Genomic DNA, 72,089 nt, shown 5'->3' with positions numbered 1-72,089 from the left:
CCAATGTGTCTCAATCTACACTCACCTAATGAGATTATTGGCTGTTGAAACAATAGACTCCTGAGATAAAGATGAGATTAGTGGAATGCTGGACATTTTACAAGTGAATCTTACATACTTACAAGTAAGCAGAACTATATAAAACATAACAAGTAAATCACTAATAACACACAATAATAATATTGATGAAAATGGTGGTCCGTGCTGGAAAAGTATCATAGTCTTTAGTAAGTGGGCAGCTCCTCCCAGCCTTCTTGGACTGGCCCACTAAGAGGTCCTGCATGGGTGCCGCTATCTTGGTGAAACCCTTGATGAATCTCCTGTAGTAGCCTACCAGCCCGAGGTACTGCCGCACTTCCTTGATAGTGGAGGGTCTTGGCCAGTCCTTGATCACGGTGACTTTTTCAGGGTCTTTTGATACACCTTCGGCGCTTACCACATGGCCTAGGTACTGCACCTTGGGCTTCAACAAGTGGCACTTGGACGGCTTTACTTTCAGGCCAAAACCGAATAAGGCCTTGAACACCTTGGCCAGGTGCTCCAGGTGGTCTTCGTACGTCTTTAGGTAGACGTTTACGTCGTCCAGGTACAGCAGAACGGTTTTGTAGTTTTTGTGTCCTAGGCAACACTCCATTAACTGCTGGAATGTTCCCGGGGCGTTGCAGAGCCCGAATGGCATGCAGTTGAACTCGCAGAGGCCCATTGGTGTCGTAAACGCGGTCTTCTCTCTGTCCACCTCTGCCACGGGAACCTGCCAATACCCACTGGTGAGATCTAAAGTGGAGAAATAGTTAGCGGATCTCAGTGCACATAATGATTCCTCAATTCTGGGTACTGGGTAGGCGTCCTTATGTGTAATGCGGTTAATCTGCCTATAATCACCACACATCCTCATTGTACCATCTTTCTTTCTAACGAGGACTAATAGAGCTGCCCAGGGGCTACAACGATCTCTGATCACCCCAGCCTCCTTCATCTCCCGTAACATTCCTTTGGCACATTGATAGTGAGCTGGGGGTACAGGCTGGTACCTCTCTTTAATGCCCAAAGTCTAGTGGGTGTTTGCTAAAGACTCGCTCATATTCTTGGACCACCCGGTACACCCAATGCTTTTGGTGCGAAGGGGTGGAGTCAGTGCCTACTTGTAGCTTCTGACACCAATCCTCCATCTGTCCCTTGGAGCCATTGTCCTCTGCCTCTTCGGGCGGAGGCAAGGGTTCCACTGCTTTTATTGCGCTGTTACTGACAGTGAACAGCTTAGCAAGGGTGGCATATCGGGGTAAATGGCCCTCTTTCTCCCCACAATTCAGGATGCGTATCAGTACTCTCCCCTTGCGGACATCGACTACCCCCCTGGCCGTCAGGATGGTGGACCTACTATCAGAGTACACGGGTTCTACCAGGGCCTGATAATCTTGACCCATGAGACCTATTGCTGCCTGACACCATATTAACATTTCACTTCTAGGGGGTATTGCAATGGGGAATGGATCACTCATCCTGACACTGCCGACTTCTCCACCAGACAGCTCTACCTGTTGTCTCTGCATCAGGGCTTTGATCTCCTGCTGCAGAACTCGCTGCTGACTAGAACTGGCAGTCTCTGTGACCTGTTGCAACAAAACAATAATTTCTCTAAGACAATTCTCTATCACATTGGTGCCTATGGTTATCCTAGGATGGCTTTCTCAGCGATCAATATCTACAATAATCAACCCTTGTGATGGCAATTCTACTCAGACAACCTTTATGGTCACCTCTTTATACCCCACCTGAAGCAAGGGCTGACCATTGCTGGCAAAGAAGTTCAAGTGTTCATCTGGACTGCGGGTAATGCCTGAATCAGCCCAGTACCGTTTAAAAAGGATATATGGCATCGTTGTCACCTGGGAACCAGTGACCAGTAACGCGTGTACTGGGATGCCATCAAGCACGACAGGCAGGACCGGTCGTCTTCCCACGTACTTGTCTCACCAGCTTTGTGGGCCTGGTCGTCTTACTCCTGGGGATTGACCCTCTGCCCCAGGGGTTGCTCGTTTAAATCGCAGAATCTTGCGATGTGCCCCTGACTCGCTCCCTGGGCCATAGGGTACCCGGAACCGGGCTTCTGTACGATGCTGGGGGTAGTAGTGGCAACCCGATCCCGTGGCTCAGGGTGGTCAGAACAAATTGTGGCAGTCTATTTATCAGTGTTTTGAATGTCTGACTACGCCACCCGTGGATTGCGGTCAGGGATAACCGCCGCTGCAAGGCAGACCGCTGAGGCTGGTGTTGGTGTGCAGCACAGGAGTACGATAACTCCCCATGGGAGGAGCGTAGCCTCAGGGAAGCGTGTAGGGAGGATGGGAGTGATGGTACAGGCGCAGCAGTAATCACACAGAGTCCAATGATGCAGTCCAGGGTATTTTACTCACAGTTGTTATCCAGGTCACTTCTGTCAGCAAGGACTGCCCAAGCCGTGCTGCGCTCACCAGGTGAGGGGCTCGATCAACCTCCAGGTAATTTAGAAGCGCTTCACAGGACCCCCTTTATGTGTCCTTTCTCTGGCCTCTCATACCCCACTAGTGACCTCACTTCTGTCCGGCTGCCTCGTACCTTGTCGGGTTAACGTGCCGGCCGTTTTCCCTGGGCCCTATGTGGTGCCTTCCTAGCAGGTTTAGCAGGGGGCTGCACCAATGAATGGTCGCAACCTCCGGTTCTTGGCTGAGTGTAGTTTCTCCTCCACCAATTTAGGGATCCGGTTCCCCTTCTGCGACCTGACCCCTCCACTCAGGTGAATTCGGGCGTGCAGTGGCTACTGACCGTTCTGCACCCCTGTGGTCCCTCCTTCCTCCGTGTTCCTGGAGCCTCCCTGCTCCCCTTCTTTCTTCCCTCAGGTTCCGGCCTCTGTGCTAGGCCTGCCCAGGGAGCAGAGCCCATGCAGCAGCTCTGCTCCCTGCCTTCTCCTCTCACAGAACTCCCTCCTAAGATGGCCCCCACCTTTTTATACTCCTCTCTATGTGCATCCAGGAACTACTTCCTCTCTGCTCCTGCACTACTGGGTTCCCCCTGTTCTGGGTGTTCCCTCCCTCCCACTCCAGCCAGGGACATGGTCTGTCGTGCTCGCTGCTGGGAGCACCGTCGAGCTGTCCCCTGGAAATGTGGTGTAATGCATGCAGCTGTCAGGGTCCTGATCCACACTCCATTCTTACTTGGAAGTGAAATACCACAACTCTGAGATGCGATACCTCTGTAGCAACCGAGCCCTCGGGGTGCTACACCCCTCCTTTTGACAGCGGCGGCAGAAGGGTTGTCCGTTCTGGTTGTAGCAATCCCTGTCTCTCCCTCTGGTCGGTGGAATTCTTCTCTGCCGTCGCCACGGGACATCATCTGGACTGGAAGCCAGCTGGATCCTTTCCTTTGAAGACACTTGCATGGCCTGCACGGTTTTGGCTAGTGTAGCCACGTTTTTGGTCAGCTCCTGGACCTGAAGGTGTAGGTCAGCAGAGGGATAATTATCTAGGGTCTGTGCGTCAGCCTCCACAGGTGCCGGGGAAAAGGATGCTGCCTCCTGGTGATATGTGATAGCTGGGCGCCGGAGGGGTGCAGTGCCACTTGGGGTTGATTCTCGCAGCACCCGGATGGCCCGGTCTTTAAATTGCGCAAAGTCTAGATCAGGGTTTTGCAGAGCCATAATGCACAGCAGTATCCGGTGAGCGTTAGACAGGAGCCCCTCAATAAACTGTTCTATTCTCACACACTGTCGGGGTCTACCAGTTTAATGGCCCGCAGCGCCTCCCGCAGGTTTCGAACATAGTCCCATACACTGCCCTGCACCCTTTGTTTGCACCCGTAAAACTTCATTTTAATTTCCGCTGCTGTGCGGGTGGCAAAGGTATCCTTCAACCTGGCCAGAATTTGCTTAACAGTTCTTTTGTCCCTGCCCGGCCAGTACTTCACCTCCCTCTGGGCTCCACCGATTAGCTGGCCTATAAGGATGCTGACATTTTGCTTCTCAGAGAGGGGGTACACTGCGAACAAACTATGCAGTCTCTCCTCAAATTCGCTCAGGGTGTGAGACTCCCCTGAGTACTGAGGCAACCACTCCGCCCCTGGGATATATGGCATGGATAAAGGCATTACAGTTGCTGCGGCTGCGCCCTCAGCTGGACCCTCTTCTAGGTTGGTCATCTTCTTCCCCCCCTAGTGAACCTCAGCCAGGTCCTGGGTTTCTGCTGGCGTACCAGTCTGCTGCTCTGCAGGCAAGAAGGATCGCTTACCTGGCGGTTCCGGATCGGGCCTCCTGCTTCCCCCGGCTGACGTCAAATGACGCGATTATACAGTTCAACAAAGTCTATGGCACACAGTACTCGGTTATACCGGCTATGACAATCCTGTTTTTGAAAGCGGGGCCCCAAGGCTACCGGTACCGTTTAAGTAGGGGATTGTGGATGTTGGGGTGCAGGACTGAGGGTGCAGATAATGGTTTCCTCCACTTTTACTTGATGTTTGATGGTGCAGACTGGGGCACTGGTAACAGAAGGTAATGCAGATCCGGGCAGCCTAGAAGCAATTTGGGATCCACCTCGCCAGGTGTGGTTGTAGGCCTTCCTTCTGTGCTGTCCTCTTTGGCCCTGCTGCCTAAAGCTATGCTGCGGCCCTCTTTCCTGAGTGATCGTTAAATCCTAGCCCGTATGGCAGGCAGCTCGAGCTTTTTACAGGTGTCGCGCCTTCGTGGCGGCTCCGGGCTCTAGTATGCTGCTGAGCCGCCGGGTGTTTGGTGGGGCCAGGAGACCTGCAGTCCCCTGCCTTCCAGATTTAGCTGCCGGGACTTCAGTACCCGAGCAGCCACGGACTCCGGTGTCCGGTTTCTGGCGCTTTTCTCTGAGGTGAGCTTGGTCACAGCTCCCCTCCCCAGGTTCTCCCTCGTCTTCCACTCGCTGTCCTCTGTCCACAGCTGACTCTCCTCCGTCTCCAACTGACTCCCCTAACCCCCGCCTCCGGGCCCCAATTTAAAGGGGAACCTCCCCTGAAACCGGGTTAGAGCTCCCCCTTCTGGTCCGGAGCCAGGAAAAGTGTTGGATGCTGGCGTTACCTGATAAGGGGACCCCTCTTTGCTTCCCTGTGAGGGAGGCAATGCCAATGTGGCAACCGGACTCCTGGGGTGCCACATTTCCACAAATGCAAGTTAATGCTGTAACATGAAAAGACGAAACCATAACCTGTTGGCATTACCGTGGTCACGGCTCTTCTTGCGGCAAAGTGGTACTGCTGGAGCGCAAGGCTCCAGGGTACCAATCTCCCATTCCAGATAGTGTGTAACCAGCTGAGGGAGTTGTGGTCTGTTTCCACGGTGAATTGGTGCCCAAACAAGTAGGGCTGCAGAAGCAGCAGGGCCCACATAATTGACAAGCATACTGAGCCAGGTGTCCTGTTACAACTACACACGCTGAAGGAGGATTGTATTATATGATACAGTTAGAATCATAGAATCATAGAATCATAGAATGGTAGAGTTGGAAGGGACCTCCTGGGTCATCTGGTCCAACCCCTTGCTCAAAGCAGGATTCACTAGATCATCTCAGACAGATGTCTGTCCAGCCTCTGTTTGAAGACGTCCATTGAAGGGGAACTCACCACCTCTCGTGGCAGCCTGTTCCACTCATTAATCACCCTAACTGTCAAAAAGTTTTTTCTAATATCTAATCTGTGTCTCCTCCCATTTAGTTTCATCCCATTGCTTCTAGTCTTTCCTTGTGCAAATGAGAATAAAGATGATCCTTCTAGTTGATGGGTATGACTTAAATCCCTCATATTCTTCATAGAAGGTTACTCATTAAAATAGATTCTGTTACGCACACGCCCGGACTGACTGGCGTGAGCATGATTAGTGATCCCACTGGACCATGAACCGAGGAGTGCCTGGAGGGGCGTAACTAAGTATCAACTCGGTCCGACCAAGGTCACATGGCGGCTCAGTCGACTCCGTGAACCAGGGAGGAACTGAGCAGAAGGACCAGGTGCTACTCCAGGTCAGACCCCAGTCACAGCTGTTGACCCACACCGGGGAATGCAGGAACAGGCAGGTTAGGCTGGCATACAGACAGATGGGTACTGGCAGGCACAGCTGGTATGCAGACAGGTGGGTATTGGCATGTAGGAACGCAGGCAGGATAGGGACCAGTACAGACTGGGACACAGGAACAAAGCCGCAGGTGCGGTAGACAAGCAAAGCAGAGCAAAACCCGCAGATGCGGTAGACAAGCAGAGCAGAGCAAAGTCCGCAGATGCGGTAGACAAGCAGAGCAGAGCAAAACCCACAGATGCAGTAGACAAGCAGAGCAGAGCAAAACCCGCAGGTGCGGTAGACAAGCAGAGCAGAGCAAAACCCGCAGGTGCGGTAGACAAGCAATGCAGAGCAAAACCCGCAGGTGCGGTAGACAAGCAGAGCAGAGCAAAACCCGCAGGTGCAGTAGACAAGCAGAGCAGAGCAAAACCCACAGATGCGGTAGACAAACAAAGCAGAGCAAAACCCGCAGATGCGGTAGACAAGCAGAGCAGAGCAAAACCCGCATATGTGGTAGACAAGCAGAGCAGAGCAAAACCCACAGGTGCGGTAGACAAGCAGAGCAGAAAAAAACCCGCAGGTGCGGTAAACAAGCAGAGCAGAGCAAAACTCGCAGGTGCAGTAAACGAGCAGAGCAAAACCCGCAGGTGCAGTGAACAAGCTGAGCAGAGCGAAACCGTATGTGCGGTGAACAAGCTGAGCAGAGCGAAACCGCAGGTGCGGTGAACAAGCTGAGCAGAGCAAAGCCGCAGGTGTGGTGAACAAGCAGAGCAGAGCGAAACCGCCGGTGCGGTGGACAAGCAGAGCGCAGCGAAACCGCAGGTGCGGTGAACAAGCAGAACAGAGCAAAACCGCAGGTGTGGTGAACAAGCAGAGCAGAGTGAAACCGCAGGTGTGGTGAACAAGCAGAGCAGAGCGAAACCACAGGTGCGGTGAACAAGAAGAGCAGAGCGAAACCGCAGGTGCGGTGAACAAGCAGGGCAGAGCAAAACCGCAGGTGCGGTGAACAAGCAGAACCAGATACACACAAGGTACTTACAATGAAGTAGCGAGTGTACACAAAACTCACAAACAGAAGTTCAGAGACAACGAGTTGGAGTTAGGTGCAGGTTCAGGCAGTGCAGGAAAAGAGAAGGTTCGGACATAGAGAGAAACAGGTAACGGGCTAGGACACAGTTCAGACAGGAACTGAACCAGGAATAAGATACAGGAATGAGCCTGGGAACTCAGCCCCAAGAGTGGCGGAGACAGACTAGAAGTCACAGATACAGGTAACAGGCCTGGGTATACAGCCCCCAGGGGCGGATACAGACAAGATACAGGACAGGACCTGGCAACTCAGTTGCACAGAACACACTGAATGAAAGTGTTGCTCAGGCACCCCCTACTGGGTGGAGGGGGTTTAAGTATCCAGTGACTCACAGCAATAGGATGGGGAGGCATTAGGAGTGCGCACACAGTAACTATAAGAATCAGGCAGTAGCTGCGCTGCTGCCCTAAGCAATCAGACAAGAGACACAGCAGGTACTGGAGCAAAGTGTGCAGCCTGGATTGATAGGTAAGATGGCGGTCTTGCATGGTGGGAGGTGGTAAGCCATGCCAGCACGCCGCCAGGTATGTTACAGTACCCCCCCTTTACTCCCCCCCCCCTTCTTCAAGCCTGCAAGGATTTTCTGCAGAGAATTTGGAGGCCGATGCTTCTCTTCAAGAAGATTACTTCTTCTGTTCACTAGAGGGAACAAAACTGGTCTCACCATCTTGGTGACTAGGATGCTTCCTCCCATCGAGCCATCCTCAGCAACAGATGAAGTGAGTGAAGTACCAGGAACAAGACACAGGAAAGTCTCTCTCCATTTGTTAATATCGGATAGCACCCCTAAAGATTCACGGGACAACTGGAGATCCTCCACCGGGTTGGAGGGGTGTAGAGACTCGGGGGTAACCACCGCCTTGATGTACACTTTGTCAAGCTTACTGGATGAAGTGGGCAAAGTACCAGGTATAGGGTGCAGAAAAGTCTCTCTCCATTTGTTATCAGATAGCACCCCGGAGGATTCAGGAGGCAACTGGAGGTCCTCCGCCTGGTTGGAGGGGTGCAGAGACTTGGAGGTAGCCACCGCCTTGATGGACCTATTGCCAGATTTGTTAGAGATGGAGGATCCTTGCTTAGGGACCAGCTTCAGTCTGGTTTCTAAGATGACACGTCTGCGAGGCGGGGCGGTGCCTAAAGCCAGATCATTGGTACAATCGTCGAGACTGTGTGGGGACAATGCCTCCGCTTCCCTTCCTTTGGAGACTTCAGCGCACAGCGAGTCAGCGACTAGCAGATCTGGTGAAGAAGAAGAAGACACTGCTGACTGTCCTGAAGATATGGGGACTGGACACCCCTTGTACCTCAGCAGTCCCCCAGGAAACACCATGCAGGATCTCTAGACCCGAGCGGGCACTAGATCTCTCGGCTCTGGACGACCTGTGGGTAAACCAGACAACACCTGGAATGTGAACTTCTTCATGTGTAATGCTCCAATCTGGAGCTTAATTTGTACAGACATATTTTGACTGTTTCTAAGTAGGGGTCGTCCTTCCGCTGACAATGTCCAAACCGGATTCTGGAGTTGTCGGACGGGAATCAGACACTGACTCTTCAAGGCTTTACGCCCGAAACTTCCGGTTAATCCGAGGCCTTTACTTGCCACGGAGACAGTCACGGTCATCTGTGGAGAGGAAACACTAACGCCAAGGGCAGCCTCTCCTACAGGCCTAATGTCTTGGGATTCTCCAACCTTCGCTAGACAGAGACCATCAGGGTGTCCCAAACAACTGCAGAGGGACCGAAATCCGATTTTGTGACTGAGTTCCAGCCTCTGCTTTGCCTGACGAACATGGTCATTCTTCATGGATTCTATGCGGGTAGCTACCTCAACAGGCTGGGGAACAGGAGGTCTTTGGGTGGACAGAACCTGGCGTGACGGTTTACCTCTACGCCTTGCACGTCTGGACTGCCTCTTGAGGTTGGGAAGAGAAGTATTCTGTGGAGCATTGTCATCCTGTGTGAATTCTGTGTGGACGGCAGTCTCTTCAGGCTGGAGATCTGGTAGGCTACCTACATGCATCACCCATCGGGACTGCTCCAGGATATTGGGAAGGGAAGCTTTAGCAGAAGCCTCAGGGTTAGGGTCATCGAAGACCATTAGAAAGGCCACCAGGAAGGCCTGCAGGTCAGAGATGATAGGATCCCATGCTTCCCATAGGGGGGTGATCCAATTCAAGGCATCACCCGCTAAGTAGGACATCATGAATGCTACTTTAACCTTATCAGTGGGAAAATATTGAGCATAGAATTTGAAATCCAGCATACATTGCTCCACAAACGCACGGCTTTGTTTTGGATCCTGATAGTACCGTGGTGGATCCGCAGGAGCGAGTGCTGATAGCTCCATTTGGGCTGGTGCGTAAATCGCCTGGACCTCAGCTTGAGAAAAAATTTTCCTTGGTGCACGTATTCGCCAGACAAGAATTCAAATGTCTCAGAGAGCGAAGGGCCGTGGGGCTCAACGGGGACCATGGCCTGAGCAAACTGTTACGCACACGCCCGGACTGACTGGTGTGAGCATGATTAGCGATCCTACTGGACCATGAACCAAGGAGAACCTGGAGGGGCGTAACTAAGTATCAACTCGGTCCGACCAAGGTCACATGGCGGCTCAGTCGACTCCGTGAACCAGGGAGGAACCGAGCAGAGGGACCAGGTGCTACTCCAGGTCAGACCCCGGTCCCAGCTGTTGACCCACACCGGGGAATGCAGGAACAGGCAGGTTAGGCTGGCATACAGACAGATGGGTACTGGCAGGCACGGCTGGTATGCAGACAGGTGGGTATTGGCAGGTAGGAACACAGGCAGGATAGGGACCAGTACAGACTGGGACACAGGAACAAAGCCGCAGGTGCGGTAGACAAGCAAAGCAGAGCAAAACCAGCAGATGCGATAGACAAGCAGAGCAGAGCAAAGACTGCAGATACGGTAGACAAGCAGAGCAGAGCAAAACCCGCAGATGCGGTAGACAAGCAGAGCAGAGCAAAACCCGCAGGTGCGATAGACAAGCAGTGCAGAGCAAAACCCGCAGGTGCGGTAGACAAGCAGAGCAGAGCAAAACCCGCAGATACGGTAGACAAACAGAGCAGAGCAAAACCCGCAGATGCGGTAGACAAGCAGAGCAGACCAAAACCTGCAGATGCGGTAGACAAGCAGAGCAGAGCAAAACCCGCAGGTGCGGTAGACAAGCAGGGCAGAGCAAAACCCGCAGGTGCGGTAGACAAGCAGTGCAGAGCAAAACCCGCAGGTGCGGTAGACAAGCAGAGCAGAGCAAAACCCGCAGATACGGTAGACAAACAGAGCAGAGCAAAACCTGCAGATGCGGTAGACAAGCAGAGCAGAGCAAAACCTGCAGATGCGGTAGACAAGCAGAGCAGAGCAAAACCCACAGATGAGGTAGACAAGCAGAGCAGAGCAAAACCCGCAGGCGCGGTAGACAAGCAGAGCAGAGCAAAACCCGCAGGTGCGGTAGACAAGCAGAGCAGAGCAAAACCTGCAGGTGCGGTAGACAAACAGAGCAGAGCAAAACCCGCAGGTGCGGTAGACAAGCAGAGCAGAGCAAAACCCGCAGATGTGGTAGACAAGCAGAGCAGAGCAAAACCCACACATGCGGTAGACAAGCAGAGCAGAGCAAAACTCGCAGATGCGGTAGACAAGAAGAGCAGAGCAAAACCCGCAGGTGTGGTAGACAAGCAGAGCAGAGCAAAGCCCGCAGGCGTGGTAAACAAGCAGAGCAGAGCAAAAGCCGCAGGTGCAGTAGACAAGCAGAGCAAAGCAAAACCCGCAGATGCGGTAGACAAGCAGAGCAGAGCAAAACCCGCAGGTGCGGTAGACAAGCAGAGCAGAGCAAAACCCGCAGGTGCGGTAGACAAGCAGAGCAGAGCAAAACCCGCAGGTGCGGTAGACAAGCAGAGCAGAGCAAAACCCGCAGGTGTGGTAAACAAGCAGAGCAGAGCAAAACCCGCAGATGCGGTAGACAAGCAGAGCAGAGCAAAACCCGCAGATACGGTAGACAAACAGAGCAGAGCAAAACCCGCAGATGCGGTAGACAAGCAGAGCAGAGCGAAACCGCATGTGCGGTGAACAAGCTGAGCAGAGCGAAACCGCAGGTGCGGTGAACAAGCTAAGCAGAGCGAAACCGCAGGTGCGGTGGACAAGCAGAGCAGAGCAAAACCGCCGGTGCGGTGAACAAGCAGAGCGAAACCGCTGGTGCGGTGGACAAGCAGAACGGAGCGAAACCGCAGGTGCGGTAAACAAGCAGAACAGAGCAAAACCGCAGGTGCGGTGAACAAGCAGAGCAGAGAGTAATCACCTAGGCAGGTTAACGATGCAACAATATTTTATTGATCACAGCCATGGTACTAAAGCAATTCCAGGTAAATGGCCAAAATACAGTTCTCTCAGTCCTCAAGTTCTCAATCTGGGTTCAGTAGTTCCACTGGCTTTGTATAAGGCCATACTCACTGTCTTCCAACTTTTGGTTGGCCCACAGATTTCGTATCTCCAGCCAGTATAGTCTGTAGCCACAGTCCATGATCCTCTAGACGGCCGATAAAACTATGAAAGCACAGGTATCCAGTAGCAGCAGTCCTTTTAAGAAAGTTTAAATCCAAACGACATAATCCATAATGGTAACATGTTTATCCATCCATCCTTCCAAGTCCACAGTCTCCATCCTCTTCCTTCAATCCTTCCACACAACTCTCTAAAACGTGTCTCTCCTTTCTTCCACTGGGATCAGTCCCCTCCCAGGTCAGAAGTGATCACACCCTCCCCCTTAAACATTCACTGTTTGCTAAAACAATGAAGAATATTCTAGAAACCTTCATCTGAGGCTGCATGTAAGACTCCCTGTGGTGACGGCTCCACTGTGTCTACAATCTACACACACATAATGAGATTATTGGCTGTTGGAACAATGGTTAGATACTCCTGAGATACAGATTAGTGGAATGCTGGACATTTTACAAGTGAATCTTACATACTGACAAGTTAGAATTATATAAAACATAACAAATAAATCAGTAATAAAACACAATAATAATATTGACCTAAATGGTTGCTGGAAAAGTATCATAGTCTTTAGTAAGTGTGCAGCTCCTCACATACCTCCCCCACTTTTTCAGCAAGGACACGAATGTCAGAGGTCTCGCCTTTATGAGAACGAAACTTTGTATCATCCAGTTTCCTCAAAGCATATTCCATGTCATCCTTGCGAATATACTCCATAGTCCCCATTCCATCCTGGTATACGTCAGTGTAATAGACATCTCCAGCTTCTCTCATATGGTCTTTCAGATCCTGCCAACTTCCCGATGGGGGAAGCCCTGAGACAAGGACTCTGTATTTAGTATTTAGTTCTCTGGATCAGGGGTCTGTCCTTTCCGCGGGGTCCTCCATATCCACCCCCTGATCCCCAGTTTGTCCTGGGAAACTCCCCACGTGCCCAATGAGAACCAAACTTGTATCCATTGTGACCAACCTCAGAGTGCTAACACCCAGTTAGGGGGATGGTCACTTTGCGGCCTGATAAATAGTGTTCTGGGGGGACAATATCTGGGCTGACCAGAGTGATGGTAGGTCCAGTGTCCCGATGTCCCTGGGCCTCCTCCCTGATGTAATTTACCTCCCCCAGATTACATTCCTTCATTTTGACAGTTATTGCATTTTGTGTATCACTCACCGATGACATGTTGATATTGCTCCTTTCCCTATCGGCTGATGCAATGTGAACCGGTCCTTGTCTACCGGTTACGACATTGGCCCAGTGACACACCAATCCTGCTCCCAGATTGTTTCCCAGCAACACATCTACTGGTAGGTGCCGTACTACTCCTACATCCACCATTCCATGACTGTGACCCCAGTCTAAATGTAGTAGGGCCCTCCGAATGTTCAAAGTTTCTCCTCCGGCTATATTGACTAACATACGGCTGCCGGGGACAATACATTGGTCTGGTACTAAATGGTCTTTTATCAATGTGACTGAGGCTCCGGAGTCACGGAGCCCCACAGCCTCCACGCCCTCAACCCAGACCGGCTGCAGATGCTGGTTAATAGACTCTGAGGTATCTCATTTAGTCCGGGACACTTCTCCTTGTACCACATATGCCTCTTCTTCTTCCGGTCGGGGTAGTGGGATCCTCTCTCCCTCAGCATTCCAGCCCCATTTCAGCACAGTGTTCACAGGTTGGGGACGCGGATGATGTGGCCTAGAACGTTTCTGACATTCCCTGGCAAAGTGTCCCATGCGTCCACAGTTATGGCAGTTAAGCCCTCCTCGCCTCAACACGGGCCGTACTTGGGGGCTTGGGCAACCTCCCCCTCTTTGTGAAGTCCAAACTCCCTGCCGTTCCTCCTCTGGCCAGTCCATGGGTTTCAATGGCCTCCCTGTAAGCTACTGTTCCCGACTCACTGTGGCTGTACTTCCATGTTGCCCTGGTCAATTAGCAGACCAATCATCAGCCAATCTTGCAGCCTCATCCAGGTTGAGTGGTTTTCTATCAGCCACCCATTCTTTTAAATCACCTGGGAGTTTGGACATAAATTGTTCCAGCACGATTATATCCATTACATGTTCTGCTTCCTGAGCCCCCAGTCCTTCTATCCACCGAGTGCATGCCGTACGTAGTGTGTTGGCAAACTCCAGATGTGTGTGTGCAGCAGGCTTGTCAGTCTCCCGAAAACTTCCTCCGGTAGGTTTCCGGCGTGACAGCATACCTCTCTAGTAATGTGCTGCGAATGATAGAGTAACATCTCTGATCCCCAGAAGACAAGTTATTAAAAGCTTCTCTTGCTTTTCCGGTCAGGCCAACGCTCAAAAATCTGGGTAAGTCACTGACTGACACCTCATGCAGCAGACAGAGGTTCTCAAATAACCGGAGATGTTCATCAATATCCGAGGTGTCCTCATTGAACTGTGGTATATCCCGGTACCTTAAAGATGCGGGCCCCTCTCTCCTGTTATCCACTGTCTTCTGCAATGGGGCGGGTTGGGGTACTGCTACATGCACACACAGATATTTGCTTAACACTGCCGCCCGCTCTATCTCCGTAGCCCCATCTCGTAGTGCATCCAGCATCCGCCTCAACTCAGTCGGTCGATCCTCCACCATCTGGATGACAGCCCTGGGCTGTTGTCCCTCATTCTCGTCTGAACTGACCTCCTCATGTGGTTGTTCCTGGTCCTAATCGTCCAAGCGTTGCATTAGGGTCGCCCGACTGTCTTCCGGCAACCACTCTAGTTCTCTCTCAGAGCAAAGGGCTCTCAGCTCCTCCTTCTTGAGCCTCTTGTAGATGGAGTCTGCCATCTCTTCTGCCAAGTCACGTCTCAGTAACTTTCCCTGGTACGCTGTCCAGAGATAGGTGATCCCACCTGCTTGCCACCACTTGTAAAGATCTGAGGATGTGGGTTGTAAGTAATCACCTAGGCAGGTTAACGATGCAACAATATTTTATTGATCACAGCCATGGTACTAAAGCAATTCCAGGTAAATGGCCAAAATACAGTTCTCTCAGTCCTCAAGTTCCCAATCTGGGTTCAGTAGTTCCACTGGCTTTGTATAAGGCCATACTCACTGTCTTTCAACTTTTGGTTGGCCCATAGATTTCGTATCTCCAGCCAGTATAGTCTGTAGCCACAGTCCATGATCCTCAAGACTGCCGATAAAACGATGAAAGCACAGGTATCCAGTAGCAGCAGTCCTTTTAAGAAAGTTTAAATCCAAACGACATAATCCATAATGGTAACATGTTCATCCATCCATCCTTCCAAGTCCACGGTCTCCATCCTCTTCCTTCAATCCTTCCACACAACTCTCTAAAACATGTCTCTCCTTTCTTCCACTGGGATCAGTCCCCTCCCAGGTCAGAAGTGATCACACCCTCCCCCTTAAACATTCACTGTTTGATAAAACAATGAAGAATATTCTAGAAACCTTCATCTCAGACTGCATGTAAGACCCCCTGTGGTGACGGCTCCACTGTGTCTACAATCTACACACACATAATGAGATTATTGGTTGTTGGAACAATGGTTAGATACTCCTGAGATACAGATATCCTGAGATACAGATTAGTGGAATGCTGGACATTTTACAAGTGAATCTTACATACTGATAAGTTATCAGAACTATATAATACATAACAAGTAAATCACTAATAAAACACAATAATAATATTGACAAAAATGGTGGTCCGTTGCTGGAAAAGTATCATAGTCTTTAGTAAGTGGGCAGCTCCTCACACAAAGGAACAATTAAAAAGTTAAGCAGGAAAATTTCAGCTACCCAAGGTTATACATATGGGACTCTATCCAAAGGTTCACTTATGCAAGAAATATAGATGAGGCATGTATTGAATGCCAACAATATAGCTATTAATAATCAATGAGGTTTTTTTAGGACAATAGGTGCGGTCTCTACATAATGAACAGGGAACATAAAGTGCAAATGCCCTATAAAGTGTCAGTGCCAGCAGCATATGGATATTGCCTAGATATTCCTATATAGCCCTGATAGCCCTAATAGAGGAGTTGGTAAACAATGTCAGATCAAATGCTGTTTTATCAAAATTAAATTAATCATAGTAGACTACATGAAAAGGCAGTGCCTGCAGCGGAGATCTCACAGCTATATGCCCAGGGAATATTAATAGCACATCTGTTACTTATGACCAGAGGAAGGAGAAAGTGACCCAGTGATCCTGGTACTGCACTCCGACAATGCCGTTTCGCCACGCTTCTTCCAGGGGGCGTTAACTACTAGTGCTTAACCGGCTCTTTAAATAGTAGCTATGTCCAATCAGACCGCTACAGTATGATTGTGACGCTCAGTGTACTGGGCGCATGAAGCACCATCCAGCATCTCGTAATGAAAGGGACTTCCGGTTCCAGCGCTTGGAACGCAAGCGTGGAATGCTTAGCCTTCCTGTGTGCACATGACCGGAAATCCACAAGCGCCGCTGGTTGCGCATGCGCACCAACTGAGCATAGCACAGTGTGATGGAGAATATAAAGTATAGACAGTGGTGAACTACGAAGGGGGCGGGGCTGCAAAGTAAGTATGCTGAAGGGCATGGGAAAACATTGTCCTGTGACAAACAGAGGAGAGAAATTGGAAAAAATCCAAGGGATCAATTAGGTCTAGAAAAATCTGATTGACCCATAAATAGACACCCTTGCCAATATAGAAAATAAAGATGGCCGGGCCGTCACAAAAAGAAAACAAAAATAAAAGAAAAGAAAAAGAAAAAAGGGGAAGAAAGAAAGAGGGGCAGTGTAACCACACCGGGGGGGGGGGGGGGGGACCTGATCCCTGAATCCCTATCTTCACCAAATACCATAACCACTCTATGCCTGGGAATAGGACACCCAAACCCTAACATATATAGCAATGATCCCAATAATAGAGAGACATTTTTTATATATATAAGTATCTACAGCCAGGGGATTAAAAAGGTCTTACTAATGTTTACCCACAAGGTAACATAATTAGACATTTGCCTGATATTCAAATCAGGATACATATATAGTGACCTGAAAACAAAAATTAATTATTTACAGAACTATATATCAGGGAGAAAGGGTCCCATGAACAGATATCTTCATTGATCTCAGTAAACAATGATTGAAAATACATTGTAATTGTAAATGAGTCCATTATACAAAAAATTTTTTTTTGAAAAATCAATGAGTCCATCCACCAAGATCCGGGGCCCAGGTGGTTCTGGTTTCCACTCATCCAATGCATCCTTTTTAAAGTATGGATACAAACAAAACAGGAAAGGGATCTATTAGAATTTTGAATTCCCCAAGCATCCAGTCCGACCGTCCATCCTGGTTCCACCTTATCGGTCCGAATACAGAGAAACGTCTCCCCATCCAATCCCCAGATGCCACCAGACAGATCCATCGCCAAATACACCAACCGCAGGTAACTAATGGTAGCACCATCAACTAAGGAGCAAAGTTAAAAACATGGTAAATATACATATAAAATAACGGAGTTAAAAACCACACATTGCACCCAAGAGGTTTCAAAATATATATGCATTTTTACAGAAAAGAAGCGAATCCCAAATTTTCATTTAAACCCTGTGGAGATAAGGTACCCAGTCTATATATCCACTTGCTCTCTGTTTGGGCTAATATCCTCCCTAGATCCCTTCCCCTAGGGCCCAGTGTAACCTGATCAATAGCTCTTATTATTGGATACTATAGTGAATTTACACCCTAAATTACCCACTTTTTATCTGCTGCCCAAATTACATAAAAAACAGTTTGACCCCCCGGGAAGGCCTATAGTGTCAGGCAAGGGTAGATTATGTGAAATTTTAGGTTCAGTTATTGATTATTATCTTAAGCCGATAATCCGCACTTTACCATCCTTTAGTCAAGACACAACAGCAGCTTTACAACGACTAAATGACCTCCAATTGGACGAGAATATGATAATGGTAACAGTGGACTTGTATTCATCACTAAATTAGGATATCATCAAAAAGTTAATTTATTTCAGTTCTTCAATACAAAAAGTGAAGCTCCTATATTATATAGTCATTACAAACATAGTGATCTATTTCAAGTGTTTATTTCTGTTAATGTTGATGATTATGGATTACAGCCAATGAAAACATAAAAGTCATTATCTCAGTAAATTAAAATAATTAACAAAAAATACCTGCAAAGGCTTCCTAAGCATTTAAAAGGGTCCCTTAGTCAGTAGGTTCCACAATCATGGGGAAGACTGCTGACTTGACAGATGTCCAGAGGGCAGCCATTGACACACTCCACAAGGTCCCAGAGTTCCAATTTTCATTTGCAAATCAAGGTCCCAGTGTAACATACCTGGCGGCGTCCTTGCATGGTGGTCCATCTCCCACTGTGCAAGAGGGCGCACTTGATCTCCTGTCCAGAATGTCTCTCTGGCTTCCCTCCATGCTGTCTGTTTGTGTCTGTCTCTGCTGCTTAAGGGCGGCGCCCGATCACTTCCTGCTTTTTGTACCTGCTGTGGGTCACACCCCTTGTGCGTCCTCAGCCTATTGCTGTCTGACACTTGGTATATAGCTCAGCAGCTCCCTTCTATCCCTGCCTGAGCATATGTGTTTCTTTCAGTGTGTGCTTGCACTCTGAAGGTGCCAGGTCCCGTCCTGTTTCCCTGTCCGCCCTTCCTGGAGGCTGTATTTCCAGGCCTGTCTGAACTAAGTCCTGTATGTCTCCTGCCTTGCGGTGTCAGCTCCCGTGTCTGAACTGTGTCCTGTATGTCTCCTGCCTTGCGGTGTCAGCTCCCGTGTCTGAACTGTGTCCTGTATGTTTCCTGCCTTGCGGTGTCAGCTCCCGTGTCTGAACTGTGTCCTGTATGTCTCCTGCTTTTCGGTATTAGTTCCCGTGTCTGAACTAGTCCTGTATGTCTCCTGCTTTACGGTATTAGTTCCCGTGTCTGAACTAAGTCCTGTATTTCTCCTGCCTTGCGGTGTCAGCTCCCGTGTCTGAACTGTGTCCTGTATGTCTCCTGCTTTACGATATTAGTTCCCGAGTCTGAACTGAGTCCTTTCTGTGTTCTCTAGTCTGCCCTGTCTGAACACGCTCCTTGCCTGTTCGTTCCGCCTCTCTGGGGGCAGTATTCCCAGACCCGCTCCTGTATCCTGCTGCAGTGTCGGTCTCCTCCGTACACTCAGTTCCAGTCTGAACTCTCTCCTATCCTTTACCTGTTTTGCCTTTATGCCCGTTCCCTTCCTGTCTGTTCAGTGTGAACAGAGCCCTTTCCTCCCTGCTCCGTCTTCTGCACTCTAGTTGTGCTTGCCTGTACCCCTCTGCCTGTATTGTTCCTGAATCCCGGTGTGTACTGGGTCCTATCCCGCCTGTGTTCCTACTTGCTAGTGCCTCCCTGTCTGCACTCTATCTGTGCTTACCTTTACCCGCCTGCCTGCATACCCGCCTGCCTGCATACCAGTCTGTTCCTGTATTCCCCTGTGTGGGTCAACAGCCGTGTCCGGGGTCTGTCCTGGAGTAGCACCTGGTCCCTCTGCTCGGTTCCTCCTTGGTGCTCTGGCGTCGTATGCCGTCGTGCCACCTTGGTCGGATCGGGTAGATACTTAGTTACGCCCCTCCAGGCATTCACTCTCCGGCACGGTCCAGTGGAATCACTACCAATCACACGCACACGCCGCTTAGCCCGGGCGTGTGCATAACAGCATGCTCAGGCCATGGTTCCCGTTGAGCCCCACGGCCTTCGCTCTTTGAGAAGTTTTTCCAGCGAATACATGCATTAAAATAAAATAAATAAATTTTTTTTTCCCCCTTTAGCTGAGTTCCAGGCGAATTACGCACCCGTCCAGATGGATCTATCAGCCCTCGTTCCTGCGGATCCGCCACGTTACTATGGGGATCCAAGACAGTGTCGTGCATTTGTGGAGCAATGCATGCTACACTTTAAGGCCTACCCTCTCTATTTTCCTTCCGATTGGGCTAAAGTGGCCTTTATGATTGACTACCTAGCGGGTGATGCCTTGAAATGGGTCACCCCCCTATGGGAAGCATGGGATCCTGTCATCCTTGACCTGCAGGCCTTCCTGGTGGCCTTTCGTATGGTCTTCGAGGACCCTAACTCTGAAGCCCCTGCTGAAGCTTCACTTCCCAATATCCCGGAGCAGCCCCGTCAGGTAATGTGTGTGGGTAGCGCAATAGTTCTCCAGCCCAATGAGACTACTGCCCACCCAGAATCCTCACAGGGTGACTACGCTTTCCGGAATACTTCTCCCAACCTCAAGAGGCAGTCCAGACGTGCTAGACTTAGAGGCAAGCAGTCACGCCAGGGTCTGTCCTCCCTGAGACCTCCTGAACCCTTCGGGGTGCTACCTGGTAGCGAAAGGACAGAGACTCTCCTATACTCTGTACCTGATACCTCACTCGCTTCGTCCAGTGAGTCCAACCTAGTGTACTCCGAAGCAGAGGTTACTCCCGAGTCTCTACACCCCTCCGACCAGGCGGAGGACCTCCAGTTGTGTTCAGAACCCTTCGGGGTGCCACCTGGTGGTGAATGGACAGAGACTTTCCTATACTCGGTACCCGATACCTCGCCTGCTTCCTCCAGTGAGTCCAACCTAGTGTACTCCGAAGCAGAGGTTACTCCCGAGTCTCTACACCCCTCCGACCAGGCGGAAGACCTCCAGTTGTGTTCAGAACCCTTCGGGGTGCCACCTGGTGGTGAATGGACAGAGACTTTCCTATACTCGGTACCCGATACCTCGCCTGCTTCCTCCAGTGAGTCCGACCTAGTGTACTCCGAAGCAGAGGTTACTCCCGAGTCTCTACACCCCTCCGACCAGGCGGAGGACCTCCAGTTGTGTTCAGAACCCTTCGGGGTGCCACCTGGTGGTGAATGGACAGAGACTTTCCTATTTCCTGTACCTGATACCTCGCCTGCTTCCTCCAGTGAGTCCGACCTAGTGTACTCTGAAGCAGATGTTTTCTCTGAGCCTCAGTACTCTTCTGACCCGGCGGAGGTCCTCCAGTTGTTTCCTGAATCCTCCGGGGTACCACCAGATAACAAAGAGACAGTGACTTTTCCTCATTATGTACCTGATAACCCGTCTATTTCTTCCTGTGAGCTTGACAAGATGTACCTCGAAGCAGAGATTACCCTCAAGTCTCTGTCTCCCTCCAACCCAGTGAACGACTGGTCCTCGAATTCCCTGCGGAAGATTCTGGCAGGCCTGAAGAAGAGGGGGCGTAAGGGGGGAGGTACTGTAACATACCTGGCGGCGTCCTTGCATGGTGGTCCATCTCCCACTGTGCAAGAGGGCGCACTTGATCTCCTGTCCAGAATGTCTCTCTGGCTTCCCTCCATGCTGTCTGTTTGTGTCTGTCTCTGCTGCTTAAGGGCGGCGCCCGATCACTTCCTGCTTTTTGTACCTGCTGTGGGTCACACCCCTTGTGCGTCCTCAGCCTATTGCTGTCTGACACTTGGTATATAGCTCAGCAGCTCCCTTCTATCCCTGCCTGAGCATATGTGTTTCTTTCAGTGTGTGCTTGCACTCTGAAGGTGCCAGGTCCCGTCCTGTTTCCCTGTCCGCCCTTCCTGGAGGCTGTATTTCCAGGCCTGTCTGAACTAAGTCCTGTATGTCTCCTGCCTTGCGGTGTCAGCTCCCGTGTCTGAACTGTGTCCTGTATGTCTCCTGCCTTGCGGTGTCAGCTCCCGTGTCTGAACTGTGTCCTGTATGTTTCCTGCCTTGCGGTGTCAGCTCCCGTGTCTGAACTGTGTCCTGTATGTCTCCTGCTTTTCGGTATTAGTTCCCGTGTCTGAACTAGTCCTGTATGTCTCCTGCTTTACGGTATTAGTTCCCGTGTCTGAACTAAGTCCTGTATTTCTCCTGCCTTGCGGTGTCAGCTCCCGTGTCTGAACTGTGTCCTGTATGTCTCCTGCTTTACGGTATTAGTTCCCGAGTCTGAACTGAGTCCTTTCTGTGTTCTCTAGTCTGCCCTGTCTGAACACGCTCCTTGCCTGTTCGTTCCGCCTCTCTGGGGGCAGTATTCCCAGACCCGCTCCTGTATCCTGCTGCAGTGTCGGTCTCCTCCGTACACTCAGTTCCAGTCTGAACTCTCTCCTATCCTTTACCTGTTTTGCCTTTATGCCCGTTCCCTTCCTGTCTGTTCAGTGTGAACAGAGCCCTTTCCTCCCTGCTCCGTCTTCTGCACTCTAGTTGTGCTTGCCTGTACCCCTCTGCCTGTATTGTTCCTGAATCCCGGTGTGTACTGGGTCCTATCCCGCCTGTGTTCCTACTTGCTAGTGCCTCCCTGTCTGCACTCTATCTGTGCTTACCTTTACCCGCCTGCCTGCATACCCGCCTGCCTGCATACCAGTCTGTTCCTGTATTCCCCTGTGTGGGTCAACAGCCGTGTCCGGGGTCTGTCCTGGAGTAGCACCTGGTCCCTCTGCTCGGTTCCTCCTTGGTGCTCTGGCGTCGTATGCCGTCGTGCCACCTTGGTCGGATCGGGTAGATACTTAGTTACGCCCCTCCAGGCATTCACTCTCCGGCACGGTCCAGTGGAATCACTACCAATCACACGCACACGCCGCTTAGCCCGGGCGTGTGCATAACACCCAGAGTCTGGAGGAAGAGTGGAGAGGCCACAATCCAAGCTGCTTGAGGTCTAGTGTGAAGTTTCCACAATCAGTGATGGTTTGGGGAGCCATGTCATCTGCTGGTGTAGGTCCACTGTGTTTTTTCAAGACCAAAGTCAGCGCAGCCGTCTACCAAGCTTCATGCTTCCCTCTGCCGACAAGCTTTTTAGAGATGAAAATTTCATTCTCCAGCAGGACTTGGCACCTGTCCACATTGCCAAAAGTACCAATACCTGGTTTACAAACAAGTCTATCACTGTGCTTGATTGGCCAGCAAACTCGCCTGACCTTAATCCCATAGAGAATCTATGGGGTATTGTCAAGAGGAAGATGAGAGACACCAGACCCAACAATGCAGACGAGCTGAAGGCTGCTATCAAAGCAACCTGGGCTTCCATAACACCTCAGCAGTGCCACAGGCTGATTGCCTCCATGCCACACCGCATTGATGTAGTAATTGATGCAAAAGGAGCCCCGACCAAGTATTGAGTGCATTTACTAACGGGGAGATTCCTCACAACTTGGTTTTTCCTTATTCCCACATTATCACTAGCTATTAAAGTTAGATTGAGAGCTCAATTAAAGGACACCAAATGGTATCTCCTTAAATGTGTTGAAGGCTGTGCTCCGATTCCATAAATACTGTTTTTTCTTTTACGGGGGAGCACGCAGAGGGGAGGGGCAAGGGGGGAGGGGAATATAGAATTGGTAAAGTTTGAATAAGATTTTCGCTGTACTATTTCATATGCATATCAAAATGGAATGCAAAGGACAAAAAAAAGACACAGAACTCATGAATGTTATTGATTTGATATGTACTGCTTAAAATCAATAAAAAAAAGTTTGAAAAAAAAAAAAAAAAAAACAACACTATCACTGTGCTTGATTGGCCAGCAAACTCTCCTGACCTTAACCCCATAGAGAATCTATGGGGTATTGTCAAGAGGAAGATGAGAGACAGCAGACCCAACAATGCAGACGAGCTAAAGGCTGCTATCAAAGCAACCTGGGCTTCCATAACACCTCAGCAGTGCCACAGGCTGATCACCTCCATGCCACGCCGCATTGATGCAGTAATTGATGCAAAAGGAGCCCTGACCAAGTATTGAGGGCATTTACTGAGCATACATTTCAGTTTGCCAACATTTCAGATTTTAAAATCATTTTTCAAGCTGTTATTATAAAGTATTCTAATTTAATGAGATAATGACTTTTGTGTTGTCATTGGCTGTAAGCCATAATCATCAATATTAACAGAAATAAACACTTGAAATAGATCACTCTGTTTGTAATGACTCTATATCAGTGGTCCCCAACCTTTTTTGCACCAGGGGCCGGCTTGAAGCAAGATCATTTTTCCATGGCCCAGCAAGGAGGGGGTGGGGTGGGCGGGGCTTTGGTCATATGGGGGCGGGGTAATGGAGGGATTTGGAGTTTAGTGCATACTTATCATATAGTGTAGACCAGGTCCCCGCCAGGAGCTATGCCAGGAGCCCCACATAATGTGCTGTGCCAGGAGCCGAATCACTGAGGCCCCATCACGCCCTGCAGCAGGACAGGGCAGCTGTCCTGACAGCTGCTGTTCAACTGCATTTACTTCATCCCAGGGGCGGACACAGACTGTAGTGGGCCCCTGTGCAAGAAATTTTTGGGGGCCCCCCCCGTCCTTCATAAGGCAACAAAGTTATGTAAACATAACCCCCCCATGTGCATCTCTCACCCCCCCATGTGCAGCTCACCCCCCGTGCATCTCTCATCCCCCTCCGTGCATCTCTCATCCCCCTCCGTGCATCTCTCATCCACCCCCCGTGCATCTCTCATCCCCTCCGTGCATCTCTCATCCCCTCCGTGCATCTCTCATCCCCCCCGTGCATCTCTCACCCCCCCGTGCATCTCTCACCCCCCCCTCCCTCCCATGTGCATCTCTCATCTCTCCCCTCCCCCCATGTGCATCTCTCATCTCTCCCCTCCCTCCCATGTGCATCTCTCATCTCTCCCCTCCCCCCCATGTGGATCTCTCATCTCTCCCCTCCCCCATGTGCATCTCTCATCTCTCCCCTCCCCCCCATGTGGATCTCTCATCTCTCCCCTCCCCCCCATGTGGATCTCTCATCTCTCCCCTCCCCCATGTGCATCTCTCATCTCTCCCCTCCCCCCATGTGCATCTCCCATTCCCCCCACTCCTAGTTAATTGTATTTAAAAAAAAATAAAACTTGTTATACTTACCCCCATGCGATCCCTGCAGAATCCTGGCGCTCGTCCAAATCGCTGACACCAGGTTCTCCTGACTTCCGGCCATGTGACGGCGCCGTCACATGACTGGAAGTCAGGGGAATCATGAAGGTGCTGCCGCAGCAGCGCAGCGCTAAGATGTCCCGGACCCGGCGCTTAGCATGCGGCCGGGGGCCCCATGAGGAGAGAGACGCACAAGAGGGGGGCTCCGAGGGGGCTCCTACCGGCCGGGCCCCATACTGGAGTCAGGGCAGTCATGCCCTGATGGCGGCCCTGCTGGAGGGGCCCCCTCTCCCCGCGGACCGGCTGAAAAACCCCAACGGCCCGGTCCTGGTCCGCGGACCGGCGGTTGGGGACCTCTGCTCTATATAATATAGGAGCTTCACTTTTTGTATTGAAGTACTGAAATAAATTTACTTTTTGATGATATTCTAATTTAGTGAGACGCACTTGTAGGTCATGGATGATGATGTAAGGGAAGATCCTTTACTCCTTCTGTAAATCTGCATTAGAAACACAGCAGTTCTGTGAAATATATGGCAACATTTTTATATGGTCTAACAGGGTCTCTTATGGTAAACTGCAAGAAAGATCCATTGTCTGCAATCATGTCTATACAAGAGAAGAGTTTCATAGCAGCGCATAAAGTGGTCTGGACATCGGTACACACCAAATCATGAAATAAGAGACAAGTTGAGATCCAATATGCAGTAAGGAACTGTACAGATGCTTTCAATAGTAATTTATTATAGCAAATCTATTGTTCAGGTCAAAAAGAGGTAAGAGATGATTGACCAATACTATTTAAAAAAAAAATTAATGCTCTTGTAGTAAATTCTCCTCGCCCCAGAATCAACACTGCCTACAGAGCTAGGGAGCGGGGGATTTATAAGATGAGTAGAAGCTATTTTATCACTTTTGGTCATTTCTCACAAGTGGTTATCCATCTTTGGGGACAATTTTTTTCTTACTTAAATGTACTTGGGGCTAAATGTCATTTTTGCAATTGTGTTACATTAAAAATTTTGCACCGTTTGCCTTCTATAACCTGTAGCACTGTATTGCTGGCTGCAGAGTGAGGTAACTGAGAAACCGTCAGTCAGTCCCCTATTACAGTCTGATGGAAAGTTTATAACTCATATCATTTTCTGAGCCCCTCTCAGCTGATTAATGACACAAATCACATCAAAGCTGAATGTGCAGGGAAATAAAGAGCCTGTTAAGCTCAAATAGTGCAACATTTGTAATGAAACAAAATTATAAAAATGAATTTTTAGACCCAAATTAAGGAATTTAAGTAAAAAATGCCCCCAATTGTGCACAAGGAGCAAGGGGGTCTGGGCCAAAAGTAGGGACTGTCCCCCCAAATATGGTATTTATACTGCATATCTACTATGGGGCACCATGAGGGGGGCACCTTGGATGCCCTTATGGCCACATGACCTCTACATTTCGGTGGGTTTTATATAGAACATTAGGTGAATTCATTATAGGGGCATCCTGACAGCTCATGTCTTTATTCCAAGAGAACAGTGTGATGGGTGGGCTGGATTATAAGGCCACGTTCACACGTTCAGTATTTGGTCAGTATTTTACATCAGTATTTGTAAGCCAACACCAGGAGTGGGTGATAAATACAGAAGAGGTGACGTGTTTCTATTATACTTTTCCTGATTGTTCCACTCCTGGTTTTGGCTTATAAATACTGAGGTAAAATACTGACCAAATACTGAATGTGTGAAGGTGGCCTAGGGGCACGGCCGGAGTCAGCAACCGGGCAAGTGCCGGGGCCCTGGACCATCAAGGCGGCCCACTCACTGTTGGGGCCCGTGCTGCTTACTCGGCATCTGTGCAGGACCGCTGGCGCTACTTGATTGCCGCCATTTCACCTGACATGGCCACGCGCAGTGCGCTGTGTGACTGTGTCTGGTAGTAATGACACGGCAGGGGCGACACTGCCCCTTTAATTGTGCTTGTGTCGCTCCTGTCGTGTCATTACTAGCAGACACAGCCGCACAGCGCACTGCGCGCAGCCATTTCTGGTGAAGTGCAGGCATTCAAGCAGTGCCGGAGGTCCTGCACAGATGCCGGGGGAGTGGCCCGGGCCCCGACAGTGAGTGGGCGCCCCTGATGGTCCAGGGCCATGTCTGTGATGGCCTTCAAACACACGCTGGCAGCCCTGCACTGCCACATGCCATAGGAGCTGGATGGGACACAAGTCGGGGGCAGGTTAGTGAGGTTTGTTGCCAGATTCCCCAATCCCCATATTTAATATATTTCTAATGTGTGTGTGTGTGTGCATGTCTGTGTACCGTGTGTGTATGCATGTCTGCGTACATGTCTGCATTCTGAGTGTGTGTGCATGTCTGCGTACTGTGTGTGCATGTCTGCGTACTGAGTGCATGTCTGCGTACTGTGTGTGCATGTCTGCGTACTGAGTGCGTGTGCATGTCTGCGTACTGAGTGCGTGTGCATGTCTGCGTACTGTGTGTGCATGTCTGCGTACTGAGTGCGTGTGCATGTCTGCGTACTGAGTGCATGTCTGCGTACTGAGTGCGTGTGCATGTCTGCATACTGTGTGTGCATGTCTGCGTACTGTGTGTGCATGTCTGCGTACTGAGTGCGTGTGCATGTCTGCGTACTGAGTGCGTGTGCATGTCTGCGTACTGTGTGTGCATGTCTGCGTACTGAGTGTGCGTGCATGTCTGCGTACCGCGTGTGCGTGCATGTCTGCATTCTGTATGTGTGCGTACTGTGTGTGTGTGTGCATGTCTGCGTACTGTGTGTGTGTGTGCATGTCTGCGTACTGTGTGTGTGTGTGCATGTCTGCATACTGTGTGTGTGTGCATGTCTGAGTACTGTGTCCATGTGTGCATGTCTGAGTACTGTGTCCATGTGTGCATGTCTGCGTACCGTGTGTATCTCTGTGTACTGTGCGTGTGTGCATGACTGCATATGTGAAGTATGAGGAGCAGGCTGGGTCCTGTGTTGTATACCTATATTTCTCCGCTGTATCTGTGCATCATGAATCGTGGTATGTGTTAAAGGGGCCACTGAGACTCTTTCGCCCGGGGCCCACAAAAACCTGGAGCCGGCCTCGTCTAAGATTCCATATTCCCAGAGGTGACGGACAGCTGCTCATCTCCCTTATATGTTTGGCTGAATGTGACTATTTCTAGTTTCAGTAATTTATGTATAAAGATGGAGGAGGCTGCGCCTGTATCTTCACACCTGCCACTTTCTGTCAGTTCCCACGGTTCTTGTTGGTAGAGAATGATCCTTACTCTTCCATCTGTCGCCCTTTATGTAGACATGTTACTTGCTCTTCTTCACTAACATAAACAAGGATTGGGCTACAGAAAAATGGCCGCCGGTTCGAGTCCGAGCTGTGCAGTCACTAGAGGACCCGTGAGTCTGCTGTTGTCTACCGGAAGTAAATATGGCGGCTCCCATGACGGCGGCTGTGCTGGGTGAGTGATGATTACACGGGGAATGAATGGATAGATGGACGGATGGAGGGTAACTCCGGCGCCATGTCTGCTCTGCTCCACAGAGGCGTCCCGCGGGAAGCGAGCTGCGCTCTCCATCGCCCTGATCGCCGCTGTGCTCGGACTGCCGCTCTGGTGGAAAACTACGGAGACATATCGAGCCTCCCTGCCCTACGCCGACATCAGACAGCTGGGCCTCCTGCGGGTGAGCAGCAGCTAGCAGGGCGGGTGTATGGCGCCATACACACCTCCTATATAATACCGCACTGTGGTGCACTGCACAAGATGGGCTCCAGACAGGACAGCCCAGTAACTAGCCACAGCTAACCTGGCTGGGGACAGGGTGACATTGGCCGAGCGCTGGATCATACATCGCAGCATAATGCAGGTGAATGGCGTCACAATGCAGCCTGTGAGGGACAAGGAAGCCACATGGAATGCTGCTGCGTCCTTGTGGCGGTTCCTCGCTTGTCGTATGGTGACCCCATTGACCTGCGATCTGTGTCCGTCTGACCCCCCATTCTTACAGGGTCATCTTCGGAGATTTGGTGATCCGGCATATGACCTTCCAGTCCCCCTAGCACCGCGTGTGTTATCATGTTCACCCCTTCTGTCCCGTATTCTTGGCCGGTTAGCACAGTGACTGGCCGCTAATTAGAATAGAACCTCCGGTCTCTGTCTAACACATACCTGTGCTCCTCCACGTGGTAGTTAGATAATTAAATAAATAATAAAAATAATCTTTTTATTTATATAGCGCCAACATATTCCGCAGCGCTTTACAATTCAGACAATTTACAGATATTATCATCACTGTCCCCATTGGGGTTCACAATCTATATTCCCTATCAGTATGTCTTTGGTGTGTGGGAGGAAACCCATACAAACTCCTTGCAGATGTTGTCCTTGGTGGCTTTTGAACCCAGCGCTGCAGTGCTAACCACTGAGCCACCATACTGAACACAGTAACTCATTTTGCTTCGATATTTCCATAACTCCCATAGGAAAGCAAAGCTGCGCTCGGCTGTTTTAATAGCCGGGAGCTAGAAGCAGTTATTCCCATATCAGGCATAAAATAAAGAGGGAACTAGTCCATCAAAGGGGATCTGTCAGCAGGTTTTTGCCATGTAATTTGAAAACAGACAGCAGAGACCCTGATTCCAGTGATGTGTCACTTACTGGGGCTGTGTGCTGTTGTGTCCATAAAATCAGTGTTTTATCAGCAGGAGATTATCACTAGAGGACTAGTTCTCCAATAGTCCTCCTGCTCTGTATAACCTGCCCCACCACTGATTGGCAGCTTTCTGCCTATGCACAGTGTACTCAGAAGGCTGCCAGTCAGTGGTGTGGGAAGATTACACAGGGATCAGAGTTGAGAGAAAAATGATTGTATCAAAATGACAGCAAGCAGCCCAGCAAGTGACATCGCTGGAATCAGCCCCTACATCATGCTGCTCTCAGATTACATAGCAAAACCTACTGGCAGATTCCCTTTAAGTAAAACTGATGAAATCAGTAGCTGGACAACTATTCATTTGAGTAGGTGCCATGGATCCTCACCCATCTAATACCAATAACCTCATCCCACAGATAGGTCATCACCCTCACTGTAGTGATCGAGTCCTTTAATTCATTATGTGGGGACTGGGACAGGCAGGTTGCTGTGTACATAATTCTGATTATGGAAAGTGGGGTTAGGGGCGCTAGTTGATATAGTCCGTATTACTTGCAGCAAGTAGTGGGGGGCACCATATACCCCAGGTAAGGAAATAAAAAATTTTTTAGAGGACTACTGCGCTAGTGAACTGAGTTCAGGAAAGATACAAGAGGATTGGTTGATAAAAACAATTTATTAAGTTTAAAAGTAAAAAAAAATTTGAAAGCAATAATTAAAATGCATAAATATGGATGGTAAATTGCATAGGCAGCAATAAGGGGGGGAGGGAAGGAGAATCTTGGCTGGAGAATCTTTAGCTGTTATAATTCTGATAATGTCACTTACACCTGCATCCATGTCTCAGCTGCAGCTCACTGTCCCTGTAGAAGTCATCTTTTCTAAGGGAACATTGACAGCAGAACAACAAAGGAGAATCCCAGCGTCCGATATCAAGGAAAAGGAGACCGTGCTGAACTGTGAGTATTTAATTCTGGGTCTTCAGTCAAACACTTGTACTGATCATCTCTTTGCACAATATGTCTTCCTCTCTGAAGAGGTAATTTGCATAGGAAATCTTATTGAAATCCCATGCCTAGTGTCATGTATTACCAGTATGTGGGTGTCTGGCCCCCCAAGAGCAGACTGTGCTCTCTGTATAGTGGTGTTTGGAACTGCAGTGTTTACTTTATTAGGGCTGAGCTGCAGTACCTGGTAAAATCCCATGGATGGCGCTGTGCTGGGTCTTGCATTGAATCTCTGCAGCATCCATTTTTTTTCTCTGCTCTATTTTTTACCTCTTCAGTTACACATTGAGAACATGTTCTTGGGTTAGGACATTGATGTTTTGTCCTTTGAATGTGATTGGTCCCATAGAAAATCTGCAGATCCATCGCTCTAATAGAAGCCAATCTGGAGCCAGTGGTTGACAAGCACAGGGAAACATTACTTCCCTGTATTACTTATTACTGGTGCTTTCTCATAAATGGATACAGTTTAGTGCAGTTGTTGGTGTGGGAACAGGAGCTGCGCCTGCTGTAATACACAGGTGGCTCCCACTGCCGCAGCCCATAAGAGTTACTTTAAATCACAGCACTTCAACCGTCTACATGCTGCCGTCAATCGTGGCTGCAAGATTTAGGTAATTAAGCAGAGGGAGTATGCATTTGCAAGGTGCTGATGGGCTACTATGGCAGCCTGCGGCCTAATGTACTAATGTGTTATAAATAATAGTTTAAATAACAGTGGGACCCTCTGTGATCCTGAGAATAAGGCTCTGAAATTCTCCAAAAGGTACATGCAACCATCACTCCATAGATTCTCTATGGGAAAGTCAGAGATAGCTGAGTGCAGCACTTGACCTTCATCAGTCCTATAGAAAGTGGAGGCATAGTCCCTACTCTATCGTCCTTATGTTGGGTGGCGTTCCCAGCAGTCAGACCTCCCACTGATCATGAAAGAAGTTTTACAGGCGCAACATACATTTCTACAGTTACTGTGTGACTGCAGATTGGCCAAAACTGACTTTATGCAATATACAGACTGTCAGGAGTGCCCTGTATTTCTTGCTTAGTCTTGTAGGCCATAGGAAGCTGAATAAAATGATATCTTGATATCTGCAATCTGATATTGTATTCCAGCGATATCCATTTTTTTCTTATATCTAAATGAGCTGTTAAGATCTATGGGCTGAACACTGATCTGCATGAGAATCTGTATCCAGAGATGATCTTAGCTGAAAGGAGGCGTTACCAGTGTGATATGTGATGGCCGCTCTCTGCTCTCCTGATCTCACTGCAGAGCTGTGTGTGATTACACCTGACACATCTGTAGGTTCCTCTCAGCTTCCAGCTCACAGGCAGACAGGGCTACAATGCAGCAGAGCTGCGAGAGCTGCAGCAAATGTGTTTGTAATGAGACAAATTTCAGTTCTACCGTTCTGTGTTAGTTACATGTCTCGCACTGGTGAGGCCCCCTTACATCTAAAATAATCTCTGGAGGCAGATTCTCAGGGAGATCAGTGTCCGGCCCATAGATCTTAACGGCTCATTTATATATAAGAAAACTGTGGCTGTCTCTGGAATAAAACATCGGATCCCAGATATCAAGGTATCCTATTATTCAGCTTCCTATGACCTACATGTCCATATAGACGACTTAGGAGGTTTGATTCTAGTGACTGATTCCCTTTATGGCTGTATACTAAAGTTAGCATATTATTTAAAAAAAATAAAAATGTCAAGAGCACATACAAGTAGATTTTATGGAAAAATTAAAGTTTTGGAGTGTGGCTGCATAAAACTAAACAAAAAGCTGATGGGGCTGGAGGATAAAATCTTCTCTGTCCTGAAGACGCTCAATATATACCTGTGTAATGTGCTTTCCTACAGCCCACACAAGTTTTAATTGCCACTATGAGTTCAGATACAGAAGGACGACCTATGAGGAGGATGAGATTCTGTTGTTGCCAACCTTGTCAGGTATGGGATGGTTTTAGTTTTCCTCTAAGTTTATTTTTTTATGCTATAGAACAATAGAGGATGAATACTTTCTAGAGTATATGTACCAGCAATGGCCACACATGAGGAGGACCGCCTTATTACAAGGTATGGCGCATTTCACAGACCACATAGTCACACTATGTGACTCCAGACTTGTGAGTCCTCACATCGCGTGCTCGGTGAGGCTTCTCGGGTGCCAGGAGCTGCGGGCGCCTTACTGTAAGTATGCGATTTGCATCCATGTGGTCACATACCAACTAGATGTGCACTGCCTTGCTCAATGCACGTCTAGTCGGAATGTGGCTGCAAGTATGCAAATCACATACTTGTGGTCACATGACCGACCGCTCCCGCTGCCGGCACCAGAGAATCCTCGCACTGTGCACGAGGTAAAGAATCACAAGTGTGCAGTCATAACTATAGAAAAGTTCCTAAGTAGCAGTGTATTATATAGAAAGTTAACTTTCAGCAAAATGAATCAGTCTGTAAAGTTAAAATTCTGTGCAAAATCCTTCAGGTTATTAGGGGACTTTTATCAGGACATCAATGGTATCGCTTCATACACATATTGCATTAGTATTTTAAAGCCAAAATCAGGAGTGAATACAGGTCTTTCTCTTTTATGGTTGGGACCGATTCCTCGTTTTGGCTTATAAATAATACACAAATCTGCAATGTGTGAATAAGGTACCAACAGCCAGTGGATAACTTCAGCTAGGTCACATTGCAATATCGCATCCAGTAATTGTCAGCAGGGTCATGCTGAGTCTTGCATCAAACTAGCCCATTCAGATCAATGGGTCCATCACAAAAAGTAAGACCGACAACCCACTGATGCCATCCTGTTATCATCGAGTGTCCAGGTGCCGCCTGTTTTTTACTGCTTGATGGGTAGAAGTTTGATGTTTCTAGTTTGCATGCGAGAAAAACCACCACACTGATGAAAAACAGTCCGATATCTCTCATAGGCCACAAAACTGGATGTCTGAATGAGGCCGTATGAATGTTTTCATAGTGATTAACAGAGAGACAGTATAAAATAGAGTCCTAAGAAAAGACCACCCAGCGTTGGTATTTCATTGGAAATTCAAGGTTTTACGAAAATCAATGTTACTGCCTGGTGAATGATTGTGCAGTCAAATTAAAACCAAACTGGCGCCCATAGGCAGTAGGAATGTGAAACATTATTTGGGGACAGGCGGCACGCTGGATGCTCAGTCATTCTGGAGCATTTTAGCTTTATAGCTACATTGTGTGCGCCTCTTTGCTATTTCAGACCCGAAAATAGTGTATCTGTTATTTCCTGTAGGTGACACTAGAGGGCGACGCATGTAGATTTTGGAAGCTTTATGATGTACTGAATATCAGCGCTCACTGCTGAGATAAGAACCCATGCAATATGATTGTCTGTGATGCGCTAAAAGATTCTTCAGAGCATCATTTTCTGATTTTATTGAGCTACTGTACTCAATCTGTATGGAGTAGCCGGTAATGTCCAAGGGGTGCAACCTTAAAGTGCAAGAGGCCATTGCTCCTGACAGCAAAACTGATCACTCCACCAATCGCTGCTCTCACAGAAGAGGCAACGTGTGGGAGCCCCCCAGGGGTAATGTTGCGGTGCTGGGGATCAATACGGTGTTTTGCCTGTGTGAGAACCATTGAGGTTTGATATAAATACAGCGCTTAGATGGATTTGTCACATGGAAAAAAACATGGGTTCTGTCTTGTTTTTGTTTTGGTGTCCTTCCTTTTACTGGAGAAAGTACCTGTGTGTGACATTTTCTATTTATTCTGCTATCCAGTGACTGAGAGATTTCCTGTCATCGTAATAAGAGGTTTATTCAGACTCTCACTTGTCCATCTTGTTTTACAGAGGCCGATCGAGCGCTCCAACAGCAAAGCAAAGGAATCCAGGGATCTCTGTCCATAGTTATTATACCAGAGGCCGCACAGCTTTTTCCTCAGGTAATGTCCATACCTGTACCAACTGAGCAAAACTGCTTGCTACAGACATCTGATAAGAGTGTGGCCCCTGGTTGGGGTGCGTGCGGCCACCCCCCTGGCTGGAGGAGTATCGCTCTGTCCTGGTGTTAGGCCACGGCCCCACTATCAGTATTTGGTCAGTATTTTTTCTCAGGAGTGGGAGACAAAACCAGGAGTGGATGATAAATGCAGAATTGGTGACTTATTCTTATTTTACGTTTTTTCTGTTTGTTCCTCACCTGGTTTTGGCTCCCACTCCAGAGAAAAAATACTGACCGAATACTGACCAAATACTGATAGTGGGGCCGTGGCCTTAGGCTGATAGCTGGGGGCCGTGTAATGCTTCACCATCCTGAATATTCAGCGCATATACCGGGTAGTACAACGCCATCATAATTATTAGTTTTGTTTGGTTAATCATTCTGTTTCCCTAATGCTGATGATGCGTTTGTGGAATGAATGAAGACGTGACTCTAACCTGAGTAAACATACATAGGACACACTGAGCAGTGGCCATTTTGTCTTCTTCACACTGCAGTGTCCACATAGAGCGGCAGCGGGGTCAGCGTCTGCTCTACCTGGTTGCTCAGGAATTGGTCACATCCAAGTAAATAAATTCCTTAGTAGTTTGAGCTGCATTTCTGATCATGAAAATCTGTGTTGAAAGATACAGATGTATGTGGCCTTCTATCTAGTCACCGCCACAGCTCATGTTGGCGATAGTCATGTGGTGAGGGATACTGCTTGGGATCGGCTCTGGTCACACTGGCTTGTTTTTCTGGGTTCTTTATAGAAAGTGCGTCCCATTACGGCTGTGTCATAGACTATCATTGTGATACGGCCACAGTCGGGGATACTCCGTGCAGCGTGTGATCACTAGGGATGAAAGACACAGTAATGAGAGCGGGTATAGACAAGTGGTTTATTCTTAACCACATCCCATCACCTCACCTCACCTCCGTAATGGCCTCTGGTGTGCCATAAATCAAAGTCTAAAAAATTGTGCAATACTCATGATCTATCAGGTGGCAAATACGTGATCTATCTTTTTCAGGGGTGGGGAAGCTTTTTTTTTTCTGCTAAGGGCCATTTGCATTTTTATCCCATCATTTGCGTGCCGTACAAAATTATCAGCTTGAAATTGATCCTGCTATATTTGGTCAAACATTTAATTTAACTCACCCTTAATGTGATGGTTAAAATTGCTTATCTATCATGAGGTATGTGATGTTGGGTGGTATTGATAATGTTGCTACTCGCTACTGGTTTTCTACATTTGCGTCGTTCTGGAGCAAAGTCAACTCTTTGCAGTACGTTTTGTAAAGAACTCTCAGCAGCAAGTTGTTCTGAATACAGATGCATCTTATACTCCATGTCTCCTCAAAGTGAGAAATTCATCACTTCTCATGTTACATTTAAAGAACTCAAGCATTGGGAGATGTGCTGTATACATCACATAGGAGACACTGAAACTGCTATATATACATCACATAGGAGACACTGAAGCTAGAGCATATGCATCACATAGGAGACACTGAAGCTAGAGCATATGCATCACATAGGAGACACTGAAGCTAGAGCATATGCATCACATAGGAGACACTGAAGCTAGAGCATATGAATCACATAGGAGACACTGAAGCTAGAGCATATGCATCACATAGGAGACACTGAAGCTAGACGCCTGGGGGCTGTGCGTCGCACAGGAGACGCCTGGGGGCTGTGCGTCGCACAGGAGACGCCTGGGGGCTGTGCGTCGCACAGGAGACGCCTGGGGGCTGTGCGTCGCACAGGAGACGCCTGGGGGCTGTGCGTCGCACAGGAGACGCCTGGGGGCTGCTGTCTTCATCGGTGGGAAGGAAGCGCATATTGCTCTGACTCTGCCCACATAGTACATTCTAACGCTGGCACTGGCCATTGCGTGTGCCACTGCGTTAAGAGCAATTAAAGGGTCAGCAGCCAGTGGGAATCTACCCAGGTGCTGGAGAAAAAAAACATAAGATAATAGGATGCTTTTTCAAGTCCTCTTGTGGGACTAATATGTATTGTATGTAAAAGTAAATATTTAATTTTCAGAATTAAGCATTGTTTAATAAAAATATAAATGCCTAAAAAGACTTCTGGTGTCACCACCAATTCTATAACTTCCAGTACAATAAATACAGTATCTCACAAAACTGAATACACCCCTCACATTTTTGTAACTATTTTATTATATCTTTTCATGGGACAAAACTGAAGATATGACACTTTGATATAATGTAAAGTAGTCAGTGTACAGCTTGTATAACAGTGTAAATTTAGTGTGCCCTCTAAATAACTCAGCAAACAGCCATTAATGTCTAAACCGCTGGCAACAAAAGTGAGTACACCCCAAAGTGTCAATATTTTGTGTGGCCACCATTATTTTCAAGCACTGCTTTACTGCTCTTGGGCATGGAGGTCACTAGAGCTTCGCAGGTTGCCACTGGATTCCACTCCTCCATGACGACATCACTGAGCTGGTGGATGTTAGAGTCCTTTCGCTGCTCCACCTTCCGTTTGAGGATGTCTCACAGGTAATCAATAGGGTTTAGGACTGGAAACATGCTTGTCCAGTCCAGCACCTTTACCCACAGTTTCTTTAGCAAGGCAGTGGTTTTCTTGGAGGTGTTGGAGGTTGTTATCATGTAGGAATAATGCCCTGCGGCCCAGTTTCCAGAGGGAGAGGATCATGCTCTTCTTCAGTATGTCACAGTACATGGAGGCATTCATGGTTCCCTCAATGTAGCTACCCACAGCTAGCAGCACTCATGCAGCCCCAAACCATGACACTCCCACCACCATGCTTGACTGTAGGCAAGACACACTTGTCTTTGTACGCCGCACCTGCTTTCCACAACAGACGCTTGACACCATTTGAACAAAATAAGTTTATCTTGGTCTCATCAGACCACAGGACATTGTTCCAGTAATCCATGTCCTTAGTTTGCTTGTCTTCAGCAAAATGGTTGCGGGCTTTCTTGTGCATCATCTTTAGAAGAGGCTTCCTTCTGGGACGACAGCCATGCAGACCAGTTTGATGCAGTGTGCGGCATATGGTCTGAGTACTGACAGTCTGACCCCCCCCATCCCTGTAACCTCTGCAGCAATGCTGGCAGCATTGATGCATCTATTTTATAAAGACAACCTCTGGATATAACGCTGAGCACGTGCACTCAACTTCTTTGGTCGACCATGGCGAGGTCAGTTCTGAGTGGAGCCTGTATTGTTAAACCGCTGTATGGCCTTGGCCACCGTGCTGGAGCTCCGTATCAGGGTGTTGGCAATCTTCTTATAGCCTCGGCCATCTTTATGTAGAGCAACAATTCTTTTTTTCAGATCCTCAGAGAGTTCTTTGCCATGAGGTGCCATGTTCATCTAATCTTCCAGTGACCAGTATGAGAGAGTGTGAGAACGATAATACCAAATTTAACACACCTGCACCCCATTCACCCATGAGATCTTGTAACACTAATGAGTCACATGACACCGGGAAGGGAAAATAGCTAATTGGGCACAATTTGGCCATATTAACTTAGAGGTGTACTCACTGTTGTTGCCAGCGATTTACCCGTTACTGACTGTGAGTTATTTAGAGAGCACACCAAATTTACACTGTTATACAAGGTGTACACCGACTACTGTACATTGTATCAACGTGAGATAGCTTGTGTTGTCCCATGGAAAGAGATATATATATATATAATATATATATATATATATATATATATATATTACATAATACAAAAATGTGAGGGGTGTATTCACTTTTGTGAGATACTGTGTGTCACTATTTGCCCGCATCATGAATGCTACATTAAAAGGGTTTTCCCATGAACAAAAGTTCTTTTTAATCTATAGATCTTGGAATAATAATAATTTCCACAATTGGATGTATTTAAATAAAATGTTCCTGTGCTGAGATAATCTTATAAATGTGCCCCTGCTGTGTGCTGTATAATGGCTGTGTCTGACCATACAGGAACATGGTAAGATCATACCATAGCTCCTGGGCAAAAGAGTATACAGACATTACAGCAGGGGATCACAGCTGATTCTTTATTTGAAGTTAAACATTGTTTAAAAACAGGCAGGGAAATGCTTTACCTCACAGAAGCAGCTGTGATCCCCTGCCGTCCTGTCTGTATACTCTTTTGCGTCCTCCCCTGCCCAGGAGATGTGGTGTGGTATGATCAGACCATGTTCCTGCACGGTCAGACACAGCCATTACACAGTACACAGCAGGGGCACATTTATAAGATTATCTCAGCACAGGAAGATTTTATTTAAATATATCCAATTGTGGAACTTATTATTATTCCAAGACCTATTGATTAAAATCAACTTTTGTTTGTGGGAAAACCCCAACGAGCCACTTTGTACGTTAATGACCGGGCCAATTTTTTTCAATTCTGACCACTGTCACTTTGTGCTGTAATACCTCTGGAATGCTTCAACGGATCCCCCTGATTCTGAGATTGTTTTTTCGTGACGTGTACTGTATGTCACACAAAAAAGTTAATAAACAACATTTCCCACATGTCTACTTTAAATCAGCACAATGTTGGAACCAAATTTTTTTTGTTGGGGAGCTATAAGGGTTAAAAGTTGACCAGCGATTTCTCATTTTTCCAACAAAATTTACAAAACCACATCATATTTGAAGTGACTTTGAGGGGCCTTTATGACAGAAAATACCCAAAAGCGACACCATTCTAAAAACTGCACCCCTCAAGGTGCTCAAAACCACATTCAAGAACTTTATTAACCCTTCAGGTGCTTCACAGGAACTGAAGCAATGAGGAAGAAAAAAATTAATTTAACTTCACAAAATATTAAATTTAGACCAAATTTTTTTGATTTTTCACAAGGGTAACAGGAGAAAGTGGACCCCAAAAGTTGCTGTGCAATTTCTCCTGAGCACGCCGATACCCTATATGTGGCAGAAAACCTCTGTTTGGGCGCATTATCTGGCGCTCTACGCTGAGCACTTACTTTGGTGTTTCCATCTAAATCTCCAAATGACGTGATTCAGATGAAAACTTGAGGGATCCATTCACTATAATGAGATGAGGCAGCAGTGTTACTCTGGCCTCCGTCTGGCCTCTCTTCAGCATTATCCTTCTTTTCAGAGGTGCACAAAACTGTGGCTGACCGCGCTTTTATTTACGCCTAAAAAAGATGAATACGTCTGAATCACGTATTTCAGAGATTTACACGGAAACCCCGGTGTAAGCGCTCAGCGCAGAGCGCAGGATAAATGTGAAGAATTGGTTTTATATATTTTTTACGTTGTTCCTCGTGCAGTATAAAAGTGATTAGACAACTTTATTCTTTGGGTCGGTGTGATTACAGCGATACCAGATTTATATCGGGTTTTTATGATTGATGGCTGTCGCTCACTAAAAGATGCAAACATTTTTTTGCAAAAAAAAAGCATCTCCATATTTAGAGAGTTATAATTTTTCCATATTTCGGTCAAGAGTCATATGAGGGCTTGTTTTTTGCGGGATGAGTTGACGTTTTTATTGGTACCACTTTTGGGCAAATTACATTTTTTGATTGCTTTCTATTCAGATTTTTGGGAGGCAGAATGAACAAAAAACAACAATTCAGGATTTTTTTTGTTACTTGTGTGGTAAAATTGATAAGGCAGCTTTATTCTTCGGGTCAGTACTTTTACAGCGGTACCGCATTTATGTAATTTTTTTATGTTTTTGCGCTTTTACATAATTATTTTTTCTATAAAAGTTTTATTATCTTTGCATTGCTTTATTCTGAGTGCTGTAACTTTTTTAATTTTTCGGATGATGGAGCTGTATCGCGGCTTGATTTTTGCGGGACAAGATGACGTGACGTTTTCAGCGGTAGCATTTTTATTTTCATCCTTTTTGATTGCGTTTTATTTCACTTTTTTCCAGCAGTATGATGAAAAGTCATGGTTTCTAATGTTTTTTTTTTTTTTTTTTTTACGCTGTTCACTGAAAGGGTTAACTAGTGTGACACATTTATAGATCGGGTCGTTCCGGACGCGGCGATACCAAGTATCTGTACTCTTTTTTTTTTTTTTTTTTTTTTTTTACCTATGAATCTGTATTTATTAGTGTAATATATATATATATTTTTTTAATTTATCTTTTTTGGACCTTTTTTTACTTAGTCCCAATATGGGACTTTCACTTTTTTCACTGATATAATGTATTGCAATGCACCAGCATTGCAATACATTATACCTACAGTACAGACCAAAAGTTTGGACACACCTTCTCATTTAAAGATTTTTCTGTATTTTCATGACTATGAAAATTGTATATTCACACTGAAGGCATCAAAACTATGAATTAACAGAATGCCAAGAGTGTGCAAAGCAGTCATCAAAGTAAAAGGTGGCTACTTTGAAGAACCTAGAATATAAGACATATTTTCAGTTGTTTCACACTTTTTTGTTAAGTATATAATTCCACATGTGTTAATTCATAGTTTTGATGCCTTCAGTGTGAATGTACAATTTTCATAGTCATGAAAATACATAAAAACCTTTAAATGAGAAGGTGTGTCCAAACCTTTGGTCTGTACTGTATATTGAAAGCTCCTGAGACTATGCTTTGCATTGGTCTCAGGAGCTTTCCGTAGCTTGGTGACCTGGGGGTCGTCATGACGACCCCTGGTCACCATGGCAACGGTCGGGCCCCCGCGATGATGTCATGGGGGCGCCGACCTGAAGGCAGAGGGAGCTCCCTGCCCTCTGCCTGCCTCCTGAACACTGCGATCGCGCTCGATCGCAGTATTCAGGGGGTTAACAGCCACTGGCAGTGCCTAGCTCCGGCACTGATCGGGCTGGAGAGGCTAAAATTTCAATGTCTCCTGCTCCATCATGCTGTGATCGGTCAGTCAGGTTGACTGACCGATCGCAGCGATCTGGGTACAGGGACCGACGGCATGGGTTCCTGCACCCCTTCTCGTGGTGCTCAGCTGTCAAGGACAACTGTCGGCACGGAACTGGCAGACCGTGATTACACGCTGTGCCATTTCAAGGCTATGACGGACACTGCACGGCAGTATCCGTCATTGAGCTTATGGGGTTAAATAAATTAAAGTCTACACCAGAATTTCGATTTTTGTTCACTCTGCCTCATTTAAAACTAAGTTTTTAAAAACCAGTCCTTAATGCGATCTGTACTCAGAAAAATTAAAAAGCAGAGTTTCAGAATATGATGCAAAAATTATTTTTGGAAAGTGACTGTCTTATTCAAAAGTTGGAAAACTTAAAAATAAAGTTACAAATTGGGTATCACTGTAATTGCATAACTACTTTAATATAAAACTTTACATTTCTCCCTCATGGAAAACGCCCCCCAAAAATATTGCCATTACAAAAAAAAAATGTAATAAAAGTGATTATAAAGTCATATGTAATATGTGCCCCAAAAAATGGTACCAGTGCAATCTACAGCTTGTTACGCAAAAAATAAATGGTCGTATAGCTTCATTGAAAGGGAAACCATAAACATATCACTCTTAGATTATGGCGACTTACTCTATTTTTCAGAGTATTTATTGTATAAAAGTAATAAAACATAAAGAAAACAACATACGTTTGGTATTGCCTTAATCGTGCTGACTCAGAGTAAAGTTAACACCTTTTTTGTGCAGCAAATGAAAAGTATAAAATTTTAACATGTAAAAAAAAAAAAAAAATTACTGTTTTTATTTTGTCTTTTTCTAAAGAGTTAATAATGGAGCATTAGGATGTAATTACCCCAAAATGGTGTCACTGACAAATACAACTCATCCTGGGAAAAACATAAGCCCTTGTACAACTATTTTGATGAAAATATAGAAAAGTTGTATCACCAAGGGGCGAGACCATGAAAATAATGCAAAAAAAATGTTGACATTAAGGCCAAAATATACCTGATCCTTAAGGCTTATATTTTGCCAATGTTGGGCTTAAAATTCCAGTAAATTTGTCGGTGTACACACTGTTCTTTTTACTAAGCCTCACCAACCTTTGTTAGAAAAGACCAGAGGTTGGTGCTAATATTGTAAAAAGTGCAAAAGCATCACTGGAGCTTCCCCAGTACGGAGGCCGTCACCCAGTATAGCATGCACCTTTATACACTGGTGGATACAATATACTATACAATGCTACTACACTATTCTACTTATTTTTATAATGCTATACTGGGCAGACGTATCCCATAATGTGAACGGCCCCTAAGGCTCATTGTCTTCGGGATGTGTGTAGCCGTTCCGTAAAAATATATGAATTTATTTGCCTTTGTTTTGCATCTCCCAGAGACAACTACTCGAGTTGCACAAACTTTCTCAATTTCTTTGTTTCCTATTGCACATCTTGGCACACGGAAGTAACGAGCGCTATTTGTGTCACTAAAAGGGGAAGTGACATGGATGTCATCAGCAAAGCAATGACAGTGTTTTATGTGCAGAATTGGTTTTACTACGAGGCAGAGTCTGAGCTGTTCTTGCCCAGTGTGTGCCAGTAGTGCCAGCCATATATTAGATAGCTGTCGGCCAAACCTTAGGACGACTGCTCTCTCTCCCGCTTCCTCTATTCACAGGTGCGCTCAGTGTTTCTCTTTATAAGAGCCACTGCCTGACTCCTCTGTCTGCAGCTGATCTCCGTGCCAAGGAAATTTCCACTGGCTGGGTCGATCGCTACCCCAATATCATCTATTGTTAGAGCGTTAGAAGGCGCGCATACACATTAGACTGCCAGCGGGTTTGGACAACTTTTATCTAATATGTATGGGGCCCTAATTGTCGCTACATGAAAGATTTTATATATGACAGGCGCTGCTCTATGCTCCTATTCGGTGGTGGTCCGGCACCGGAGTCTTTCACCGAACAGTGAAAAACCACTCTAAAGTCCGGCACTCCAGCATGAGCCGTGCTCACAATGATGGCTCAATATTATGTCCCTGGGTCTGTATTACGATATTTTTACTTATTCATGGGGGTCTCAGGACCTGTACCACCACAGATCAGCACTGTACAGTGCCTTTCTCATATAAAAAACGTTTTATATAGCGACACACTTTAAAGGGGTATGCCCTTCTCCAAGATCCTATCCTAATATGTAGAGGTAGCAGCAGCAGCAAATGCCTCCAATTAAAAATGTAGTATAATTCTTCTGATTTGCTTTGTTGCTTACCCCATGTGCAAGGCATTACAGTAGCTTAGTATCCACAGTTACAGCCACTCATATAGTGACAGTTAGCTAGCTGTTAGTGGTCATAACCATGGATACCAAAGCTACTGCAATGCCCTACATTAGGTAAGCGACATTGCGAATCAGAAGAACTACACTCCATTTCTAATTGGAGGTATTTGCTAATATTATTATTATTACACCTACTACATATTGGGATAGGATCTTGGAGATGGGAATACCTCTTTAAGGCTACATTAACACATGGTGGATTTCCAGATTTGTGTTTGAATCTGCAGCAAATTACAGTGCAATGCAAGCTCAATGGATTTTATAAGATCTTTCACACTGTATAAAAAAAAAACCTCTTTTTTTCTAGGGAGTCAGTGTCTACATTGGGAAACATCGAAGATCGTTACTGAAGCTCACTTTCGATCCGTCGCTGAATACTGAAGAAATCCGACGTTCCTTGAATAGTAAACTGGACCGCGTCATTCAGACCATGTCCTTTACAGAAGAAGCCATCAGTGCGGCACTATCCGACAGAATATCCACTGAAAGGTTCACTCGAGATGACTTTGAGAACAGTCGGAGAGCTTTCAAGTCCAGTCCAGGTACGGACATATTGCAGACCCTTTGTATGCAGAGCATTGTATTCTTTAGTATTGATGTCTTATTCACTTGTCCTGTTTCAGGCTATGAGATCACTTTTACCTTACTGAATCCTGATCCAAAATCCCATGATCTGAACTGGAACATAAGCGCTGCCTCGCAGCAGTACATCCAGCCGTTCCTGGACAAGCTGCAGCCTGTCGCTAACTTCTCCGTTGATTCCCAGGTAGGTATCTCACATGTAAGATTGAACATAAAGTGGTTGTATCCTCAAGACCCCTTCTATCCATATGTCTTATTGTGGTATATAATTATGATAGGGGGCTAAATAAAAACTATCAATATGGCATATTCTGTTTGCACATGTATTACACGGATGCATTTGAATGGCCGCCATGTAATAAATGAATTTTCTTGCAGTGGCCAAAACATGGGCGTCCAGATAGGGGTTACCCCCAGGCAATATCTGCTAACCACTGGGGGATGGAGCCGGACCGCAGAGATCAGAGCGGACTGCTGGGCCATCTCCAATAAAGAAGGAGATTGTCCTGTTGTGCCAAGCTGATTAATGGCTGAAATGTGCTCTATTGCTTCCACAGTGTAGAATCTGACTCCTGTCTGTTTTGTGATCTTGTAGATTAATTCTATATAGATCTTGTAGCTTGGTGCAAATTCTGGATAAATTGATAAGTTTTCCCTAAATATCAAAATCCTGATCACCACTTTGGGTCATGTAGGATTTAGGTTCCCGCAGTGCAGTTATGTGATCGGGACATTTATTATTGCTACTCTTTCAGATTACAATTTATTTGATAATATTCTCAATCTTCTACTTCTGTTGTAGATATTGTATTACGCCATCTTGGGAGTCAATCCTCGCTTTGTGAAGGAGACCTCCAGCTACATCCTAAATGCCCACAACCTACCTCATGTAATTAACCCTGTGGAGGCAAGGCTTGGTAAGAACGCATTCTCAGTTTATTAACCCCTTCCAACATGGGATGCATATTCTACGCCGGATGCCAGTGTATGCGACTGCCTTTTAACAGTGACCGGAGCAAGCTAAGATTGCTTTTTTAACCTTTTAGATGCTACTGTTAATTTGACAACAGCATTTAAAGGGAATCTGTTACCAGGTTTTTGCTACCTCATCCGAGACCAGCATGATGAAGGGGAAGAGTCTCTGATTCCAATGATGTATCACTTAGTTTACTGGGTGCAGCAGTTGTGATTCAATTAGAGTTCTTAGATGTACAATGTAGCAGAGCTGAGAAAGCTGCCCCCGCCCACACTACAGCTTTCTGTGTTTACTGGCAGTGCTTATCATTGGAGGGGGCATGGTCTGCCTAGCATGCGCATGCGTACCAGTCCTGGCAGTGATAATCTCCTGGAGATAAAACCTTCATTGTAAGTAAAAAGCACCCCAAAGCCTAATAAGTGACACATCGCTGAATTCTGTGTTTTAACCCATATATCGTGCTGTACTCAGATTACAAGATTACATAGCAAAAACCTGCTGACAGATTCCCTTTAAATGGTTCTGACAACTCACTTACTGGGTGACTAGACATTACCAATTGCAGTCAGGGGCCTCCAGGTCGCTGCCATCTTGATGCTGCTATGAAGCCCATAGTAGATCTTTTAAAAGTACAGATGCTTGGTATTGCTGTAATCGCACTGACCTGGAGAATAATGATGCTAAGTCATTTTTACCGCACATTAAATGCTGTAAAAAACGAGTCCCCTAAAAACAATGGTGGAAAAAAACGTAAAAGTTTTTTTTCTTCTTTTTCAGCACACTAGTTAGTAAAGTGAATGGTGCCATTCAATACTACAAGTCATCTCTTACTTACATAGTTCATACAGTTAAAAAAAGACAAATACCCATCAAGTTCAACCGAGGGAAAAAAAAGGCTTCTTACGCCTATGTTGATGCAAAGATATAAAGGTTATGGTTCTTGGAAGATGGGAAGTAAAAAAAATGAAAGCTTAAGGGGAGTCTGTCTCCCCCAAAATGCCAATTAACATAATTTAAGTTTACCTGTTAGCAATCTACCCTTTATATATTTAGGACATACATATCTACTCATGTTGATCCTTTAAAAGCGAACATTACCTGATAAAATACTGCAGGGTCCTTTTCGTAGAGCAATTCTAATAATAATGTATTATTGGTTTGCTGTTCATGACATATGTCAGTAACAAAACTCACTACTAAAATAAATGCAAATAATGTGTAGAAGTACATTATGATGTCTGCTGTAAGTTTTATTTTTTTTCTGCATTTTGTGTGTAATTTTTAGGTTCGAGTGCTGCCTCTCTCTACCCTGTGCTGAATTTTTTGCTGTATGTCCCAGAATATTTCCATTCTCCCCTCTACATCCAAGGTAAAGATGGGAAGAGAGTGACCTCTAATGCATTTCACAGCCCCCGCTGGGGTGGTATCATGGTAAGTTCATAAGTATAGGTCTCCTATACCTCCATAGGGCTGACTGCTGACTGTCCCATTCTCCAGTTGGGTACTTGGGAAACCCTGTGACCAGATTAAAGAAGTGCACTTCTTTTCATGCCATAGTTATAGGCCACAGCATTGAAAGGGTGTTCTCATGTTATTATATTGCTTTAGTTAGACAGCATGAAAATAAGCAAGTTTGCAAATGACTTGCTTTTTCTACCATTCTCCTGCTGTGATAGCTTTTATCATGCATAGTGTACAGTTTGTTGCCAAGGAGACGGACCACCAGAGCCAGGCCCAATGTGCACATTAGTGACATTCCAGGCTGAGGTGTTAACTCTTGAGATACCAGTCTTCTCTCTCCAGCCCATTGCTTTATGTGTAGCAGTTACAGTGCTCATCTTCCCCCTCTATCTTACTTCCTGACTTGGAACTGCTGTTAATTAGTTGTGCAAAATCACAATCCACGGGCCCCCACCCTCAGCAGTTTCCAGCACTTAGAGGAAGCAGTAGAAGTACATTAACCCGACCCAGTTCACTTCCTCTCTGATTTATTTATGACTTCTAATTTTTTTTCATGACTAGCACATTAGATCTCTAGAAAAAAGGTATTTTTTAATTTTTTATTGGGGTATAAGCGCCTTTACAACCATATCACTACTTCCGTATGTAAAACTGAGGTGATATGTTTCCTTTAAGAAGTTGCTAAAAATACCAGATTAAAGAGGTTGTCCACTACTCTTACATTGATGACCTTTCCTCAGTCAGTGTAGGGCATCAATGTCTGATTGGTCGGGGTCCGACACCCGGACTGTGATCAGCTGTGATCGGTGTTGGCGGCCGCTGGTCTGAAGTGCTCACTTGCGGAGCTGGCCATCTTCTAGTGGCCGCCGCAGGGTACTGCACAACCACCTCCTATTGATTTGAATAGGAGGCGGATGTGCAGTACTCTGCAGCGGCTACTACAAGTAGACGGCCAGCTCCGCAAGTAAGTACTTCCTGTCGGCGGCCACCGAAAACAACGGATTGTCTGGGGTGTCGGACCCTGGCCGATCAGACATTGATGACCTATACTGAGGATAGGTCATCAGTGTAAAAGTAGTGGACAACCCCTTTACGACCTATAACGTATCCATACATTGCCTCCCCCTCTTTGATGCAGGCTCCGGGTCAGCGGTTAACATGTTAAATGTCGCTGTCAAACTCTGACAGTGGCAGTTAACATGGCCGCGCCGAAAGCGTGTCACTAGCGCTGCCCAATCAAAACGCCAGAATTTAGGTTTTTTTGGTCGCTACAACATTGCAATAACAGGCGATCAAAACATTGTATCTACCCCAAAATGGTATCAGGCTGTGTTTCCATTATGCGTTTTTTAAGCATTTCTGCAGCGGCAATTTAGCTGCAGAAACGCTTAAAAAAACGCTTGGTAGAAGGTCTGCCATGTTCCCCAATGATAATCCGCATGTGCTGTGCACATGCTGCGGATTATCATTGCGGAAAAATCCGCAGCACTACCAATTATTTTGCGGAATCACGGCGTTTTCGCCGCCATTGACTTGCATTGGACCGCATGACATCTGCGTCACTGCATCTGTACATGCGGATTCCATGCGTTTCAATGTGCGGATGGTACCTGGATTTGGAGAAGAGGACGCTCTCCTCCGGACCCGGGTACCATAGTACCTGTAAAAAAAAAAAAAAAGAAAAGAAAAAATATACATTATACTTACCTTATGATGGCCCCCGGTGTCCTTGTCCTGGCTTGCCGGCAGCTTGCGATAGGCTAAAAGGACCTGCCATGACAGTATTTAGTCATGTGATGGGTCACGCGACCGCTGACATCGGCGGTCGCGTGACCCGTCACATGACTAAATGACGTCATGGCAGGTCCTTTTAGTCTACCGCGAGCTGCTGGCAAGCCAGGACAAGGACACCGGGGGCCATCAGAAGTTAAGTATATTTATTTTTTTACCATTCTCTCGGGTCACACTATAGAAATCCATGCCGTTTGCATGGATTTATATAGTGTGACCAAGTTGTCAAGCACTTTCCAAGTGATGCTAAAATCGCTTGTCAACCCGCATGTGGAAATGCAAGTGAAGAACGCTTCACATCCGCTTGTCCCTGGCAGGAAAAACGCATGTACGATCCGCATGTACAATCCGCATGCGGTTTTTCTGCCAGGGAGATGCAGAAACGCTCAGGAAAAATCCGGAGCATTTCTGCATCGTGGGCACATAGCCTGGATGAAAACGTCAGCTCAGTGTACAAAAAATAAGCCCTCACCCGGCCCCAGATTCCGAAAAAATGGAGACACTACTGGTCTCGGAAAATGGCGTCTTTTTATGACAAACTTTGGATTTGTTTTTTCACCACTTAAATAAACAAGAACCTACACATGTTTGGTATCTACAAACTCTTAATGACCTGGAGAATCATATTGGCAGGTTGGTTTTAATATTTAGTAAACATGGTTAAAAAAAAATTGTGGAATTTCACTTTTTTGCAATTTTATCGCACTTGGATTTTTTTTTTCTCATTTTCCAGTACACGACATGGTAAAACCAATGGTGTTGTTCGGTGCGATTACAGCGATACCAGATTTATATGGGGTTTTTTAGGTTTTGCTGTCATCACAAAGTAAAAATACTTTTTTTTAATAAAAAAAGTAGTTATTTTTGTCGCCATATTCTGAGAGCTGTAACTTTTTTTGTTGTTTGGTGAACAGTTCTGTATGAGAGCTTATTTTTTGCAGGACAAGTTGTAGTTTTATTTTGTTTTGTTTTTTTGGTACCATTTTGGGGCACATTAGTAATTTTTGATTGCTTTTTATTCAGATTTTTCAGACACCGCATGAACAAAAAACAGCAATTCAGTTATTGTTTTTATTTTTTGCGCCGTGCGGTAAAAGTGATAAGACAGATTTGTTTGTCGATTACAGCGATACCAGATTTTTAGATATTTTTTTTTATGCTGTGCTATTTTTACAGACTAAAAACAATATTTTACAAAAAAAGAACTTTATTTTGCATCGTCATATTCTGAGAGCTGTAACTTTTTTATTTTTTTGCCGAAGGAGCCATGTTATGGCTTGCTTTTTGTGGGACGGTTTGGCATTATTTTTATAATTTTTACATACAAAAAAATGAAAAAGCGTAAGTTTTGGCATGTTTTTTTTTTTTTTTTTCACGGCATTCGCCAAACTAACTAAATAAAGTGATAGTTTTATAGAGCCGTTGTTCCAGACGCGGCGATACCAATTGTGTACGTTTTTTCGTTTATTTTATCTTTATCACAAACGCTGCGTTTTGAGCGAAACGGACTTTTGTGATGTGTGCACTTTTTGTGTTTTTTTTTTTTTTTTTTTTTAACATATTTTATTTAACTTTTTTTTAACTTTTTGACTAAGTCCCACTGTGGGACATGTGATTCTCACTTTTATTGCTGGTCTCATACTCTGCAGTACCTCTGTACTGCAGTGCATGAGACCGGTCAGTGACTCACTGACTCTGCCTGTGAGATCCAGCTTATTGCTTTATCTCTCAGGCCACCGTACCCTGGTATCATCACATGATCTCAGGGTACCATGGTAACCATTGGGACCCCCTTGTAACAACTTAAATACCACTGTCACGATTGACAGTGGTATTTAAGGGGTTAATCGGCCCCGATCGGCATAGAGACCGGCCGGGCCGATACTGCAGGGTGTCAGCTGTCACACACAGCTGACGCCCGCAGGAATCGCCACCGCCGGGGGGCACTATTTACTTTTTCCGCATCGCCTCTTTTAACAGCGCTGTGGAATAAGTACCTTTAATGACTGCCGTAAAAATGTGTTACGGCGGTCGTTAAGGGGTTAACCCGCCCGGCGCCTGCTCTTAGAGCCCCGTTGTGGGGAGGAAATTAGGTTTAATGCTGCCGGCAGCGTTTTGGTTTCAGTCATAGGGGTGGCGCTGGTGAGGGTTCAGTCACTGCTTATATAACTGAACCCTATTCTGCAGTCATGTATGGAGATTACCATCACTTACATTAGCCCCTAATTTCCCTATCTCAAACACTCACACATACACAAGGAGCGATTTCCTAGGAAGCCAAGTTACCTGTTTTTGGAGAATGGGAAGCAGTTGATGAATATTTGCAGATGTTGCTCCAGATGCTGAACAGGACGGCCGTGCAGCGAGGCGTCGCACTAAACACCCAGACCCTCTACTGTTTTTAGTAATGGCTATACAGTATAAGGTTGCTATGTGTAACTTTCCTGATTGCTTCAATATTGACTCATTTTGGGATAGTTAGATCTGTAATGATGAGTCTTTAACCACTGGGATAACCTGAATTCTTAGCTGTGTCTAGAGTATATTACTGTATTTTTCGAACTATAAGACGCACCTAGGTTTTAGAGGAGTAAAAAAAAAAAAAAAAAAAAAAAAATATGGAAGCAAAAAATGTGGTCATGATGCCCTGTTATGAGGGGGAGTTTTGCTGCTATCACTGTTTTATAGGTGTAATGTCCCCCAATTCTATACTAATATCCCCCATCCTGGTATATATGACACACCCTTCCTGTTATACGTGGCCCCCATCCTGGTATACATGGCACCCCTCATCCCCATTACACTGCATACAAAAAATAAACGATTCTACTCCCTTTCCTTCCCTCTGCTCCAGCGCTTCGTGACTGTCCTCTTCTGCTGCCGGCAGATGATCTCGCCTTGTGAGCAGCGCATAACGTCACTACCATGCGCCCTCACACGCTGAGATAAGCTGCCGAAATAGTCACTGCTCTTCACGCCCGGACTATGAGCGTGGAGAGTAGTGACTATTCGTTCTCCTTAATAGCGGGCAGTATCACCTGGAGCTGCGGCACGGAGATCACGTGTGTCCGCTATTAAAGAGCATGAATATTTTCAGATGTTGCTCCAGATACTGAACCAGGACAGCTGTGCAGCCAGGCATCGTGTTAAACCCTCTACTGTTTGTAGTAATAGCTGTACCGTATTACCATATGTAACTTTCCTGATTGCTTCAATATCAACTCCTTTTGGGATAGTCAAATCTGTAATGATGAGTCTTTAAACCCTGGAATAACCTGAATTTTTAGCTGTGCTTGGAGTGTATTACCGTATTTTTCGGACTATAAGATGCCAATTCTGTACTAATATCCCACATCCTCAAAATATATATATATATATATATATATATATATATATATATATATATATATATATATAATATGCCCCCCCCACCTTCCTGTTATACTTGGCCCCCATCCTCATCCTGGTATGCTTGGCACCTCTCCCCCCCCCCCCCCCCCCCATCCATCCTGGTATGCGTGGCACCTCTCCCTCCCCCCCATCCTGGTGTGCGTGGCACCCCTCCAGCTGATCTCACCGTGTTAGCAGTGCATGACGTCACTGCCATGCTCCCTCACACGCTGATAGGAGCTGCTGGAATAGTCACTGCTCTCCACGGCTGGACTATGGGCGTGGAGATTAGTGTCTATTCGTTCTCCTTAATAGCACGCACAGTGTCAGCAGCAGCCGCGGCTCGGCGATCTTGTTTTTCCCCTATTAAGGAGCATGAATATTCACTACTCCCCATGCCCATAGGAGTGGGCAGTAGTGAATATTCATGCTCTTTAATAGCGGGCGCACGTGATAGCCGAGACATAGCAGGAAGCCGGTGGCTGCTACTGACACTGCGTGATATTAAGGAGAATGAATATTCACTACTCCACGTGCCCATGGGCGTGAAGAGCAGTGAATATTCATTTTCTTTAGCAGCAGGCGCAGTGTTGGTTGCAGCAGGCGGCTCCTGCCTCCTGTGCCCCGCTCATCCCCCCACTCTCCCATCCACAGCAACACAGCAACTATACACATTCGGACTAGAAGACGCACCCCCCACTTTCCTCTAAAATTTTGGAGGAAAGAAGTGCATCTTATTGTCTGAAAAATACTGTAATTTATAACACCCCTTTAATCATCCACCCCAGCATGGGTAATAGCTAATAGAATGGTGCCGGTCTGACCGTCAAGACCCTTTCAGATAGCCAGAAGTGTGTCTCTGTCCCCTCTTTAAATGTAGCTGCGGTCACCCCTGTGTGCTGTGGCTCCATGCCTGATGGAACGCTGTATTTGGCGATTTCCAGCCGTCCCTTGTAGATTGAATAAAGAGGCAAACAAAGTCTGTCGATTGGTGGGGGTCTTAGTGGTTGGATCCACCAATCACATGAAAAGGTGATATAACTGGAATACTCCTGTAATTCTTTTTCTCTCATCTGTTTACATATCTCGCATAATAAAATATAACTTATTTCCAGGTCTATAATGTCGATTATGGAAATCCAGATGACTTGCAATTTCCGGTACATGTTGATATTGATATGGTGAAAGTGATGGAGGTCTTCCTGACACAGCTGCGGTAAGTTAAATCTTCTATAAAAATACAGTGTATTCTTCATGTTCGCCCTTAAAAGGGAACATGTCAGCAGGATTTTGCACTAAAAAGTACAGGTATGGCCATAATGGCACTATTACACTGATTAAATTGATACCTTTGTAGAAGGAATCTTATCAGTGGTTCTTTATTAATCATGGTTTTAAGTTTTCTTCTGATGACGACTTCTGTACATTGGGCGGGTCTGGGTGGGTTGGGTCGTCTTCTGCTCTGCCCCCTCCTCCTGTGTTTCTACAGGTAAATGATTATTCAGTGACCTGCCTCCCTTTCGAAATTTCGCGCCACCACAATCATTGGGAGATTCATCAGTGTAAGATTCCACATCTGGTCTTTGGGTCTTCTGTAAAATGCCGCAGATAGAGATCAAAGCAGAGATCTCAGTCTGGTCATGCAGTGACTCCGGCGAACATTTTACCGAAGACCAGATGTGGAATCTCACACAGCACACGCAACGATGGCAATAGCTTCACGAAATTCCGAAACTGAGGCAGGTCACTGAATAATCATTGACCTGTAGAAACACAGGAGACAAGCGGATGCTGCCAGAGTAGAAGACGACTCAACCCCACCAGGCGTTCCACCGATGCACAGAAGTCGTCATCAAAAGAAAATGTAAAACCATGTTTAAAAAGAAGCACTGATCGGATTCCTTCTACAAAGGTATCAATTTAATCAGTGTAATTGTGCCATTATGGCCATACCTGTACTTTTTAGTGCAAAATTCTGCTGCCAGTTTCTCTTTAAATGCATGAAGGTAAGTTAAGACAAAATCTGGAATGAGCACGTTTTTATCTTTTAAGTAATATGTTTTTGATGTTTTATCCTCAGGTTGCTGTTGGGTATTTCAAAGGCTTATGTGTCGGAGAGCTATCAATTGGAAAATCCAGGAAATGAAGGACTGACGGACTGGGAGCTGGATAAACTTCTTTGGACGAGAGCTGTGGAAAACCTGGCGACCGTCACCACCACATTGACCTCTTTAGCTCAGCTTCTGGATCAGATAGGAAACATAGTGATCAATGATAATGTGGCATCAGAGGTGAGGACCTGTTAGTTTGACATCACAGATAAATCATCAATTTAATCTTCATTTATGCAGACCTGAATGCATGTTTATCACCTGTCCACTGTGCAGGTGATCATTATTCAGTCGGCATTGGTCCCACCGATGGGACTACCCCTGATCATCGCAGTCTTGCAGTCCTCGCTCTCTCCATGGCCGGTCCATATAAAGTGTTTGGCATTGATCTGTTGTCGCGCCCGATCTCATATTGGTGACCTATTCTGTAGATGGACCATCAATATGTTACTCCCAGACAACCCCTTTATAGTCTTTCTGTAGGTATTCTCATACAGAGCTGCATTTACACTTCTGCTCATCAGAGTTTAGACACTTAGTTCATTGCAGTATACAGCTCTGCACTATGACATTTTTCTCTAGCTGAATGCCCCGTGCTTGCCTATTCCTCCACTAATCTGACGTAACAGAATATACTGAATATAGACACTGAACATGCAGGTTTGCTTGGGATAAGCTCCATTGATTATCCTGTCAATGAGTGGTCAATTAGGCGTGTAGTAATTCAAAAGAAGCTCCTTGTCTATAATGCCGTGTATTTTCCAATTTACTCAGTTATATATAGATCACACTTTAGTATGAAGGGTGTTGAAAGGCAAATGTAGGCTTTAATGTTGCTAAGTTGTCCTTTCTGACAGTAGCTGGCGAGGTGACTACTTATTGTGTCATATCCTGTTTATTTAGCGATTTCCTTTTTCAATCTTGTATAAAAGTGCATGGATCAATATCTACACACAGAACTTGGGCAGAATGGTTCAGATCAATAACTACATGATAATTGCAATATTACAACTACTGCATATACAATAAGACTGATAACAGATTGGCAGCCGATTAAACATGTAATAGCTCCACTCTCTGCTCCTACCGACATACCGGAAGTCAGCTCTATCACCATTGCACAGAGGGAGACATGAAGGTACTAACGAAGGAGCAATGGGACGGGGTGATCTCCTTCCCAAAACTTGTTTCTTGCAAACCCTCTGAACATCTAACCAGTTCTGTATTAAACATAGGACATTTTACATCATCTTCAGATTTAATAAGTTGAGTGTAATGATCAAAGCAACTGTGACAATGCAAGCGCTAACCTCACCTGTGTATTGCTGTGACTGTAACTTGTATGTCTTTATTTACAGGTATACAACTCTGTGTCCTCTGCTCAGATTGCACTGTCCGAATTGGAAGCTGGCAGGTTGGAGAATGCCTTCAAAGCAAGCAAAGAAGCCATCACATCTTCAGAGAAAGCTTTCTTTGACTCCTCACTGCTTCATCTTCTGTACTTCCCAGATGATCAGAAATTTGCAGTTTATATTCCTCTTTTCTTGCCCATGGCTGTCCCCATATTGCTTTCTTTGGTGAAGATCGCCAAGGAATACAGGCTAAGTAAGAAAGAGCAGAGCAAAACAGACTGAAAGTTACTTTCTTATGTCTTCATTGAATTCCTCGAGAGAGAGTATGGCACTGAGTTTTATTTATTATCTGAAAGTGTAATGAGCATTGAAATCTATAAGAAAATACATAATTGCGGGTGATGGAAGCTTCTGCACTACTAAATTACTAAGTATTGGTAAAGGGCAGTTTCACCTTTTGATATAAAATGTGACAAGGTCAGGAATTGTCTCCATTTGTGGGTTGTTTTTTTTTTTATTTTTTAAGGTGCCCATCCCACCCTCCAATACTCATGCATGTTTAGCTAAATATGCATGTTCTCTCGATAGAGAAAAGCATATGACATGTTTAAAGAAGACCTTTCACCAACTTTTTATGTTGAACTTGCTGCAGAGAGGAATAAAAAAAAAACAAAAAAACTTTAATATTGCATCTCCTTTGCATCTGTGGGTTTTCTCAGGACTGGGATCCGCACCGATCAGTAGTTCAAGGAATTTTTATTCCCAATGGGGAACTTGTATCCATTTTATAAAATGCAGCAGGAGGTCAGGTGCCCGATTCCAACTTCATTCCTTCTTTTTAGGTCTTTTGGCTAGAGCCGAGATCAGCGCTCAGCAGCCACCCCATGGAGAATAAATGGAGCAGCGGTCGATCATGTGCAATACTGCTCCTTGATAATGGGGGATAAAAGTTCCCCATTTTGTCGATCAGTGTTGGTCCCAGCGGTCAGACACCTACTAATCAAGAACATCACATATCCTATGGATAGATGATAACTTGTTTTCACTCGACCATCCCTTTTAAGTATTGCATGCCTTTTACCTGTAATTATCGCAATGGTTAATACGCTGGTGAAGTAAGATAAAGAGTCTGCTCAGGGAATAATAACTTGACCTGTGTTTTGGTTTAAAAAAAATATATATATATTGTACATGTAAATATTTCTGAACTTTACATTAAATGGATTTTAAGGGGTATTTTTTTTTTTTTCAATTGCATGTGAAAAACACTACATTGATTATGTATTACTAGCAATAGCCGTCACCAAGCAAATGAAGCAATTGTTCTAAACCAAGGGTGTACCACCCATTGCAGGAGACCACATCGATGTTATGGGACGTGTAAACAGGGGGAGCCTGGTGCCTCAGTATTTAGAGGATCAGTGCTCACTGCTTACATCAGAGCAGCACGCCGGTGGAACGGGGGCAAGGTGAGTAGTGTTTATTGTGTTTTTGTCAGTACATGTGGGGACCCTCATACTGAGGGGAGGGGGGGCGGGTTGTGGGGCCATCATACTGAGGGGCAATCATACTGTGCAGGCCACTGTTGGGACTATGATACTGTGTGGGGTGAGGGGCCAACATATTATGTGAGGGCAATGATACTGTGTGGTCACACTGAGCGATGGCTGTGGGGGCATCATACTGAGGAGCCATCATACTGTGTAGGGAACCATGATACAGTGTGGGGGTATCGTGCTGAGTGAGGGCCATCATATTAATAGGTGTGGGGATATTATATTCTGTGTGGGTGTGGGCATTTTTGATAGAATCAAACTATAATGGCCTTGAAAGGGATTTCGAGGGTGAGAACAGTAAGGGGCTTAAATGGGGGCATAATTACTTTGTACATGCCGCAATACAATACACTACAAGTTGAGAGATATGATCTCGCCTACTCCCCCAATTTTTTTTTTTTTGTTTATGGAGGGGGTCCAATTAAAACTTTTGCTATGAATTATATGTGTATATATAATTTACTTTCTGCTGACATGTTATTTTGGGTCAGAGGATCCTCTACCCGTCCACATCCTATTGATTTTGAATTATATGAATCTAGTTTTACTCGTCTGGATGGCAATATGCACTGTGGAACTTGTAAAAGATAGGCAGATATTATATGTAAAGTGTATTCAAAAATATGCAAACCTTCAAATAACACTGAAGGTTTACCAGACAGAACAATCCTTGTTAAAAGGTCAGACACTGGCTTATAGGGCGGTAACCTCTGATAAGTGGCTTTCATGTGCCAGCTTTCTTTTTCTTAGATGAAAAGTAATTTGCGTATGTTTTTCCAGGGAAGCTTTCCTGGCCTCTTGCTACCAGCTTGGTTGTCTTCACGAGGAAAAAATGCCTGTGCTCCTCTGAAGCTGCAGAAACAAGGTGTTCTGCTTTCAGCATAGAAGAGCACACAGTTCAGCCCAACGGCGCAGCCATACTGCTAGCCCCAACTGTCAATCAGGAGTGCACCTCCACCTGACTAGTGGGAAGCCAGGAGGCTAGGAAGTGGTTCACTCATAACCCCTTCTCCCTAAAGCCTGTTTTCCCCTTCATGACCAGGCCAATTTTTACAATTCTCACCACTGTCACTTTATGAGGTTATACCTCTGGAACGCTTCAACGGATCCCGGTGATCCTGAGTTTGGTTTTTCATGACATATTGTACTTCATGATAGTGGTACATTTAGGACAAATTTTTTTTTTTGCGTTTATTTGTGAAAATGTTGGAAATTTAACACATTTTGAAAATTTAGCAATTTTCAAACTTTTCATTTTTATGCCCTTAAACCAGATATGTCACACAAAATAGTTAGTAAATCACATTTCCCACATGTCTACTTTTTATATCGGCATCAATTCAGAAACATCATTTTTTTATTATTAGGAAGTTAGAAGGGTTAAGAGTTGATCAGCAACTTATCATTTCTCCAACAAAATTTACAAAATTATTTTTTAAGGATCACATCACATTTGAAGTGACTTTCAGGGAACTTTATGACAGAAAATACCCAAAAGTGACACCATTCTAAAAACTGCACCCCTCAAGGTGCTCAAAACCATATTCAAGAAGTTTATTAACCCTTCAGGTGCTTCACAGGAATTTTAAAGCTATGTGGAAGGAAAAAATTAAAATTGGATTTTTCCCACAAAAATTTTACTTCAGCCCCATTTTTTTTTCACAAGAGTAACCGGAGAAAATGGACCAAATAATTTGTTGTGTAATTTTTCCTGAGTACACCGATATCCCATATGTGAGCGAAAACTATTGTTTGGGCGCACTGCACTGCTCGGAAGAGAAGGAGCACCATTTCACTTTTGGAACACAAAATTGGCTGGAATCAATAGCGGATGCCATGTCGCGTTTGGAGAGCACCTACTGTGCCTAAACAATGGAAACTACAGTACAGACCAAAAGTTTGGACACACCTTCTCATTTAAAGATTTTTCTGTATTTTAATGACTTTGAAAATTGTACATTCACACTGAAGGCGTCAAAACTATGAATTAACACATGTGGAATTATATACTTAACAAAAAAGTGTGAAATAACTGAAAATATGTCTTAAATTCTAGGTTCTTCAAAGTAGCCACCTTTTGCTTTGATGACTGCTTTGCACACTCTTGGCATTCTCTTGATGAGCTTCAAGAGGTAGTCACCGGAAATGGTCTTCCAACAATCTTGAAGGAGTTCCCAGAGATGCTTAGCACTTGTTGGCCCTTTTGCCTTAACTCTGCAGTCCAGCTCACCCCAAACCATCTCGATTGGGTTCAGGTCTGGTGACTATGGAGGCCAGGTCATCTGGCGTAGCACCCCATCACTCTCCCTCTCGGTCAAACAGCCCTTACACAGCCTGGAGGTGTGTTTGGGGTCATTGTCCTGTTGAAAAATAAATGATGGTCCAACTAAACGCAAACCGGATGGAATAGCATGTTGCTTCTAGATGCTGTGGTAGCCATGCTGGTTCAGTATGCCTTCAATTTTGAATAAATCCCCAACATTGTCACCAGCAAAGCACCCCCACACCATCACACCTCCTCCTCCATGCTTCACGGTGGGAACCAGGCATGTAGAGTACTTCCGTTCACCTTTTCTGCATCGCACAAAGACACGGTGGTTGGAACCAAAGATCTCAAATTTGGACTCATCAGACCAAAGCATAGATTTCCACTGGTCTAATGTCCATTCCTTGTGTTTTTTAGCCCAAACAAGTCTCTTCTGCTTGTTGCCTGTCCTTAGCAGTGGTTTCCTAGCAGCTATTTTACCATGAAGGCCTGCTGCACAAAGTCTCCTTTTAACAGTTGTTGTAGAGATGTGTCTGCTGCTAGAACTCTGTGTGGCATTGACCTGGTCTCTAATCTGAGCTGCTGTTAACCTGCGATTTCTGAGGCTGGTGACTTGGATAAACTTATCCTCAGAAGCAGAGGTGACTCTTGGTCTTCCTTTCCTGGGGCGGTCCTCATGTGAGCCAGTTTCTTTGTAGCGCTTGATGGTTTTTGCAACTGCACTTGGGGACACATTCAAAGTTTGGCCAATTTTTCAGACTGATTGACCTTCATTTCTTAAAGTAATGATGGCCACTCGTTTTTCTTTACTTTGCTGCTTTTTTCTTGCCATAATACAAATTCTAACAGTCTATTCAGTAGGACTATCAGCTGTGTATCCACCTGACTTCTGCACAACACAACTGATGGTCCCAACCCCATTTATAAGGCAAGAAATCCCACTTATTAAACCTGACAGGGCACACCTGTGAAGTGAAAACCATTTCCGGTGACTACCGCTTGAAGCTCATCAAGAGACTGCCAAGAGTGTGCAAAGCAGTCATCAAAGCAAAAGGTGGCTACTTTGAAGAACCTAGAATATGACATATTTTCAGTTGTTTCACACTTTTTTGTTAAGTATATAATTCCACATGTGTTAATTCATAGTTTTGATGCCTTCAGTGTGAATGTACAATTTTAATAGTCATGAAAATACAGAAAAATCTTTAAATGACAAGGTGTGTCCAAACTTTTGGTCTGTACTGTATGTCCCTCAAGGAACGTATCTACAGGTGTGGTGAGCACCTTGAACCCACAATAATGCTTTTACTGGTGTATGAATGTATAATGTGGTGGTATGTGCAAGTTGTGCGGAGTTCATCAGACTTTAAAAGGGTATATCAGCAGGGTAATACCAAATGTTATCAAATGCAAGGCCAGGTTTCTCGGCCGGTTTTACAATGGTGAATTGTGTCTTTTCGTATTCCCCTCTTGGAGCATACTCTGCGAAGAAGGGAAGAACACACAAAGGTGCAGTTTGGGGAACCTCACTGGGAAAATGCTGACCTGGTACGACACGGCACCATCAGTTTCAGAATTACTGGGACCCTCACCCTCCTGTCTGCCAAACATTAGGGCCTTGATGAGTGCCTCCTGAAACTGAAGGAAGGTCCCCGTATTGCCTGATCATGGAAACAGCACAAAAGCTTTGTGCAGTGCCGTCTGTACAATGTATGGTCAACTTTTTGTACCATACTTTAGCTTTTCGCATGGCACTGTATGGTTTCAGGACCTGATCTGAGACATCTACACCCACCATGAATTTGTTATAATCAAGGATGCAATCTGGCTTTTGGACTTATGTAGTGGTACCTCGGACAATGACAAGGGAGCTGTTGTCACTGTGTATAGTGGTCAAGATAAGGACATCCCTCTAGTCCTTATACTTGACCACCACCATGTTGTTGCTGCATCGGGCTCTGCTGTCACCCTTTCTCCGCAGTTTCCCAGTTAGTGGCTTAGGGAGGCCTCTGATTTCTTCGCATGGTGCTGTGTGCAACTCTATCTCTGGCAGAGAGGGTCTTGAAGAGTGGGATGCTGGTGTAAAAGTTATCTACGTAGAGGTGATAACCCTTATACAGCAGTGGGTGCACCAATTCCCACATGATTTTCCCACTCAACCTCAGAGACGGGGGCATTCGGGGGGGGGGTCAATCTGGGTATCCCACCCTTTGTAGACTAAATCTGTGGGTGTACAGTTTAATTCCATACCTTGCCCTTTTACTGGGCAGATATGGAATTTTAGCTTCCCTTTGAAATGAACCAGAGATTCATCTATACAGATGTCCCTTCGAGGGTTGTATGTCTCAGCAAATTTTCGGCTAAAGTTTTCAACTACTGGGCGAATTTTACATAGACCATCAAAGTTGGCATAGTCAAATTGTGTCCTTGTCATGGCCATACAGAAAACAGTTGTGCTGTATATAAGCACTCCAGTATTGCCGAATCTGTTTTTTTTTTTTCCCCCACTATGCCCATATGTAGCACAATGCCCCAAAACATTATAATTTCTGCTGCATTTACAGGGGTCCATCTGGCGTATGATGATGTGGGATTTTGGGTGAAAAATTGATGGGCATGCAAATTTGTCTGGGCCACCATAAGATTTCCTCACTGAAAAAGAGTTTGAAAGTCAATTTCAGTAAGGCTTGTAGCGTCAAATTGGATTCCATATGGGATTGATTGCTGAAGGGGTTTCCTCAGTCCTAGGGTGCCTTGCTGGGGGTCCCTCCTCACTAGATGAGGAGGAAGAAAAAAAGAGGAATGTGGGATCTTCCTCCCTGCCTGAATCAGTGTCGGAGGCAAGGAAAGTGTATGCCTCCTCTGCTGAATAGCTTCGTCTTGACGCATAGATCATTTTTATCCTTTTAACCAGTGGTGATGTCTGCTTTTACACGTGTATTGTGTGGGGCATGCGTAAAGGGTATTATTCATTCTTAAATTTACTATAAAATGTAGAGACAAAAAGGAAAAATGAAGAAACACAAGAAAAAAAATGAAAGGAAAAATCAGAGTAAGTAAAAAAAAAAAAAAAGTTTGTATAAAAAAAATTGCAGTGAGGTTCTCTACACTAATGCCCTACCTATATAAAGCTACTTAGCACTAACTATTCTTTTTTTTGTGCAGAAGAAAAATGGATGTTACGAACACTGCGACGTCCGCTCCCCTAACTCTCTACCTCCCTCCCTATAAAGCTACTAGCTATTCTACCTGTAGCAAAAAAAAAAAAAGTCCCTTGGCGCAGACTATAAATATCAAAATTTTTGCATTAAACATTTTGTATTATAACATATTTGAGTTTTCTGTTGCTAAAAGTTCCCCAAGCAGTAGGCCTTTGATCAATTTTTAAAAGGTGGGTAGTCAGGATGCACCTATCTATGTTTATACAAAGGCTACTGAGAGCAGAAGAAATGTCCTATTGTACATACAGTACAGACCAAAAGTTTGGACACACCTCATGACTTTGAAAATTGTACATTCACACTGAAGGCATCAACACTATGAATTAACACATGTGGAATTATATACTTAACAAAAAAGTGTGAAATAGCTGAAAATATGTGTTATATTCTAAGTTCTTCAAAGTAGCCACCTTTTGCTTTGATGACTGCTTTGCACACTCTTGGCATTCTCTTGATGAGTTTCAAGAGGTAGTCACCGGAAATGGTCTTCCAACAATCTTGAAGGAGTTCCCAGAGATGCTTAGCACTTGTTGGCCCTTTTGCCTTAACTCTGCAGTCCAGCTCACCCCAAACCATCTCGATTGGGTTCAGGTCTGGTGACTGTGGAGGCCAGGAACCCTTTAGGAACGTGTCTGCTTTTTTATCCATGGGGTCTTTTAATACGCTCATGTCCTCAAATGGAAGGGAGAACTTCTTTGAGGCTTTGGGAATGGCGACGTCCAGTTTTGGCGCTTTCTCCCAAAAGGAACATGCTGGGTCATCATAAGGGTACTTCCGCTTTGGGGAAAGGAGGCCCTTCCTCTCCGGTCTTTTCCACTCTTTTTTAATTAAAAGAGTGAACTTGCTCATTTAGTGGAAACAATCTCTTTTTTTTGTTCTAGACCGCTGAACATTACGTCCTGGATAGACTTCTTGGGCCGGGGATCTGCTAACCCCATGGTGGACCTGACGGCCTTAATGAGGCTATCTGTTTCCTCGATAGGGGAGGACGGAGCTGTTTCCCTATCTGTAGACGAGGAAGAGGATGATGAAGAGACGGACGTGTCCGAATCTCCGCCATTCTCAGAGCTGCTAGACCCAGACTCGGGGGATATGTTTTTAGTTTTTGAAGCTTTTTACCCCCCCGAAAGGATTTAATGGTATCTTCAACCTGTGACTTTATCAGGTCTCTAAGTTCAGAGGCAAATTCCGGGGTTTCCTCGCATATGGTTTTCTCAATGCCGAAGCTGCAGAGTCTCTTATCCCAAGTAGTGGGTAAGACTTCCGTGCATAGTGCACAGCTCCTATTCTTTGTTTTTCCCTTACTTTCTTCCCGGTTCAGGAGGGGGAGCCATCTTTGTAGACGGAGTCCCCCTGGAAGATGCTGAGGTGCAGTCTTTGCTGCACTGTGACGATCTGCAGGAGCTTCCACTGTTACGATCCTGGTGTCCCGTCTCTTCCGGTTTCTTCTTGCGTTGGGTTGGCGGCGGTGGTGGCGACTGAGGATACAGCTCTTGCTCCTCAAGTAGCTCCTGGTCATTCATATTTTTTTTTTCTTTCAGACAGCATGCCAGAGCTTCAGAGAAGCATTTTCCTGGCGCCCCAGCTGTCTTTTAAGGCACTGGGAGTCCCTCCCATAGTGCCTGCAGTGATCCGGCATCCCCTCCTCCCCCACCTGCGGGGGGTGCTCGCGCCTGCGCAGACTGGTTTCCCAGTCATGCATTGTGGCGCCGTGTCATTAGGAGGCGCCCGGCGTGCTCGCATATGCCCGGAAGGCCATTAGAACGGCGCCGGGCAGCGCCGCGATTCCACCTGCCGCAACCAGGGGGGTCCAGCACAGCACCTCGGCGGGCCCCGACAGGCCCCGTCCTCTTCGTCTGGACCCCCCCCGCACACCCTAAAGGCCACTGACCCCAGCGGTGGCGCATCAGGGTACTGCACCAGCCGAGGCAGGGAACCCCCGCTGCCTGGATCGGACTGGCCGGGCCTGGAATCCCACGACGTTCATCTTCTGGCACCATGCAGGTATGCCTCCTTTAGGAACTGTAGGATCCAGTCAAGGACAGGAAACCAACTGATGCGGGAGAGAGGTACCGCCCTATTATCTGTAGGTTTCCTGTCCTTGAAGGGCGGATCCCCTCTCTCCGTGGTGCCGTCGTGGGGGAAGGAGAAAAGCAGATTTCTCTGATATGTTACAAAGTGCCTTATTTTCACGTGTACTATTGATTTATGAAATATGAAAAAACAATTACGTTCATTTCCATAGTGCAATGGCATCTCCCTTAGTGCTTCCTGGGTTATGCCACCTTGATGTGGCCTCCATATCTCCTTGGAATGAACTCTCCTTGGTATGGCCTACGTCTTTCTCAGGACCTATCCCGGAACGCCAACCTTCCTCCAGGAATTCCTTCTTCCAACAAAACCCAATCCCTTAAGTCTCTCCTTCCTCTCCATGTCACACTTGGGTCTTTAATATCCCTTTTCAGACTCCAGGTTGGGAGAGGGAACTGCATACCTAGAGATGGCATGATCAAAGACGTCTATTGGTCAATCTGTGCTTTTTCCATCCAGAATGCATACGAAAGATCATAAGGTCATCAACCTGATTATCCTTCGTTAGCACACTGTATGTAAATCACAGACGTGCTGGCCAGTTGTATCGCCCCTAATGTACAGTACAGACCAAAAGTTTGGACACACCTCATTTAAAGATTTTTCTGTATTTTCATGACTATGAAAATTGTACATTCACACTGAAGGCATCAAAACTAAAACCTGCGGTAGCTACCACATGTACGGCCAGGTCATTAATGGTCTGGTTAGACCAGCTTAAAACACAACTGCGTCAGAAAACATCTAGAGTAACAATACTATAAACCATCCCGGTAATGAAAGGAGCAGCGGCCTTCCTAGCTGACGCCTCGGCGGACTCCGTCAGATTAGGAGCTAGGGCGACAGGGCTCGCTAACGCATCAAGACGAGCCCTCTGGCTCAAATGTTGGCCCGGGGATCTACAAACAAAATCGAGATTGTGCTCCATCCCCTGTGAGGGCGAATTTCTATTTGGGCCCACCCTTGATGACATCTTAGAGAAAGCGGGGGACAATAAGAAGTGATTCCCTATCCTGTCTAACACTGCTTACAGGAAGCCTTTTTGGAGCGAAAGGTTTATCCGCAGAAAGCCCCCTAAAGAGCAGGATAGGTGGGGGGACAGGAGAAGGAAGACCAAAGGGTTCCTATTCAACAAACTCCCCAACGATAGCAGAAAGCCCTCCCAATGAGGATTTGCCCCGGGTGGGGGGAAGGCTATCAGACTTTCTCCCAGCCTGGGAATTAATATCTGACAGCTCATGGATTCTGAGCCTAATACAATCAGGCCTGAAACTCCAGTTCCTCACATTTAATCAGCCAAACTTTGTCTTAACCCCCAAAAGGTCCTCAAACGAGGGGCAGCTGGCCTTGGAGCAGGAAATCCGGGGACTGGTGGGAAAGGCGGTCCTTCACGAGGTCCCGAGGGGGGGAGGAAGGCAAGGGCTTCTATTCTCCGTTATTCCTAAGGAAAAAAATAGGACTTACAGGACGATTATAAACCTAGAAAAGCTGAACAGACTTTTCAAGGTGGAACCCTTCAAAAAGGAGACAATAAAATCATCAGTAAAAATGCTGTTTCCCGATTTCTTTCATGACCGTCCTGGATTTAAAAGACGCTTATTATCATGTCCCAATACACAAAGATTACCAGAAGTTCCTCAGAGTAGCAGTTCCCATATGTGGAGTGGTCAAACACTATCAATATATGGCCCTCCCATTCGGCATCGCCATAGCCCCAAGGGTTTTCACCAAAGTTATTGCGGAAGTGATGGCACATCTAAGTGAACAAAACACCCTAGTCGTTCCATACCTGGATGACTTTCTGGTAATAGGCAGTTCCTTCCTAAACTGCAAAACCCATCTGGGAAAGGTCATGGATTCCTTGACACACTTAGGATGGCTTTTGAATCTGGAAAAATCCAAAACAGAACCATGCCAGATACAGGAATACCTAGGCATCGTGCTGGATTCAAAAAGACAAGAGTGTCGTCTCCCCACGGGGAAAATTCACAAAATCATAGACCAAATATTGTGGGCAAAGTCGCACCCTTCTATGTCCCTACGAAAAGCCATGTCCCTTCTAGGCTCCCTGACTGCATGTTTCCCGTCCAATGGGCCCAAATACACACCAGGACCCTGCAGTGGGAAATCCTAAAGGCAGAAAAATCCCTAAAAGGGCATTTAGAAGGGCAGCTAACGCTATCTGCAGAAACCACACTTTCCCTAGAGTGGTGGCGGAAGATAGACAATCTAACCTGGGGTATTCCTTGGAAATCCCTACGCCTCAAATCCTGACCACAGACGCAAGCCCCGGGGGCTGGGGGGCTCACCTCAACAACCTTGTAGCTCAGGGGGTCTGGACAGAACGTCTAAAGCTAGTTTCCTCAAACATGAAGGAGCCTCTAGCAGTAGAGTGGGCACTCCGGGAATTCATGCACACACTACAAGGCCACCACGTGAGGGTGTTCTCAGACAACCGAGTAGTAGTGGCGTACCTGAACCACCAGGGGGGTACACGGCCCCATTCTCTGATGCAGGCGACAGAGGTCGTCTTTCATTTAGACGAGGAAAACTTACAATCCCTATCAGCCCTACACATAAAGGGGATAGAAAATCGCACTGCAGACTTCCTGAGTTAGACACAGCTAAAGCAGGGCGAATGGGAGTTAAATCAGTCATTTTTTCGTCAGATTGTACAAATGTGGGGACGTCCTTCCATAGATCTGTTCGCCAACAGTCGGAACAAGAAAACTAACTCTTTTTCTGCTCTCTAGACCCCAAAGGAAACCCCATAGCTTTAGATGCCTTCATGATCCCATGGAGTCACCCTCTAGCTTATGCTTTTCCGCCCTGATTCCAGCTGTTCTGAGGAAAATCAGGGAAGAGAAAGCAAGAGTAATCTTGATAGCCCCCTTCTGGCCAAAGAGGGCGTGGTTTTCTTGGCTGAGGATGTTGTCAATCTCCGACCCATGGGTTCTTCCGTAGCTTCCAGACCTTCTTTCTCAGGGTCCGGTTCTCCATCCTCAGGCATCAAACTTACACTTGACAGCCTGGAATTTGAGAGGGCTCTTCTGAAGGACAAAGGTTTGTCCCCAAATCTTATCACCACACTACTTCAAAGTAGGAAACCCGTGACCACCAAACTTTACGGGAAAACGTGGAGGAAATTCCTTTCAGTCTCAGGTTCCAGGCTAGGAGGGGAGGTTCCATTAACAGCTATCCTGGAATTTTCACAGAGGGGTTTGGACGAGGGTTTGGCCACAAGTACCTTAAAAGTCCAAGTTGCGGCCCTGGAAGCCCTCTACAATTTCGATCTGGCTAGGGATAGATGGGTATCTAGTAGTGATGAGCGAGTATGTTCTGTTAACCCTTTCGCCGAGTATGCTCGGGCCGAGCTCCGAGTATTTACAGCTGCTCGGTGATATGTTTCAATCACTCCCGTGTGCATGATTTGCGACTGTTTGACAGTTTTAATACATGTGAGGAATGTCTATTTCTTACACATTCCTCACATGTAATAAAGCTGTCAAACAGTTGCAAATCATGTACACGGGAGTGATTCAAACATATCACCGAGCAGCTGTAAATACTCGGATCCCGACCCATCACCTCCCGAAATACTACACCTTGGGATTTAAACTTAGTCCTTTGAGCTTTAACGAAGGCCCCTTTTGAACCTCTGTCAGAAGCGTCTCTAAAAATTCTATCCCTCAAAACAGCGTTCTTAGTAGCTCTCACATCCGCACGTAGGGTTAGTGACATTCAGGCCCTATCTCCAGGCCCCCCTTCACACAAATCTTGGAGGATAGGGTTACTCTAAGAATTGACCCTGCCTACCTTCCAAAAGTGGTGTCAAGATTCCACAGGTCCCAGGAAATCACCCTCCCTTCTTTCTGCCCCAACCCTAGGAACACAAAAGAGAGAGTCTTGCATACACTAGACGTCAGAAGGTGCCTAATCCATTACCTAGAGGCAACACAAGAGTGTAGGGAGGATAGTTCTCTCTTTGTTTGCTTTCAGGGCCCTCGTAAGGGGAAGAAAGCTTCCAAGGTCACGCTGGCCAGATGGATAAGGGAGGCCATCACACTATCGTACTCACGCGGGGAAGCTGCCCCGGAGAAACTGAAGGCCCACTCAACAAGAGCGGTGGCAGCCTCCTGGGCGGAGAAGGCCGGTGCTACAATAGATCAGATATGTAGAGCGGCAACCTGGTCTTCCCCCTCTACCTTCTTCAATCACTACTGGCTAGACTTAACCTCTTCTTCAGACTTTACTTTCGGCAGAAGGGTTCTGGAAGCTGTGGTCCCCCCCTAATGAGTCACTTCTCTGTAATTCTCTCCATGGTGCCGTCATGGGGGAAGGAGAAAGACGTAGTTACCGGTAACAGGATTTCTCAGAGCCCATGACGGCACTCGTACATTCCCTCCCTTCACGTGTGGGTGCACACACTTATTAGTTGCCTGTACACACTTATTAGTTGCCTGTTTGTAGCCACGTGGTGTTTCTGACAAGTTCTTAAAATTGTAAAATTTTGTGTTACTAACCTGGTGGTCCTCTCATGCGCTGTAAACAACTGATGCGGGAGAGAGGTACCGCCCTTTTATCTGTAGGTTTCCTGTCCTTGAAGGTTGGATCCCCTCTCTCCGTGGTGCCGTCATGGGCTCTGAGAAATCCCGTTACCGGTAAGTAACTACGTCTTTTTTTATTCTCCTGGACTGAATGTTCATTCTCAAAGTTCTCAATTCACTGGTAAAAAATGTATTCAGTGAAGACAGATTGTTACATTACTGAGATAGGAGATGACAGTTACTACTGATAAGAGGAGGAGGAGCTAGAGGAAGAACTCCTCCCTCATCCTCAACTTCCCATATACATAGAACTTAATAAGCACCAACTGTTATCTTCCATCTCAGTAATGTAAAAATCTGTCTTCACCTCTGTAATGAAGAGAGTGCTATCAATAAACAGTTTTCCCCTGCTCCTGGCCACCCACTTGAATGGTACTGTGCAACAATTTTGGATGGACTTTGCCATGTTGGGGTAAAGAGATGGAACCCCCCATAAATCTCATGAAATAATATCTATTTATATGGCATCGATTTATGGGGATTAGAGTACCGCTATATATATATTTTTTTTTATTACCGGTACTTGTACAAACGAGGAAAAATCGCTATATTCAGATCAAGTTGTCTATTATTTGGCTTAGGGGTTCACATTTGTATGTCTACAGATGTATGAAGTACTGTATGTTTTGTAGGATAGGGTCTAAAACATGTAGGCCTGTGTCATACGTCGTGCTATGTCTATGGATTACGATGTGTACATACAGTGGTGGTCAAAAGTATTGGCACCCCTGCAATTCTGTCAGATAATACTCAGTTTCTTCCTGAAAATGATTGCAATCACAAATTCTTTGGTATTATTATCTTCATTTAATTTGTCTTCCATGAAAACACACAAAAAGAATTGTCCTAAAGCCAAATTGGATATAATTCCACACCAAACCTAAAAAAGGGGGTGGACGAAAGTATTGGCATTGTTTGAAAAATCATGTGATGCTTCTCTAATTCGTGTAATTAACAGCACCTGTAACTTACCTGTGGCACCTAACAGGTGTTGGCAATAACTAAATCACACTTGCAGCCAGTTAACATGGATTAAAGTTGACTCAACCTCTGTCCTGTGTCCTTGTGTGTACCACATTGAGCATGGAGAAAAGAAAGAAGACCAAAGAACTGTCTGAGGACTTGAGAACCAAATTGTGAGGAAGCATGAGCAATCTCAAGGCTACAAGTCCATCTCCAAAGACCTGAATGTTCCTGTGTCTTCCGTGCACAGTGTCATCAAGAAGTTTAAAGCCCATGGCAGTGTGGCTAACCTCCCTAGATGTGGACGGAAAACAAAAATTGATGAGAGATTTCAACGCAAGATTGTGCGGATGGTGGATAAAGAACCTCGACTAACATCCAAACAAATTCAAGCTGCCCTGCAGTCCGAGGGTACAACAGTGTCAACCCGTACTATCCGTCGACGTCTGAATGAAAAGGGACTGTATGGTAGGATACCCAGGAAGACCCCACTTCTTACCCCGAGACATAAAAAAGCCAGGCTGGAGTTAGCAAAAACTTACCTGAGAAAGCCTAAAACGTTTTGGAAGAATGTTCTCTGGTCAGATGAGACAAAAGTAGAGCTTTTTGGGAAAAAGCATCAACATAGAGTGTACAGGAAAAAAAAGAGGCATTCAAAGAAAAGAACACGGTCCTTACAGTCCAACATGGCAGAGGTTCCCTGATGTTTTGGGGTTGCTTTGCTGCCTCTGGCACTGGACTGCTTGACCGTGTGCATGGCATTATGAAGTCTGAAGACTACAAACAAATTTGGCAGCATAATGTAGGGCCCAGTGTGAGAAAGCTGGGTCTCCCTCAGAGGTCATGGGTCTTCCAGCAGGACAATGACCCAAAACACACTTCCAAAAGCACTATAAAATGGTTTGAGAGAAAGCACTGGAGACTTCTAAGGTGGCCAGCAATGAGTCCAGACCTGAATCCCATAGAACACCTGTGGAGAGATCTCAAAATGGCAGTTTGGAGAAGGCACCCTTCAAATATCAGGGACCTGGAGCAGTTTGCCAAAGAAGAATGGTCTACAATTCCAGCAGAGCATTGTAAGAAACTCATTGATGGTTACCGGAAGCGGTTGTTCGCAGTTATTTTGGCTAAAGGTTGTGCAACCAAGTATTAGGCTGAGGGTGCCAATACTTTTGTCTGGCCCATTTTTGGAGTTTTAAGTGAAATGATCAATGATTTGATTTTTGCTTCATTCTTTTTTGTGTTTTTTCCTTGCAAGCAAATTAAATGAAGATAATAAGACCAAAGAATTTGTGATTGCAATCATTTTCAGGAAGAAACTGAGTATTATCTGACAGAATTGCAGGGGTGCCAATACGTTTGGCCACCACTGTACATATCTATATAATTTTATTTCTTATATTCATTTTTTTTTTAGACTTATTGAAATATACAGGTTTACCTTTCAATATGTGAGTAAAATAAATAATCTCTCCCATTGAGAATGGGGAAAAAATATATGTTTTTCAGAAAAAAAAATGTTAGGAACAAAAAACATACATCATTAACCAGCTCAAATGTAGTCAAATTTTTATATTTTTTTGTCTTGCCTATTTTAGTTTATATATACTCAACCTTTTACATCTGAATAGATTCTTGCAATTCAGGAATGAAGGCGGTGTGGCCTGGAGTCATGAGGACTCAGTCTTGCAGCATGGGTGCTGTGAGGCACCGGGCCTCCTGCTCTGCTGGTGCATTGTAGCTGCGATGGTGGTTGGCACACGGCGTCACTCCTTTAAGGCTATAAAAAAATAGGACCCACTGAGAGGTTCGCTGTGATGTGGCAGTGGGCTTCCTACAGTCTGACCAGATTATTAAACTAAGAACCTCATGTTCAGTTCTGTGTATTTTTGCCTAGCGGCATTAGCTGAACGTATGATTTTTGGATGTGCGGTCCATGTCCCTTTTTTCAGCGTATAAATGTGAAGCTAGCCTTACTTTGGTCCACCAATTTTCACCAAATTATTATACAATTCTGGCTTTTTTTTTTTAGGGGGCAAGAAAAAAAGCATGGAAAAAAGTCAATTTTTCTAACAGACATATACAGTGGGGAAAATAAGTATTCGATCCCTTGCTGTTTTTGTAAGTTTTCCCACTGACAAAGAAATGAACAGTCTATAATTTTAAGGGCAGGATGATTTTAACATTGAGAGACAGAATATCCTAAAAAATCAAGAAAATCAACTTGTAAAAATTAGATAAATTTATTTGCATTTTGCAGTGAGAAATAAGTATTTGATTCCTCTGGCAAACAACACTTAATACTTGGTGGCCAAACCCTTATTGGCAAGCACAGCA

The 72,089-nt window shown here is 45.8% G+C and overlaps 1 protein-coding gene across 1 annotated transcript; it reads left to right on the top strand.

The window, feature by feature from the left end:
• Window positions 1-27,833: 27,833 nt before the first annotated feature.
• On the top strand, window positions 27,834-55,626 carry PIGS (phosphatidylinositol glycan anchor biosynthesis class S). Its single transcript, XM_073667853.1, has 12 exons — window positions 27,834-27,964; window positions 28,048-28,187; window positions 30,004-30,115; window positions 32,027-32,116; window positions 34,011-34,102; window positions 43,693-43,927; window positions 44,009-44,151; window positions 44,770-44,884; window positions 46,229-46,374; window positions 52,701-52,801; window positions 53,666-53,876; window positions 55,055-55,626. Exons 1-12 carry the CDS (start codon window positions 27,934-27,936, stop codon window positions 55,328-55,330), a joined length of 1,692 nt encoding a protein of 563 aa, XP_073523954.1. The 5' UTR covers window positions 27,834-27,933; the 3' UTR covers window positions 55,331-55,626.
• The last annotated feature ends 16,463 nt before the right edge of the window (window positions 55,627-72,089 follow it).

This window comes from Phyllobates terribilis, unplaced genomic scaffold, assembly GCF_046119375.1.
Source record: "Phyllobates terribilis strain yellow unplaced genomic scaffold, ASM4611937v1 Scaffold_2__4_contigs__length_985480577, whole genome shotgun sequence".
In the NCBI taxonomy this organism is placed as follows: domain Eukaryota; kingdom Metazoa; phylum Chordata; class Amphibia; order Anura; family Dendrobatidae; genus Phyllobates; species Phyllobates terribilis.
Note: the sequence above shows the minus strand (reverse complement) of the source record. Positions and strands in the feature narration are given on the sequence as shown.

Excerpts from the sequence above, each read along its gene's own strand:
- PIGS (XM_073667853.1), top strand. The coding sequence starts at position 27,934 with ATGGCGGCTCCCATGACGGCGGCTGTGCTGG. Across the intron at positions 34,103-43,692 it reads CCGCACAGCTTTTTCCTCAG|GGAGTCAGTGTCTACATTGG; the intron begins GTAATGTCCATA and ends CTTTTTTTCTAG. Across the intron at positions 43,928-44,008 it reads AGCTTTCAAGTCCAGTCCAG|GCTATGAGATCACTTTTACC; the intron begins GTACGGACATAT and ends GTCCTGTTTCAG.